This window comes from Saccostrea echinata, unplaced genomic scaffold (genome assembly GCF_033153115.1).
Source record: "Saccostrea echinata isolate AGI-Se365-2 ecotype Australia unplaced genomic scaffold, CSIRO_AGI_Sech_v1 ptg000062l, whole genome shotgun sequence".
In the NCBI taxonomy this organism is placed as follows: Eukaryota; Metazoa; Mollusca; class Bivalvia; order Ostreida; family Ostreidae; genus Saccostrea; species Saccostrea echinata.
Window position 1 is genome coordinate 7,365,151 of NW_026889811.1, and position 61,068 is coordinate 7,426,218.

The window sequence follows — 61,068 nt, forward strand, 5'->3', positions numbered from 1 at the left end:
TCCACTTAGCTGTGTATTGAACTATTACTTGATCTAGATTTTGTTTCAAATATGTATATTACACTTAAATTTGCAAACCTCTAAACATCAATCCAATTACATGAATGTCAATTTCCACGTCATTTGTTTGTTGTCTTTGGAATCCTTTTCCCCATGGATAATCAACATCAAATACAAATGACATCTTGGTAGGTTTAACTCTCCAGACGTAAACACCAAAGTTGTTGTAGCTGTACACCAGTCCAGAATATTTATATAAAGTATCATATTTACCGGAAGTCACCACTGAACCAGCTCCATAAAATGAGAAGCCACCATTTGGACCTTTCAAGGGACGAATCTGGAAAAAAGACTGAACTGGTTTGAGCTTTATATTGAAAATACAGGTCTTTAATTTTTGACTATATTTTTAATTTCACTTTTCTTTGAAAAGATTTTTATGGATCTTAATCTAGCTCTCTCACTCTCTTCAAATTTTCTTTTGAAGAAAAAAAAAACAGCATAACAATTTTAACATACATTTTTATTCAATGCCTTGTGTATTGTTCCTCAAAATAAAAAAAAAACATTATACGTATTTGTATATAATCTGAAGTGCCAATTTTATCTATGCCTGAATCCAAATCAAATAAAAAAATATTGAAGATGAAGCATTTTTAAAAAAGAATAACATATATTAATTCTTCTTTAAGTATACATGGCTATGTTATTGAAAAAAAAAATCTGTCATAATGATGACTACATTTTTTCACAGACTTTAATAGAAGAGCCAAAAATGGAAGGAATTTAAAATATGCAAAATTTTGGGGGGAAAAAAACTCATGGAAAAAAAACTCAACAAAGAACGTTACTTATTAAGAACTATTCTTCTGTCTTGATGATTCAACAAGTGCATTGAGAGACATGATAAATCTACAAATAAAACATACCAACACCAACACAATAAAATCTTCTGTTGCAACTTCACGTGGGAAGACCAGCTTTGGAGTTGTTGTTGTATAGAAGTCAATCCTTGTTGTCATTTTTTCGATCCAAGCACTAGAGTTCACTGCATTATCAAACTTCCAGGCAAGAATTCTTACTCTAGCTGTATATGTTATTATCCGATTAGAGCTGATTCCTCCCCATCCATCTACTGCGCTTATTATTGGATCTAAACAGTGAAAGTAGTAGATTTTTGATATGTTGATATACCTATTGAAATTTCCCGAAAAAGAAGATTATTTATCTTCTTTTTCGGGAAATAAAATAAAAGAATAAAAAATTATTAATTCTTACACATTGACTTAACCCACAGCCGAACATGAGAAACATTGTAGGCAAATGTCAGACTACCACTTTGTATACCACACCTAAGACATGCAGGCATTCCTGGAAAGATGGACATCGGATAAAAAAAAACATTCAAATAAAAAAAGAAATCGTTGAAAATATTAAAATAATTATTGGTAAAACATTCAGTTTATTTTAATACAAGAATAATTCTTCATTGCCATAAAAATACCGTTTCCTTCTGAAATCAACCCAGGCATCATTGAAAAACGATAAATTGGTTCAGCTTGTACCACTACCATATCCGGATGTGATGTCATATTGACTGGCACTTCTAAGTATGTCACTACTACTAAAAATATTACAATTTATTGAAGTTAATGTAGTTATAACGGATAAAGATTTTTAATGTGTTTGAAATAATAAACCCTCCTTAATTTTTTAAGTTCGTCTTTAAACGGATATACTGTGTTTTGGCTCAGCATTTCTGTACACAATTTAGTTTCCTGCACTTTTTTTGCGCTGGGATAAATAATTTCATAAATGAAAATTACATTTAAAAGCATACATACAGAGTCCCCCCCCCCCCCCCAAAAAAAAAAACCCATTGGAATTATGACCTATGGCCCCTTGAATTTTTTAATTTTTGATTCAAAGACTATGTTTTTCTAGTTGATATATTTAATGTTGGTTCATAGATAAATCAAATTCAAAGCACAAATTTGACTTTTATGGAATTCTGTCCAAGTTTCACAGTGACACAGCTTTTGACTTTTCATTATTCAGTGCAAGCATTGCAAAGATTAAAAAAATATTTGATATTATATAGCAACGAGAGGCCAAAGGGCCTGAACGGTCACCTGATCATAATTCTGTTAAGGACCCATGGAATAGCAATTGAATAATCATTGAACAATTTATAAATTATTAAAGATCAATTATTAATTGTATTGTACAAATGATATTATATTACACATTCCATTACATCGATGTACTTATGAGTTTTCACTTCCAAATGTGTTCTGTCTTAATTTATTTGTGTGTTCTTCACGTTTGTGATTTCCATATAATTAAAATTAATGTAAACATGAGATTGAAGAAACGTGCAATATCAGACAATCACAGATATTAAAGAACGCAGGATTGGTAATTTGGAATTGACTTTCTAGTCTGCTTCCACAGGACTAGACGAGACATAATTATAAAAATTACAGGAATACGCAATGAAGATTTCTTTAAAAAAAACTTTCTTAGGCTTATGAAAAAGGCGAATCCTTGTTCTTATCTGCTGACAGATAAACTTTTGCTCGGAATCAAATGTATTATAAACATATACAAAAATGATTTGAAATCACGAACATTTTCTGCAACTGTCAATTTGAGTAATCAAATTCAAATATGAAAATTTTGCACAGAAATAATCATGATTAAAAGTCTCAAGTGATGTAAGCACCTTTAAGATTAATATCCTATTGTTTAATATATACCTGCTCCTTTACTCAAGTTCCTTGATCTCATCGTGTATACAAATCCGGAGTCATATACTGGGGGCAAATCGTTTTGGTGCCACATTTTCACTCAAACATCGGCCTCCATGAATTCTATATTGCTGATTGTTTTATTTTCATGAGAAGTTGGGTGGTACCAATCCTTCGTTTCACCTTTAAAAAATAAATTTCATTTATTTATTCATTTTATTTGATGATGATGATTATTTGACTGTTGTTATTGTTTAATAATTTACATGTATCATTAGAGACTTGTTGCATCTAAACTTATAATGTGTCTTTGAAATATTTTGTATATAAAACATGCATAACTTTACATTTTTCATTACAACTGTAATTTAAAATTCGTTCAACAATAATTAAAATTATTGTATATATTACAGGGAATGTTTTTTATTTTCGAAGTTGATAGAATTTGTAACCAATTCCTTTGTATTAATTTTACAATAAAATATGTTCAAACAAATAAATTTCAATATTTCTCTTTTTTTTAGCCATTTAACACAATGCCCCCTGTGTCAATTATTCTATGCAAAAAGGAATCCATTCAGTGGAAATAGCTTGGGTATGCTGTTTTATCAGCTTCAGAAGAAATGTGTTTGGAAATGTCGATTAATTTGCAACTTACCGCAATACACAGCCCTCCCGGAACTATATCCGTTGATATTGCTTGGCAAGAGAATTAGAACACCACTAGCGTTGTAGAAATAAATTACTCCGCCATATTTCTCTCTCCTGTCATCGTCTCGTGTAGAAGAACCGAACGCATTAAAGATGTAAGAGTCTCCGCCATCTTTGACCCTTACTTCAACTGTTACTTTTACAGGTCTTGTAGTTGTGTCAACGCTGTCAGGGAAATGAACGAAAATGTCACTTTTCGCCTTATCTTGTGCTTTTACATATTGCCATTTACTGGTAAATGTAGGTTCAAAAGGAAGTGTTCCTGTTCCGAAATCTAAAACAAAAATGCATTAAGGACAGATGATACAGACAAAAAAATTGGATGTTTGGATTGGGATACTGTATACAGGGTTATTTTCGACCCGTGTTATTTTCGCCTCCTCACACTAGCAAGCAATTTTGCCCCGTTTTGAATTAGCCCAATAATAGTTCTGTTAAAGAAAATATACTGTAGTTTATTTTAATTCGCCCCGTTTTAAATTTGTTCAATTGAGGGTAGGGCAAAAGGGGCGAAATAAAAGGGGGGCGAAAATTTACCTGTATACAGTATATTTTTGAAAACATTTTGAGTGTAAATAATGCAAATAGTAAATGTCTAAAATATTAAGAATTTGTAAACTTTCTATGATGTTCTAAATTCTTCCTTTCTGCAACTCTACTTATTAACGTAAATTTTTGATAAAAGTTTGTTTGTCCTTAAAGAGAAAAGTATTCGTTGCTTAATTAAAACCTTAATCTTTATAACAACTATATAAATAAAGCAAATAAAAAGGCATCATCGCCAATGAAGACTCCTCCTCGAGTCATAATGAACAACTGTTTATCTTCAGAGGAGGATAGTTCGCCATTGTGACGAAGTTGATTTTTTTTTGTATATACTGTTTTAATTTTGGTTTTAACGGGTTTCCTTACTATTGAGGTTGTTTTGTTACGAGTATATAAAGGGACCGGTTTTGTCGGAGTGGTCAGATCTATTTTGGTGTCCGGTAGCGTGACCAGCCGGAGGTGTGCCACGTTTGCTTTATCCCCTGCATGATTATACAAGTGGCGAATATATTTCGGTGAGATATAGCACCGAATTTAACGGGTAGCCATATAACTTGTTAGGCGGACTATTGCAGCGTGTGTATGCAGTTCTAGCCGGTAAGAGTGTTCGAATAATGTAAATAGTTGGTTTATTGTTATAATTTCCGGTTTTCAGTTGTAATATAGGTTAGGTTTTTGTAAACGTAAATTCATTTCAGTGCGTAAGGTGCTGAGAGAATATTGTGCACATAGAAGACGGGCTGAGGGTCAGTTGACGACTGTTATAAGCGTTTGAGGTCAGTGGGGAGCGTTGGATGGAGGGCCAGTCGTGTAATGTCCAATCGTCGATGCTGAACAGGAACCGATGTTGGTAGGATAACCGCAGTGGGAGGCGATAGACCCGGGGCTACGGTTAAAGCAACTACCACGTGGTGACGAGAGAACGGCACAGGACTTGGCGTTCCTAGATGAGTGCTAATGGCGGATGCACGTGTGGTGTGACTTCCGGTGAACATTTATAAGCAGTTGTGATATAGTAACTATTGAGTAACTTTCAGCTGTTTAAGAAAAAGAAATTGAAGTATATATATAATTATTTATGAAAAATATTTGAGCTTTTTCGGAATATTATTTAAGTCAATTTTGGTGAATTTTTCATTTGATATAATATCTGATACTTACTGAATGAGAATTGTAGAAGTTAATATTGAATTAATGTAAAGTACCGGAATTGGTGAAAACTGAGTTAACAGTTTACTATTACATTTATTTCTTTTCGGTGTGTGAGCCTGTATGTGAGAGTGAGTGAGTGACATAGAATTTATTTGTTTTCTATTTTATTTATTTTGTGTTAATAAATTTATTTGTTTATTCTGATTGATATTGTTTTCCTTCTCAACTCTACAAAATCCAAAAGAACTCAATACAGCCATCATCGACATTCACTCGCCACTATTTTTTGGCAGATTATAAGGAAAATGATTTTCAAGCTCATGACATGAATATTCCTGAGATTTCCACTTCCCACGCATGAAAACAAAGGTCCGGTGTAACGACGAAAAGTGACCCCCGTAGAATATTGACCAGGGGGTCAAATTTCTACGTAGAAAAATGAACCTGGGGCAATATTCCACGACAAGTAGGGCCATTTTTCGACCGTAGAAAACAAACCCTTCCAGGCCGGTAATTCTACGACTCCTCTCACGTTGAAAAATGACCCCCACAGAAATCTGACCCCCTCTACTTTTTCACAATATTATATAATAAAACCTGCTACAAAACCTTTAGAAATGAGATATGATACGCGTTATTTTTTCACCAAGAAAATTTCAACATACATGTGGACGGGTGAGTAAAGAAAAAATATTTTGTTTTCTGGAGTTAAAAAAAAGATTTGAGTCGGGCCATTTCAGCCAGTCGGTCGGGAGAGGGTTAACAAACATTTTTTATAAAGATGGCCTTGGCTTGTCTCCAAATCATGCACTGCAGTTATGGAATTTCTAACATGTCTTCTACCTCCTTCCCCAGTCCTTTTCATAATTAAGGATGAATGCCACATGAAAATTTTATTTAATAGATCTTTAAGACATATATTTTTAAACTATGGTTGCAGCATTGAAAAACTGATATTTAATACGATTTTTTTGGGGTATTTTTTCTGAGAGAATGAAAAAAATGTGTTATTTGCAAATATGCTTATTAAAAAAAATTAAATTTGTTGTTAATCGAAAAACTCTTTCACTAATGTACACAACCTTTCTTAGACCCCAATTAAAATATGCTTCCTTGGTGTGGGGTGGATGTAATGTAGGCGATAGCGAAAAATTAGCTTCTAAAGATACACTATACTTTGAAACTGGATGGGAACCATTACATGAAAGAAGAAAAAAATACTTGATTAACTACAAAGTATAAAATTTATAATAACCAAGTTCCTGAATATCTAACTGATATAATCCCAAATTTGCTTTGTAATTCATCAAGTTACAGTACGAGAAGTTCATATAACTATAACATACCTAAATGCAGATTGCAAACATATAAGTCAACTTTCATCCCCCTTGTTATTGACGAATTGAACTCATTACCCCTTATTGTAAGAAATTCTTCCTTTTTGTTTATCTTTAAAAAGTCCGTTTCTTACAATAAACCTATGCCGCCCTCTTATTTCAGATACGGAATTCGACGCTTAAATATATTACACAGTCACATGGTTTCGACACAAATGTGTGCTTAATAGCGATCTTTTTTCGATGTAATGTAATTTTGAGTCCCTTATGTTCTTGTGGAAGAGTGGAGGATACTCATCATTATTTCTTTTCATGCAAAAAATATACAGAGGCCAGAAAGGAATTTTTTGACACATTTCTGCGAATGGGAAAATTACATGCTGTTGATACTCACACTTTACTGTGGGGAGATGAAACGTTAAACGATGTTGAAAATGAATACCTATTTTCCATTGTACAAACATCTATTAAAAAGTCAGGTTGTTTTGGTTGATACAATTATTACTTTTTACGAATTCTATACAGCTTGTGTATTATATAAGAGATATATTATATTGAATATTGTTCCTCTGATTATTATGTTTTTCTGTGTTTATTTTTTTTAAGCTGAAACCCATATATGTAAATAAGTTTGGTATAATTTATATGTAGGGAAAGGGCGTATTAAATTTTTAGAACTTTTGCCCAATCCCATTTGTAAAGTTAATAGGCAATAAAATACGTTCAAATCAAAGATGCTTTATGGTTTAAAATTTGCTATTAATAAATGCATAATATGAATGTCTAATAAAATGTGTGAAGAGAGGTTGGACAGACATTTTAATTTTTTAAAATTTTACAGTTAACAGTTAGTAATTGATTGATAATTTTAAAACCGGTGTCAAAAAGTTAATTGCTCTTATTTACAATTCCTTTCGTAAGGGGGGAGGGGTTAGAAAATTTTGTCAATTGAAATCAGGCTTCAAAACATCACCAGATTTTCAAATTCTCATGAAAATGGATAAATGACCATTAATGTTTAACTTATGTAAAATTCAACATATCAGACTTCGTCGCAAACGGCTAAAATTTATGATCCTTTCCCGTCCTGGAAAAAGCTGTATGCGGACTCCGAATCGTTGCTTGTGACGAAGCATATCAGATTAATAAAGTACATTTTTTACTTGTTATTTCATTTGAAATTGGTAATAAAATGCATGTAACTATTTTTATTGTTTTTGTCTGTAAACATGCCCCCCCCCCCTCCCCGGGAAACAACACAAAATCCTTTGGTATGAGTTTGTGAAAATAACAATTCATAATACCTGTAAAAACATATTGTTGTTTCACGGGGGTGGGGGGGGGGTGAATATAAATATCCGTTTTCCATTGATTTGTATAGTGATAAACACAAGTTTTACCAAAATTATAGACTTAACTCTCTTCGATTTTCCAAAAAGTTATTTTTTATGAAAATTCACATAAATTTCTACATAAATATTAAAAAATCATTCAAATATGTCAAAGGATTTATTCAAGCATGCGTATTAAAGATATTAGATACCAAAATATACGCAATATCATCTATAAGCAGTAGCAGTAAGCAGTGAGCAGCTGGCAGTAAGCAGTTGGCTGTCGTATATGGAATTCCATATATTTGCAAATAAAATCTTTTTTTTCATTTTCTATGAAAAATTGGGGAAAAAAATCTTATAAAATAATTGATAGCTAATATCAACCTTTTAATGCTGAAACCATAGTTTAAAGTGGATGTCTTAAAGATCTATGAAAAAAATGGTGTGACATTCCTTCTTAAATTCTTCCTTCAGACTTAGAATTAAATGCTTACTTCAAGTGTTTTACAATTTATAAACTTTATCTCTATAATGTTATGTACAGTACATGTAGATTGAGGAGGGTTCCTATGCGCGACAGAGGCAACTTTGGAACAATGTTTTTAAGCCCACAGTTTGCTTGACTTTCTTTTTCTTGATTGAATGGCTCTATTACTTAAGTGAATGATTTGAATTTTCCCAGAAGCTTTGCTAGGACCTGTAATAAGGTGAACATTTGCTCAAATTACGTTGATAGCCCAACGGTTAATCATTTAACACTGTCCATTCAAAACCGTTTAGTAGAAATCTATGGTTAGCAGAGTAGAACCATGCAAGAAGTAAAGATTATACATAGTTTTATTAAGAGTGCGTATTTGAACAAACATCAAACGAACGTTTATATGCAATAAGAAAATATGAAATGCCGGGTAATGCATAGAACAACGAGTGAGTCATGATGCAAGTGCATTTTGGTTAACATTGAAAGAAACGACACGATGTCTGAACAAGATAAAAATTATGAAAATATAGTAAACTGAAAGCATACAAGGGAAAAGGATAATGAATGTCAAACCCTTATTACATAATAGATTAAATAAAGGATATTTATAGACCTCCTCTCTGCATGTGGATAATTTAGGGCATTAGCCGCACATCTATTTTTAATAACGGTACAACAGATAATATCAATCTTAGATTTCAAGCTGACATATGTTCCTTGCATGTTAGTAAGCATATAAATATTGTTTTTTCCAAGCATATCAAATTAAATGCGCAAACATATAACACAACAAATTGTGAACAGGGAAGCAGTATTTTCTGTTGTTTGCCGTTATCGCCCTTATAATTTTAAATTACATTAATTTTTTTGCAAAAATAAACAAATTTGCCAAAACCAATTTAAAGTAAAAAAATCAAGAATAAACATTTTATAATTTCTTTTATAATAACGTAAGAATTTTGTCCTTATTCTGGAATAAGTATTTTTTCCATTAATTTTATTTCAAATAACTTTGAAACATCTATGCATCATATATATATATTACTTTTTTTCACAAGGCCTAATAATAAATGAGTCAGACGGTCAAAAAAAAATAAAGAGAGAGGGAGATAGTGAGGAGATAGTGTGAAGAAAAGGGAGAGGGAAGGAGTGTAGAGAAAGAGAGAGAGAGGAAGTGGAAGAAAGAAAGAGAGAGGAAGTGGGAAGAGAGAGAGTGTGGGGGGAGAGAGGGAGGAGAGAGAGAGAGAGGGGATGTAGAGAGAGAGAGAGGGGACGTAGAGAGAGAGTGTGGGGAAAGAAAGTGGAGAGGGAGAGGGAGAGAGTCAGAGTGTGGGAAAGAGAGATAGAGGGGGAAAGAGAGATAGAGAGTGGGAGAGAGTGAGGAGGGAGGGAGAGAGAGAGAATGGGGCGATTGAGAGAGAGAGAGAGAGAGAGAGAGAGAGAGAGAGAGAGAGGTGGGTAATGAGTGAGGAGGGAGAGGGATAGTAGATAATATTACTTTGTATAGACTTAAATTGTGTTAAACATCCTTTTTTATGTAAAAAGTCTCATTTTGTGAAAGCTTTGTTGACACTAGCAAACAACAAAAGACACTGATAAAGATTTTGAGCTAATCACGTTTTGTGCCCCTGATATCGAAGGTCAGAGTCATATTGATTCAGTCCTGTGTGATATTTTTAACATTTATATATTTCACATATGTAATTTTCCCTATGTTTTTATGAGAAGAAGTTTGAGACTTCATTCGTAGAAATTGGAAGGTGATTATGAGACCAAATTTTCTTAAAGAGACACTGTGACGAACAAACAGGAAAATTGACAAAAGTAGAATTTTTGCAAGACAAATGCAAATTTCATTCAATTCTTGAAAGTATTAGGTTTCAGAAAATTACAGGTTTCAGAAAATAAAAAAATCAACTTTTATGGAAAAAAAATATAAGTAAAAATAATTTTAATTTGCCCCAACACAAAAATATTGCTTCACCTCTTCCTCTTTAAGGTACACATGCGCAGAAAAGTTGAAGAAGTTACCATGGTGTCAATTCCATAGATATAAATGTCGGATGACCGAGGATTTTGATATTATCTTCATTGACGAAAACAACCACGCTATAGATACAGCTTTTCTTTTTCCGGCACTCACGTTTTGCAGTCTTTTTTTGCTTTTACCGTGCAGTTGAGATCTCAACACTTCACCTTATTCATATTTCTCGTAAATCTATAGCTTTATGATACAATTTTCTTAAAAGAAACACATGATATTGACTCACTATGTAACTTTAACAATCGCCCTTTTTAAAGTAAATTTAATAAGGAAGAGTTTTAAAACGTTGATCTTTCTTATATATTATGAAGAAGAAAGAAGACTTTATTTTGATTTTTTGCACATTTAGATAATTAAAACTGTGGAAACTGAAATTTTTTAAGGTATTATTATTATTAAGGTATTCCATCCCTAATAGCAAAATATTCAATGAAATTGAATACATATCAGATGTGTAGGTGTTGAATACTCAGTATATTTAGACAAACTTCCATTTATTACTATAATCATGGAAGGGTGGGATGTCCTAATTTATGATCTTGAATTTTGGTAAGAGTTATCTATTTTTAATTAATTAAAAAATTAATCTTAAAAAATTATCTGGTAAAAAAAAAACAGTTTTCAAATGTCATTCTATTTCTAATGTTTAATGCATCTTTCTACCACAATATTTATTGATATTATTATTTGAATTTTTAAAAAAATTCTTGTCCCCATAGACTTCACAGCAATTTTTGTTAATTAATTACTGCTTAGTAAATTACATTTTTGAAACTTTCTCTTGGTAAATCGTTTTTTACTATAAAATGCTTTAAATAAATATCGAAGTATTGTGTACATGATGAACATTTAAGGATAGAGAATTTGGTCCTATTAGGGATGGAAAACCTTAAATGTGATAAAACAAATCAAAGAAAGCGCGTATTTTTTTCTAATAGTCAAAGAACATCATTATAGCCTTGTTATGTTTTCCTTTAATTGGGACACACCACCTTGTGTAATTTATGTTAAGTATAGTAATACCTTTTAATTTTGTAATTTAAACTTTAAAGCTTTTAGAAATGAACACTTCATATCATAAGACTTTGTGATTTTAATGACCCCTATGTATGTGCCTAAAAAAATGACAGAGGGTCATTATTCTACGGTGTCATTTTTCTACAAGAGAGGACCGAAGATAAATGATGATCAAGCGAAACATGTGATGGAGAATTTCAATGCACGAGTTAATGACGAAAAAGCAAAAGTGTTAGCAAAAATCTATGATCACCTTGCAATTGTGAACAGTTCTTTGTTAAAAAAAAACGACAAAAAAGTGTATGGCCTTCTTTGAAGAAAAGGACACAAGATTTGGATGCCAAACTTCAGAGAGTTCAGAATTTTCAACTGAAGGCCATGTTTTCAACTTTACGTCTTTTTGAAAACTTTTCTGTGCATCTACAGTGCAGGGAACTAATTTTGTTACATAAACCAGCATCAGCATAAGCCTTAGTAGCATCAGGATCGAGCTAGCATCAGGATCAGCATTTAAAAAACAGTATTACCAGGATCAGCATCAGCAAGCAAAGGATAAAACCAGCATTGACCTACCCTACTTAAAATCAGCATTATCCTAATGGCATCAGAAAATCAATGAGTTTTAATTCAGTAAAAAATTAAAAAGAAAGAAAGAATATTGGTTAAAGTATCCACATTATTGATAAAGAGTGAGATATTATGATCAAATAATTGTAAAAGGCACTTTTATTGCTTTAAACGGCAATGCTGAAATTCATTATCTACTTCCGGTAGCATGATGCTACTTCCGGTAGCATTGACCTAATTATAAAACAGCATCAGGATAAGGATTACTAGCATTAAATCAGCAAGCAAAGGAAGCATTCAAATCAGCATTGATGCTGTAACAAAATTAGTTTCCTGCACTGTACATCTAAAAAAGGTTTTACACACATATATATTTATGTACATGTACTCTGCATTGCCTAAACTTAACAAAAGTCACATTTCACTTAATGCAGATAGCATTCACTGACATTTCCCAAAGAAGAAGATATTTAATCAATCAAGACTTGATACCTTGCTAGAATGTAACGATTCAAATGAAGTTACAAAAAACTTGTTGGGAGACAGTCTGGAGACTAAATTGAAGGAAATGGAGATGTCCACAAAATTGAGCACTCAACTCAAAGACAAACAAAAAACTGTTTCGCCTTATGAACAAAAAAAAAAAAAAAAGTCATCCCTACTTGAATCATTAATTTTTTTTTTGATATTCTTATGGAATGGGATCTGTTATCAATTCCGATATTTACCAGTGGTGCTTACAAGTTCGCCTAGAGTTTTCACTAAGTTACTAAAGCCAGTTTTCTCCAAATTACTTCAATAGAGTCATTTATATAGATGATACATGTTTACAGGGAGATCACATGCTCACCACACCCTCCCATTGGAAATTTCTTTCTGAGAAAAGTGGAATGATTGTTGGTTTCACCAAGACTGAATCACGTTATTGCCTACGTCACATATCATGTGATTCCTCAGCATTAAGTTGATTTGGTTGAATTACAATCAAACTTCATCTTAAAAGTAATATTCGTTTATTTATGAATTTTGACATATGCATGTCGCTTAGTGGACGGCAGTGAGGGATCTTTATCGTGTCAACGTGATCCGTGACTCACTACTTGTACCGGAGTCGACTGCTTGGGGCAGGGGTTAGAGCGTCTGCTCTAGAGTCGCGGAGTAAGGAGCTGATCCTTACGTCGCGGGTTCGAATCCACTGCGGGACGTGGACCGGTCAATCGGATGAGACCGTGTAAACCAAGGTCCCGAGTCGCAGTAAGTGTTTGCTCGAAAAAGTTCCCTCACCGCCCGATGGCCCTGAGTGCCGAGTATAGGTACAAATTTGCAGCCCTCCACCGGTAAGTGGTGGCGTCTCCAAATGAGTGAACAATTCTCGAGACGGACGTTAAACAACAAACAAACAAAACAAAACTTATGTGGGTGCTTGGCGAAGGAACAGTCACTACCTATTGTATTTCCGTGGTAGGATTGACGCGGCACAGGGAACGCGAATCGAACCCGAACTTCTCCATCAATAAGCGAGAACACTACCACTAAGTTAGATTACGTCTTCAACCTGCGAAGGTAAAATCTCAATATCGTTAGAATAGTCACATTTAGGGGTAAAGTATTTGAAAGTCAAAGCACATAGTCTCATTAACCTAATATACACATTAGCATGAGCGTACGCTTTGACGTTTCTTAGACTGAAATTAAATATTTTTAAAAAAATAAGCAAATGAATAAACGGAACAGAAGAAAATTCTTATAATCCCATTCTTTGCGTAATACCACATCGAATGTGACGAATATTTGATATTTTATTGAAAACAATATTAATGTAGTCCATATGGAATAATGTAAGTTAAGATTTGTTTGAAAATAGCTTATTTACTAAAATATCGTTTTGTTTTGTGTATTTGAATTCCCCTATATAAACCATTGAATGTAGGTTGGAAACAAAGAACTGTAAATTCTAATACATTTTCAACAGATCTATAATTCACTCCAAACTAAATCAAGAAACATTTCATTTTTCAATTTAAAAAATAAAATCAGTGGGAAAAATATTTTCAATAGTAGTTTTCTTGCAAAATAGACAGTCATTTTTATGAAATTCTGTGATGCAAGAGTTATCTCCCGTAGCATCGGGAAATCGGCTAAACATCTTACTATCAGAACCCCTGTGAAATATTTAGAACTGATACGCTGAAGAATATCATTCAACCAAAAATAATTGGTTTATTTTCAAAAACGGAATTAATTTTCACCTCCAAACATAATATTTAGTTTAAAATTTGCTTTATTATTCAGGTTGAATCCACGTTTCCATTGATGTATCAGTGACGTCAAATACCTATCTAATATTTCGTCACAATAGTTGCAAATATTCCGCGGAAGATGGTAAATTTATGTAAACGTGCAAAGAAAAAGATTTTTAAAACGTTAAGTTAAATAATTTCTCTTTTCTGTCCAATTACTTTTCCGAGTGCATTAAATAATATTGTGATCCAGAATGTATTTTATTCACGGGCGGTGCCTCAGACAGCTATAGATGAGTATTGATAAGTAATTTTATACATGTACAAAACGTCTTTTTTTAATTACAGTCTTTACAGTAATCATAATAGGATTAAATTGTTTTATTTTTTTTTTAAAATGAGTTAATAGCACATGCATATACTGGTATTTTATAATTCCTAAAAATAATTTTTCTAGTGTATTTTATTATGAACATTTCTGATAAAAATGGGATGTGAAAAGATTAAGAATTATTTCTTATTATGCAGTACTGATGAATATTCCAGATTTACGCAACATTAAATTTAGCAAAGTCGAGATGTGCACTTCATGAAGTGTTGTTAATACTTGAATATGTTAACTTATATGCAGTCATTTCAAATATGCAGTCAGCATTATACGATTGCTCACGATCGACTGTCGGACCGAATAAGTTTTAACAGTTGTGAGAACGGAAGTACTCGTCACATCCCACTTCACTAATTAGCAATGGTTGTTTACTATTGGTGTCGGTGGTTCAGATTCTGTTTAGACTTTAATTTTTTTAAAAATGTAAAAACTGAAATAGAAAAAAAGTTATAGAAATCTATAAATTTACTACTTAATGAGGAAAATGTTGTCAGGACTACTGCTGGACGCCCCACTTCAAGCTTACACTAAAACAGCAGATGATTCAATGGAACATTTCTTTTTATTTTCGTTTTTAAAATTTGACAATTGTTCCACATATCCTTATACTTTATATGGAGTTAAAATAAGTCAGTGGGCTGGTAAAGAGCAAGAGCCACTTAGGGCCTTTTTTGGCCCTGTGAATTTCTGAAAATTCACAACTGCAATAATTTAGTCGACAAGGCAATAAATGATACTTGAATACTTGCTAAATGAATATCTACTGAAAATGACGTAATTTTCTTGTTAGTAAATGCATTATGACGTCATGAATTGCGTCATTATTCACATATCCTGAATATTTCTTCGAAAATGGCCGAAAAATGGTGCCATTTTTCAATATTTCGTATATAGCACAACCTCCGATCCAAAATGTGTAAATATATTATTAAAGAACTGTTAATGAAGATTATAAAACATATTTTAATTTTTGGATCGAGGGGTGTGCTCATATTTTAATTCTTTGCTGAAGATTCTCAAAAACACCTTTTTTTGCAAAATTTAATAACATTGCAATTTCACACAACCTGTTTTCCAATGCCTGGACTTTTCAAAGGAAATTCTGTTAGATATACTGAAAGCACTAAGTCTCTACTTTATATTAATGTTGAAAATGGTACAAAGGGTGTAAGTCAATTAATTGGTATATCTACAGGGCCATTTTAGGCATAAAGTGAACCTAGCTCTTTCCAAAATATGTCATTATTATCAAACCAGTTACAAAACGGATGCCACCCAAACGCCCCCCCCCCCCCCCCGCTATTTTTTCGTGCCATCATTTCTGGCCTCTATTATCATGATTATATGTATGTAATTGTACAGGTTTTTTCTTATTTATTTCAAATTAAATTTCTTAGAGCAGGAAAATATTCCTTAATATGATGAATGGATGAAAAAATTGGATTAAAGCCGAGGCTGTACACATAAAAAATACTTGCTGGATTAAAGTACGTGCATGTATAATTTCGCCACTGCAGGACTTTTTTATTTATTTATTTATTTATTTTTTTTTTAGATTTTCTTTTTATTTCAGATAATTTAAAAAATTATTTTTCTTGGAAATGAGATATTTTATTAAGCTTAAAATTTACTTTTAATTGTTACGTGAAATAAATATCTTATTAAATAGGTGTGTATCAAGAAATCAAACAGATGTTTTACAAGTAATTAAAAGGTGATGAAATACAACGAAGAACCGATTTTAGAAAATATTTCTAATTTTTAATATAGAAACCAATCCCGATTGAAATAAAACCGATCCCGATCGAAATTAATGCAATATTATTAAGTAATCAAATTAATGGTAATTGCCACCTAAAAAATATGTTTAAAAATAAATCAAGTAATTTGTAAACCATATTAAAACAAAACAACCAAATTTCATGATGAAATCATAGTAGTTTTCTTCTTTATATAATTCCGGTCGGGATCGGTTTAATTTAAATAAAGGATGACTGCACTTAACGCCTGTTTTTGGGTCCTTTTCGATTGCTTCTGTTGCTTTTATATCTAAATCTTATTTCACTTTTGTATGTTTATGAAAGAATCCTGTCAATTTGGAACCAAATTTAAATCTTAAAATGATTTTAGACTGTGATACAATAAAATGATTCAATGTTTTTTGTCCTTGCTGCTTTTCAAATATAGTGAATTTACACTTACCTGCCCTTGATTGAACATTAGATATGCAAGAGAGGTGGGGCTAACATTGTAAGAATGGGTCTAAAATTAGACTTGATAAATAACAATGACATGTTTGGAAAAAAGAACGTGATCACTCTTTCCAATCTCCCTCTCCATTCTGTGTGGCACAAATACACTTCTGACAAAGGTTTCAAAACGAAATTAACAATATGAGCACGTTAATGTGATTAAAGCAGATTTTATATCAATGCCAGATGACTTAACGTGTTCGAACACAATGTCCTAGTTAGCACATAACATGCTACCTTACAAGTCACGTGACGGAATCTAGTATTCACAAAGTTACCTGAGGTAAGAAATCACGTGGTGAATTATAATATTCAACAAGTCACAATCCTTGGTTACAACACAGAAAACGAATGTAAGAAGAAGCAGTTTTTTCTCTTTTTAACCATGAGCGCATATTTGTCTATTAATCTCCTTTTGGCACATTGTTATTTATGCAAATATACAACTACTGTTAAACGTAGAACAATAGACAAACATGCGCTGACTATGTATAAAGTCGGTAAAAAAATGGGCGTCCTCATTATCGAACGGAGATTCAAGAAATTATGATGACCCCTGCCTTTGAAAACAGATTCAAACTTCGTAAATACACACTTTTATTAAACGTAATTACATAAAGTTGTAGATTGGATTTTGACCATTCTTGCAATGAAAAGAAAAATGCTTGTTTTGAAAGTTTATTTTGTCGCAAATTTCGCATGTCCTTAAGTGCAGTCATCCTTTATAAAAAGTAGATAATTTGACGCTTCATATTTCTCTCAATGTACCTGTTCCCACCAATTTTTTAAATTGATTCAACAATTTGTACTTTGTATTTATAATAACATGAGGAGAAAGTTTTGACATTTTAATGTATTGGATTTTAGAACGTAATGAAAATTGGATAGTGAATTCATTAAGTCACTTGCTTAACTAAAGTTTAGACCACATAATTTTTTCTAAAGAAATATAAATTGGTGTCTTATTCATTGATATTATAAAAGATAAGGGTTTATACTATAAATAATATTTATTGACATTTCCAGTTTTTGAGTATCTGTTTCAAATAAAACAAAACAAAAACGTAAAGAATTTTTAACCAACATGTTGACCTTTTTGCACTTAAAATTAAGCACTTACCAAAAATAGGACTAGAGGAACACTAAAAAAAATTTTGATGTTGCCATGTGTAAACATTTCCTTTAATAAGTCTACATGCAAAAAATAATTAAAATCCTTGACATGCGATGTGCCACCCATTGCCTGGTTTTTTGGTGGACTGCCTCTTAATAGTTTATCCTTTTTATGTCGGTCTGTGTTTTGCTGCATGACACGTTAACAGTAAAACACACTAGAAATAAATGAAATACTTATTGAAATAAACCAAAAATTAAAAAAAGAAGCTTTTTGATGTAGTGTATTTGATTTCAATGATTTATTAATAAAATTATTTTGATTCTATCATTGACCTTCCGTTTTTTTTTCTAATGAAATATTTATTTGTTTACTTGATATCATAAGGTTTGGTTTATTGAAAACGGATTTTCAATGGATATATATCTATATAAAATTTCTTTGTGTACTTACCTAAATATAAAACTATTCCAACCAATAATATAGCTGGCATAAGAAAACCATAAGTCCTTTCCATCTTACAATCCCTATTTCATCAAAGCGGGCTTGCCTTAGTGGACTGCACATAAAGTCTTATCGTCTCTAGTCTCTTAATTGTGTTGTAAATAAATAATGAAGATTAAGGATTTGAATGCTTTGTCTGTTCTTTTACAATAATCAATAAGATTAATAGTGCTAGGGTGATATATCTTAAGTAGAATTTGAATTCTATTAATTTTCCAGTTTTATTTTACATAAATTTTAAATACAGTGAGCTCCGATCTTTCAATTGGTGACAGAACTTCATTTCTATAATGAATTTCCCCAGATGTTTTGACGATCTTTGAAATCTGTGAAGTGATATGAAGTGAACTACAAACTATTTTTTAGAATGAATTTAAAAAGTGTGCGATTCGTGTTTTAGATTTATTTCTCTATGAACAAAATAATATATATATTCAATGCTTATAATTTAATTTTATGACAAACATACTATAGCTACTTTTCATGTACACACTCATAATTTACTAAGATTTCAATTACGTAAGTTATGACACAAATCCTGGACACAATCATTGATCATCACCTTACCAAGGAAAGGAAACCTACATTTATATAATAACTATCGTACTATCAGTTAAATAACTCACCCACGTAAAGTGATGCTGAAGTCCTATTAAATAGACTGAAACCATCATTGCTGAAGAACACGTAGGCTTTAGAACAGGAAGAAGTACCATCGAACAGATGTTTAATCTACGAATAATCCGCGAGGAGTACTTACAACACCAGCAAGATCTTTATCATGTTTCCATTGATTTCAAGAAAGCCTTCGACAGAGTGTGGCATGCTGCCTTATAGACCACCATGAGGAAATACAACATCAATGACAACCCGGTCCGAGTGTTCGAATAGCTATTCAACAAGGCCACAAGTGCAGTTCTTTTGAATAACAGCATTGACATTTCTTTTATGATTTTATAGATTCTAGATAAAAATTATAAGATGATATAGAATCTTTTGTTTTGGTTTCTTTTTTAAATTCTTTAGTTTCTTTTTTTTCAGTAGATATAATGCAATACTTTTTTAAAACCTAAATTAAAGTTAATTTAAGTTATTTTTTTAACTAGTGTGGACACTTATGAGTGTAGAAAACTTACCATTTCGTGTGATTTCAGTTAATCGAAATGAATTGTTGAATTCTAATTTGATTACGTATTTTGTTTAATCAGGTAAACAAAAAAAAGCAACAATGTCGACCGCAAAGCGCCCAAGTTCTGCAATTCGGCTGAAATCAACAGAATACAAAGTTCTGCTTGTGTCCTACAGTGATATCATCCAAGTTTCTAGAGTGAAATTTAAACATCTCTATCGATTTGTTACATTAATGACTTTATATAATCGTATTGTGTTATATTAATAAGGTACTATTTGGCTAGAATTATTGTATTAAGAATATCTGTGATAAAAGGGTAATGCCACTTTTTTTTTACTAAGAAAAAGCCCTGTGCAATGTTATTTTTTTGCAATACCTCTTACTGCTTTCGTTGTCAAATCAATATATGATCATATTCTTAGGTATAAAGTACTTCAGGTATTTTATCAGTAATTTGATATCATACAATACTCGTTCACATGAGCGCAAATTAATTCGGTATCTCTTTTACACACAACTAGTAATCATGGGCATAAATTGGTGTTATATGCTTAAATATACAAGTAATATTATATAATATATAAGGAAAAGTCAAATTGCTGATATGAAATGAAGTGAATGGAAGTGGCCGATGGCATTTCAATGAAAAGCTCGACTGCACTTATTCTGAATAATAAAATTGGCAATGGCATTGCAATATGAACAATTTGACTGCGTATATTCTGCAAAGCCCAATTGTCGGTAGCATTGCAATTGCAGTGAATAATCTGACAAAACTTTTTCTACAAAGCCAAATTGCCGATAGCATTGCAATGAACAATTTGACTGAACTTATTCTGCAAAGATAAATTGCAGATAGCATTGCAACGAACAATTTGACTGAATTTGTTCTGCAAATCCAAATTCAAATAGCATTATAAAGAAAAATTTGACTGAAGCCAAATTCCGAAAGTATTGTAATGAACAATTTGAATGAACTTATTCTTGAAAGCCGAATTGCCGATGGCATTGCAGTTACTATTTTACTGCATTTATGCTGCAAAGCCAACCGATGGCATTGCAATGAACAATTTGACTGCGTATATTCTGCAAAGTTAATTTGGTAATGGCAATGCAATGAGTCCTTTTACTGTGCTTCTGCACAGTGAAACTACTGTTTGCACTTCAATGCATATTTTGTCTGTGCTTATTCTGCAAAACGTACTTTATAGGTAAAATTTTACATGTATGTAAGAAAGCGCAGAACATAAGTTCCAACAACTAAAGTGCATGATGAGGAAAACATTACATAATTTCCAAACGAAATGCCATTATAGTCTTCAGATATGAAAATCAATGCAAGAACATTTTTGGAGGGCTGTGTTTTGGGTTTTTGTTTGTTTGTTTTTTTTTTTGTTTAGTTTTTTTCATTTTATTGTCGACGTTCACAATTTTAATTTGTTTAGATTAGCTTAAATTAAGTATACATTTAACTGTTAATTGTCTAAAATAAAATTCCGCAAACTTTAATTGGCAATGATATTGCAATGAACAATTTGACCACTCGTTCTGCAAAGTAAAATGACCAGTGACAGGGCAGTGAATAATATGAATGCACTTATTCTGAAAAACCAAATTGCCAATGTCATTGCAATGAACAGTTTTACCTCAGTCATACAAATATAATTCTGTAAAGTTATATTGGCAATGGCACCGCAAAGTACAGTTTGACGTTCCTAATTCTGCAAGGAGAAATTGCTGATGACATTGCAATGAACAATTTTTGCTTATTCTGAATAGTCAAATTGCTGATTCATTGCAATAAACAATTTGACTATGGTAACTAGTATTCTGAAAAAAAAATTGTCGATGGCATTTCAATGACATACCAAACTGCGCTTATTTCTCAGTGCTATTTCTGATGAAGAATTTGACTGCGCTTATTCTGCAAAGTGAAAGTGCAAAACAAATTTCAACACTGAAAGCAAAATAACAAAGTTGACTTTGTTCAAAATCTTTTATTTTGAAACTCCCAATTGCATGATGAAAAAATAATTGCATAAATTACAAACTACTAGTAAATGTCTTTACTTTCTTCAGATATGAAAATCAATTCAAGAAGTTTTTTCGAGGGTTTTTTTAAAGTTTTATTTTCAAAGTTTATAAATTTGATGCGTTTGAATAAACATTTAAATTACTTGCTAATGAAAAGTCACGCCTTGTTTCCAGATAGTTCAATGAATAAGAAGCTTATGGTCCACAACGCTCACTTGAGTAAAGTTGTCTTTGCTGTTTCTCATAAATTTTTCTTCATTCACACGAAAACCCTTCACTGCATATGTAAAAAAAATACTGATTTGTTCTAAGCCCAAACTTACACCCAGGGTCAATAATAAATAAAAACTTGAATCCACACAATTTTGGAATGTTTGCATATTATAAAATACGATTTAGCGAGATCCTGCTACTTTAGAAAGTTTTTTTTTTTAATTGTTTGATATATTCCTATGTTAAAGGGACCTGGACACATATTAGAAATTAATATTTTTTTAAACGCAGTTAAATTTTACTGTATAATATCATGATTTATATGCTGCTACATCATTTACACGGAAATATAATGAAAACTTGTTCAGAAATTTCTTTTATCTGGAAATTATTGAAACTATGAATTTCGGGACGAGTTTGATTGACGCATCCTTGCACTTTCACAACGTATATTTTATCCTTTTAAATACTTAAGAAAAGTAAACATTTTGTTGTATATTATTGACAAATATTAAAACTATAATCCAGAAAATTCAGAGCAGAAATGTGAGAAAACAAAACCAACTCAGCAGTATTGTCAGTCCGTGCTCAGTGATGTGTGCAGAGTTTAACAAATTGAATACACCCGGTGAAACGTAAACATTTACAAAAACAGAGCTCGTGCCTTGTTTACAAAAACTGATGTTTGGCGTGATGTAAAGAATGTCATTGTCATTGAATTCCAAGAATATTCATGTAAGTTCAATTCATTTAACTGATTTTATTTTTAAATAAGCATAGAAATTTAAAATGTAAATAATGAAACTGTGTCCAGGCCCCTTTAAGCTTAAGCCTTCTTTTGGCTACACCCTATCCACAGTGCCCATGTCTGACTTGCTAGGTCATTGCTTTGATACTTAATTTGACTACGGAGTACTCCGTATACTTGATCAGTACATAGGGTTCACGGCGGGCGTGACCCAGTCGACAGGGGGATGCTTACTCCTCCTATGCACCTGATCCAACTTCTGGTATTTCCAGGGGTCAGTGTTTTTGCCCTATTACAGAATTTATCAAATCGATCGCTTTTCGTTATTTTCAAATTTTACATTGCATTTGAAATTTGTTATTCAATAAAATAAGTTTTTTCCCAAATTTTTGTAGTGTGTGATTTATATTGAAATTACAAGATCTGTGTTTAATTAAAGCAATATGAGCTGCATTTTTGAGAATTTTATTTTGTTGTTTAAATGTGCTGTTATGAAAAATCTGTATGCAATTGGAACCTTTATGATCAATTAGACTAAAATAAAAAATAAAAATGTTTCAGAAGAAAGATTTCTGTACAATGAAATGTATAATATTATATAATAAATCAATATTGTACAGGATGACAATAATGCAATTTTACTTTAAAGAGCTTATAAATAGTTCTTCTTTGCAAATATGAACAACAGAAGTTTATGAACGTTCTTTTTTACTGTCATTGAAATAGTTAATTACAATATTGCAACAAACTTCCGACATCAAAGTTGCAGCCCATATTGCTTTAATAAATTTGTCTTGTTTTGATGCAGACCAGAAATCGAGATGCTTGAAATGTAAAATTCCATCTTTAAGTTATCAGTCTTTAAACATTCATCAATTTCATGAACTTCACTATAAATTGCACTTAGGATGCCTTTCAAAATTTCAAGAAGAACAGCAAGATAATTAGCTGTTAAGATGCATATATTTGCACAAAAGAATCCAATTTCACCAAGCTCCACTCTAAAGGATTCCAAAAGGTAAAATTATTCTTATGCGTCTAAAATATCCAGGTATCTCTTTTTCTCATATACCAAAGCTAAGCCTATGAGACAATCTTATCTAACATAATTTAGGAATCAGATTCAAAGGACATACTAGTACTAACCGTGGTCATCAGTTTGCCTGGATATTAACCATGTAAAATAAAATTAATTAAGTGCTCTTGTTCTTCTCTTTCAACTGTAGTCCAGCTAGGCACATAATTATATTGGTATAAATATAGTTAAATATGATCACCTGAAAATGATTTTAAAAGTTCCGAGATTCAGAGACGGCTCTGATCGATCTTATGAAAGAACTTCTTTTCTATTATAAATTCAGTCTATGATCATGTCACTTCAAGGACTAAATATGAAGGAGAAAACTGAGACATTTTGACAGAACTAATTAAGTGCTTTAGAAAAAAGTTTCTTAAAAATTAAAAGGCAATTTAAGTACCATCTAACCTTCATTAAACTGGAAGTGATGAAAGAAGCACAATACTACATAAACAATATGTTATGATTCCATCTGACAAAGCTTGAACAATATAATATTTGTTTGTAAGGCTCATTATTGCAATTGAACTTAAAAAGAACTTGGTTTTAACTCCACATCTTGAAAAAAACCCACATACATGTACTCACTGATCATTTTCCTTTAAAGGAATGATCACGTTTGAAATACTTAATATTACATTTCAGTCAAAGAAAGTGAATTTGATTCACCGTACTAAGAAGTAACTTCAAAACTTCATAAAAAATCTTACAAGGAAAGATACATTATAGGGTCATAGAAAATGCTCTACAAGCCCCTTATCTTTACTCCTCAAAAAATATTACCTGCTATGAAGGAGAAAATTTAGACTTTCTGTGCTGAAGCATATTCAATAAGTGGTGTAAATCAAATGTGGATTATTTTAAACTCCAAAACTCTTGGAATCATAAAATATTCACAAGATAAATATCATCAAAACGTATGACTTTTCAACAGTTTTAAATATTTATATTTTTTTTATTGCAGTTCCTCATTTACAATATATATATATATATATATATATATATATATATATATATATATATATATATATATATATATATATATATATATATATATATATATATATATATATATATATATATATATGGAATGACTTTAATAGCTACCCAAGTTATATATAGTTTATAGGGCAGTTTACGCTTTATAAACCGCGAAGCGGTTTATAAAAAAGCGTAAACTGTTCCAACCCAGGTTATACCAGTATAACTTGGGTAACTATTAAAGTCATTCCTTATAATTTAATTTCCCATCATTAAGTGTAAAAAATAAAACAATTTTTCCTTTAAAAATGCCTTTAAATTGTACGTATTTTAAATGTAACGTCAAGCGGATTAATACATTTTTGACGTAAGTCATTGCGACGTAGGCAACCCAGGTTATACGCTATATTTTAATTTTTTTATCCAATCAAATGACGCTTTACAACCAAAATTAATATATATATATATATATATATATATATATATATATATATATATATATATATATATATATATATATATATATATATATATGTAGTCTTGTGATCAAGTCTTCCAAATACGTTGTTATTTTGGTGGGTACTAATTGTGCTTCTTTATTAGCCCACCTTATTTACAAAAGAAAAAATATTTTGCTGTGGCCTTCATTTCGACATTCATCAAAATTACTTGGAAAAACGTAAATGGCAAACTATAATGTAACGCATGAAAGTCATTCTGCGATAAATGGACCAATTCAGGGTATAAAACATGGAAAAAAAAAATAATTGTTTCAAATATCAAAATGAACATCATAATTCTCTAAAGGACATATCAGTGAACGTAAAAAAAAATTGTCCACGAATTTGGTATCGTTAACTTACAACAATTTCAATATACCATTGATTTTAAGGTAATGTTACGGAGGTTAATGCTTGATTAAATCTTATTATTTTTTAAATAAAGCTGAATTTTTTCACTTTTTCGTTTTCTGATGTTGAGAACAGCACGCTTAAGTATGATTCATGAAGTCTCGCATGGATCCGATATTAAGTTAAAATTTCTGGAAAAATATCGTTACGAAAGTTAATCGTTACGGAAGTTAATTTCCAGCAATAAAAGTTAAAATTCTCGGCAATAGTTAAATTGACGTTTGTTTTAGGATGCTAAACAAAAGTTTGAAGCATTTCGCTCCCAAAATAATAACATTTTTTTTTATCTTTAATGCAAAAACTTTCCTGAATTACCGTTACAGAAGTTATTTTTTAAAGAGAGACAACCGTTTTTGTCTAATTCCTTTTGTTTTGTCGAAAATGTAATGGTCTAAAATAGCCGACTCGCAACTAGAATCAATGATATAAGGTTCCGTGGTCACTTTCAGATAAGTTTCAGTTCTTTTTGAGATCTGAATTTTAAGCATGAAATTTAAACCAAATCGTTACGGAAGTTAATTGATTTTCAGCGACATACTATGATTTCGTATGAAAGAAGATCTATGCATTTCTTTTCGAGAAGTGGTTTGATTTCTTTTAATATAGGATAAAAACTTTTTTAAAAACATTTATTGCAATTTATTCGGAATACTTATACGGCTGAAAAATTCATCTTGAAATTTGTAAATGAATGAAGCGTTATTAAGATTTGCAGTCAAATACGTTTTTCAACATTACATTATGATCATAAAAAAACTTTAACTATATATCGTTAAATATTTGCAATACCATGTGTGTATATTAAGTCTTAGAGCTGGAATCGATATTTAAATTTATAGTTAAGATATTACAAGGGTAAATTTGTAAGCGACATAAAAAATCCTAATTGGGCATGTTTTTGTAGAATGACTGATATGACGAACGAAACGTCTTAAGTTTTCCATCGTCAACTTCCCCTGTCTATGTAGCTATATTCTAAATTTGGTCTATGGGTTACGCCATTGCCTGTTCAATACAGGGGGTCCACGACAGTCGACGGGGAATTCTTGCCATTACTCCTCCTAGGCACCTGATTTAGGCAACAACAAAAAATAATCAATAGTTTCTCAGGCATCGCCGCATCAAGTCAAAAACTGCCTCATTGATCAATTTTACTGACATATTGAAAAGGGAAATAACCCAATTTTCTTTTTTTTAAGTTGAAAAAGAAAATTGAGTTATTTCCCTTTTTCATAACAATTATTTGATAGACTTTTTATTAGATAGGCATTATTCTTCTACTCTATACAGTCCTTTATTAATTAACTTTTAAAAGAAATGTTTAGAATAACATAATTTAAAGTTGAGTACATTATAATTAGTATATAAGGAAAACAGAAAAGTAAGAAATGGTTAATATCATCATTTGTTGAACGACTGACATGAAAAAAAAGATAGCTGCTAAAAAAAAGACTACCGCATTGAATTTCGAAATTTTTGGCCTTAGAAACTATTAATTAATTTTTATGGCTTTAAATCCTGGTGTTTCAGATGTAATTGTTTTTGTCCTAATATATTGTTTACGTGACTTATGAGATTGATCGCAGTTCTTTTTGTTCACCTTTTTCATTTATTGTTCCTTACAATATTGATAAAAACGAAGATATCATTACAAAGTAACGAAAATAAGATGTCTAATTGCAGGAATGAAAGTATTCACTTTCTTGATCACCTGATGCAATATTGTCTACCCATAAAACCGAACGTGATTTGATGCAAAGGTCAGGCGTCACAGAAGAATAAAAAAGGCATCTGATGACACATTAAAAAAAAACTAAATTATGTTTCTTTAATTAGAAATATTATATATTGTCAATACTAATTGTTCAAATGAATGTATTTTGCTGCTGTTAAAGAAGATTTAGAGTATCTCATGATTTTTTAAAATGCCTTTCGTAAACATGAAGTATGTATTTGACAGCTGATATCACACTATTACACCAACCATAACTAACAGAAATATCACCCAAACACCACCGGAAGCTGTGACAGATGGTCGTAAATCCTTTACACTAATCTTCTTTTTCATGGCAACAGATGTTTCATTTTTTAAAACCATAAGTACTTTTTTCATCTTTTCAGTTTCTTTGATCAGTGCCTCTTCTTGGGTGCTTGTGTACTTTGCTACATGGACCTTATCACAAGGACACGTGCATCTCCTTTTAGCTGTAATTATATTAAAGATTTTATGGAAATGGCTCTAACAACAATAACTGTACTTTCTGTACATTTCTTTGTTTACCTTTACATGTAAAGTTAGTGAGGTTCCCAGGAGTAAACACTTCCGCTGAAGATTTCCTCTTGTAAGAAATAGTCTTTCGTAACAAACTTACCGAATGATTCCACCTAAAGGTCGATTCATCTCCAAGAAGCGGAATTTCTATGAGCCACCTACCATTAAGTCGCGGTTTTTAAGAGCAATGGAAAATATAAAGACGGATCTGATTTCACTATTTGGTATCAGATGTATTTTTTAAAAAACTTAAATCAAATCTAATTAAAAATTCTGATTACTGAGACTGAATACTTAAAAAAAATGGAAAAATTCATTTGAAAACAAAATCAGTTGCTAAAAAAAGTTAATGAGATATTTTTTGATGATGGCTTTCATTGATTTGATTTTGTTTCAATTAAGAAAAAAAAATGTGCATTAACTTTCAGAATTTTTCAAGATTGTTCGGAATTATAGTCCACTGAAAGTTGTTACATGTCCTCTAAAAAGGCCATTCAGTGTAATTACATACATTATTCTTTTTTTCTTTTAAAGCAAGTGTCACATTGTCAACAATTACTAAAATAAGTAATTTTTAAGTAAACCTTTCACTAGGACAATAATTTAGGAAATATTTCATATATAAAGTACATCATTATAGTTTCTGGAAAAAAGTATATAAGAATGGTATTCATTTCTAGGTCTTCTTTTTATAAGAATAACTTTAAAAAAATCCATTTGGTATCATGAGTATTTTTTAAAATCTTTGTGTTGACAGGAGGCAAATGTGTTTCAGAAGCCTAATTTTAAATAAATCTTATTACTGAGATTAAATTCTTTTTAAAAAATGGAAACATTCATTTGAAAACAAAATCAGTTGCTAAAAAAGTTAATGAAATTCTTTTTTGACGATGGTTTTCATTGATTTAATTTTTGTTTCATTCAAGAAAAAAATGTGCATTAACTTTCAGAATTTTTCAAGATTGGTTCAGAACTGTTGTCCACTGAAAGTTGTTACATGCTATCTAAAAAGGTCATTTAGTGTAATTACATGCATGATTCTTTTTCTTTTTTATGCAAGTGTGATATATTGTCAACAATTACTAACATTAATAATTTTTAAAGAAACCATTCACTAGAATAATAATGTAGAAAATATTTCATACCAAGTACATTATTTCCTTTTCTGAAAAAGAATATTAGCATGACATTCATAATCCCAGTCCGAATAGGATTCCATCACATCAAAATCTTTTCCAACCTTGACAAAGAACAAGGTACGGTTTCAATACAAATCTTGCCCTGTGTTTTTCTTAAAAATGAAAGTGATATAAAAAATTAAAACTTATGCTTTTTGAATCATTGAAATTACATGCAAAAAGATCATACAAACCATTTTTCTCACATGACCTTCTAAATGCTAACTGTGACGTCATAGACCTGTGCATTTTCCCGTATTTTCTTAAAGAGTTGCAGAAGACACCAATTTTCAATGGAACTTTCTTTCAGAAAATATTGTCCACAGGCATCGCCCACAAAGATTTTGAGATATATGATTTTTCAAAGAAATTTACGCAACATATCCGAAAATTAAAGTGGGCGACAGCTGTGGACACTATTTTCTTAAGGAAAATAACCCTAGAAATGGGCAATTTTGAGGCTTTTTCTGTTTAAAATAGAGAAATGCATTAAATTAATGACGTCATATTTCCAGAATGGTACTCCTTCATGCCATATTCCTTTCTGATTTATCACAGTCATATACTCAACTAATATTTAAGCCAGTTTCAAAACTTTTTGAAAACAATGATTTTTTAGGGCACAATAAAGCTAAAAACCGTACCTTCTTCTTTGAAACAGGTCCAAGACCAGAAGAGATTATGCGAAACAGAGTGTCTGTCATACCCTCTAATTGTCTGTTCGTCTGTAAACAATTTCGAAAATGCTACTTCTTCTACAGTTTTTGTCCGATGTTAATATAACTAAGTACCCAAGTAGACTAGGCTGAGATATATAATCCTCTTTTTTTGGATTTCGTTGAACGGTTTTGCCATGGTTACTAAAAACAGAATTTTTGTGAAATTCTTTCATAATGCTACTCTTCCTACAGATATAGTCCGAATTCAGTAAAGCATTTTACACAATTGACTTCCCTGAGATACATAATTATTTTGATTTTGATGAATGATACTGCCATGGTTACTAAACATTTCCGTAAAATTCTTTCAAAAGGCAGATTTAGTCAGATTGCAATTTAAAAAAATGCCACACAAAGAGACTAAACCAATGATTAATTATCCTATTTTTTTGTTGTTGTCATAGTTTCATGTCCAAGCGTTTCTTTTTTTCTTCCCTTGTTATAAGTACTAACCAGTAGAACTACAGTCTCTTGAAAGACTTCTGGTTATACCATTTCACACAACAAACTAGAGAATATCATGATAAAGATAACTCATCCCGTCAATTCCTATGTGTTTCATCGTTTTAATTTTACCTTGAACCACCAAGTGTAATTTGATTAAAATTTAAATCTTTAAAACAAACATTTCTCTTCATAGGACCAGTTGTTAATTGACGAGTTAGCTTATTGGCCAGTGTGTCAGTGCAATCAAAAATTAATCGTGATTAAAATAAGTACGAATAATCAAGGAATCATGAAATGGTGCATGTATGGGTTTGAAACATCGGTAACATAAAGACCATTTACATCGATCTATAAATGCATAAATGCAAGGAACCTAAGAAAATGCAAAAATGAATCGCCCGTAAAGCAGAGACATAAATAACAGAGATTCGTAAGTGTCAAAATCTTTTGCATTTCCTCGTACTCTATTGTTTACTTTTTCAAATCTCGCACCAGTTCAAAAAAACAAATCTTTTCAAATTATCAATGATGACGTAGAGCCTTTTTATTCATATCAACAAACTATTCTTCAGGTTATATTTTCGTTTCTTTATTTATACAAAGGAGAAATCAGAAAAACCAACAGGTGACTCCGAGATCTCGCCACTTCCGATCACTGGCCGTTTTTATTTGCCTCGTTTGCTTTTTTTAAAAGAATCAATGTATAATTTTAAACATTTATAAATCATACACTCATATAATATAATATATATCAGCCATTCCAGGAATCGAACCCATTCTCGGGTAAAAGAATCTTTGCATAGAGTTCACACGCTTTACCACTACACTGCGACAGTGAGGTACCAAGTGGTATTTTATGTGCACATTTTGAATTTCGGATGGATAATAATTTTTATTCGATTTTTGTGATTTTCAAAATATGCCTCTTTGAAACAAAAATCGGAAATGGCAGTTTCGAAGAAAAATCCTGTCTCTTTATGCGTATATCAAATTCATTCTGTTTCAATTTTTCAGAACAATGGGATTCCCTATTTGAAAAACAGAAAATTTGACTTGATATGTGACTTATTTGCACTTCATTTAATGGCAAATTGGAAGTCGATATGCAGTTTCTAAATATTGTTCTACATTGTGCTGTATATACCGTTGTATCTGGAAAAATTTAAGATCGTTTTCTGTTACTTAAATTTTTTTCTTTTAAATTGCTACAACTTTAGGGAAAATAACAGATATATATATATATATATATATATATAAATAATTCAATTTTCCTTCCTTTCATCACTTTGAACCAATGTACTTCTACGCAGAATTTTTTCTATTCATTTTCCGATGAATGTAATGTCAATTTTAGTAACCGAACAATTTTTCTTTATTCATTTTGATACATTTGTTGTTAGTGTTTCTCATTCCAGTAATTGAGTAAACCCGACTGTGTTATAAACTAATACTCTCTATAACGTACGACAATGTTCTTTTCATGATTTAAATTCAGCTTCTGTAAATCTTTTGTTTCTCTCCGTGTGCTTTAAAGGAAATATTTTAATTATATGTTTCTATTTTTAAATTTTACAATAAAAATTCTTGTTGAGAAGGAAAAAAGAAAAATATTCAAATAAATTATTAAGCGAGGTAATTGTTGTCAATGGTAATGCCGGGGATGGCAAGGGATATAACTCTGTAAAGAAGCACGTGTTTTGCGTTTTATTTGTAAAGAAAGAATTTACATTGAATTTAGCACAAATTGAAAACCAAACTAGAAAAAAAAATTATGTAGGTTATGAAAATTAAATGATAAGAAGGACCTTAGACTAAAGTTTTCCTGATTTGAGTGTTATCACATTCTCAAGTATTTCGTCTGCACATCAAACTTATACAGGGTATTAACCATGTTAATTGTCACAAGTTGTACGTATATTTTAAGGTGTATCGACAAAGAAGTTTATTTCTAGATTTTTTTAACCTGAAGATGTCTCTTTCTTATATTCCCTTTCTTATATTCCATTGCACTCCACTTGACGTGTTACCGTTGACCGTTTGCTTACTGACAACAAAGCAAGTTTCTGCATGCTTTATGTGTAATCGCTTTTAAAAATTGTACGTGCAGATTTTCATAACTCGCGTAATCGATAACTTAGTAAATCGTTATAAAGAAAATTAAAACATAACGGGGAATTCTTTATTTTTATAACATTTAAAAGAAAATTATACCCGCCTTGTGTACTACAGGCATTTAGATCCGCTCCCATGAATCGTGTGATTTTCCAATCGATATATTTCTACGCACCTGTCGGCATGTAAATTTCGTGCACAATTTTTTGAGTTAGCTAAATTATGAGTATGTACATGAAAAGAAACATGTTTTTCGCTGAAATTGAATTATAAGCATTGACTATATAAATTATTTTGTTCATTGAGAAATGAATCTAAAAAACGAATCGAACACTTTTTTATGAAAGCCTTCGGCTTTCATAAAGTGTGCGATTCGTTTTTTAGATTCATTTCTCAATGAACAAAATAATTCATATAGTCAATCCTAATAATATGAAAACTATATATTACTAATGTTAATATATATATATATATATATATATATATATATATATATATATATATATATATATATATATATATATATATATATATATATATCGACTCGATGTATCTCGGTAAACTTTCGTAATTTGAAGTTTTATAGACTAAAATGTGAATGGCAAACTATCATGTAAACTATGTCAAACGGAAAGAGCTCAGCTTTTACATCGCCAACTAACCCTTTCTATGTAGTTACATTCCACTGTCATCTGCATATGGTGTTCATGTCTCCCAACCGATTCGGTACGAAAGAGAATGATCGGAGTACGATCAATTTTTTACCAAAGGCAGGCTGTTGATAAATAAGTTGACGTTACAGAGCTGAACAACGACCTAGTTTATAGTCAGCATATGGTAAATTTTATGTTCGTTATAATGAGCTTTTCTGCAAATACCTGTATAAATAATCCTTGGGTCATACCGGTATTCTGCCTGACATGTTTCATTCTAATTGTTAGGTCATAATACTCAGACTAATTTTATCTATGTGTTATTACGTTTACCTTTTCAATAAAGAGAGTTCATGATGGTCGACAGGGAATGCTTACCAGTAACTCCTTCTTGGCACCTGATTTCACCCATGGTGTTTTCAGAGGTTCGTCTTTTTGTCCTCTTCTGTTATTTATATGATTTACGAGACTAATCACACTTTGATATCTTCACCCTTTGATATCTTCACCTTTTTTCCATTTATTGTACAATGTTGATTGTAGCAACAAAAACGAAGAGATTACAACATTACAGAAAAAAATGTCTGGTTGCAGGAATGAGATGTTGACCTTGTTTATCAGGTAAAACAATATAAAACAAAACATGTGATTTGATGCTAAGGTCATCTGACACAGGAAAAAAAGGCATAGGTTCACATATGACAAACTAAATCGTGTTTCGTTAATCAGAAATGTTATCATATTATGATAATAAATTGTCAATGCTAATTGTGTTTTTTTTCAATGTATTTTGCTGCTGTTGTATACGTATATTCATGATTTTTTAAAATGCCTTTCATAAACATGAAGTATATATCTGACAGCTGATATCACATCCGGAACCACTATTACACTAACCACAACTAACAGAAATATCACCCAAACAGCACCGGAAGCTGTGGCAGATGGTCGTAAATCCTTTACACTAATTTTCTTTTTCATGGCAACAGATGTTTCATTCTTTAAAACCATAAGTTCTTTTTTCATCTTCTCGATGTCTTTGATTAATGCCTCTTCTTGGGTGGTTGTGTACTTTGCTACATGGACCTTATCACAAGGACACGTGCATCTCCTTTTAGCTGTAATTAAAATAAAGATTTTATGTAAATGGCTCTAACAACAAAAACAGTGTTTACTTTTACATGTATCTGTACAGTTAGTGAGGTTCCCAGGAGTGAACACTTCCGCTGAAGATTTCCCCTTGTAAGAAATAGTCTTCGTAACAGACATATCGAATAATTCCACGGAAAGGCCGATTCATGTTCACCGAGACAGAGAATTTCAATGAGTCATCTTCCAAGAGCAATGAAAAATATTTCTAAATTCTCAGTAAGATTACTGGAATGTTACCTTGACAGCCACCTTCATTTATTCTAGTATATTTTAAATTGTATTTCATTTCTAACAGTTTACATATAGATCTTCTCAGGTAACAGCAGATATTGTAAACCAACTAATATTCGCGTTATCTTTCATTCGCGATTCGTCGGTTTAAAATCTATCCACAACCATTAATTTTCGCGACTGGGGAAACATTCTTTGCAAATACAAAGCAAAATAAATGGTTCGCGGCAATTTATACGCGAGTAAAAGTGGGTCGCGAAACTCGCGAATATTTCTCGCACGCGAATTAAAGTTGCTTTACAAAATATCCATTCTATTTGTAGGTTTTCTTTCTATAAGAAAAGCTATAACTCTTTCTGTTTGATATCATAAGTATTTTTTTAAGTCTTTGTGCTAACAGAAGACAAATTAAATCTATTTGTTTCAGAAACCTAATTTAAAAATTCTGATAACAGATTGAATCCTTTAAAAAAATGGAAAAAATCATATGAAAACAAAATCAGTTGCAAAATACAAGTTAATGAAATATTTTTTGATAATGTTCTTTATTGATTTTGTTTTAATCAAGAACAAAAAATGTGAATTACTGCTTTCAGAATTTTTCAAGGTTGGTACGGAATTATGGTCCACTGAAAGTTTTTACAAGTTCTCTAAAAAGACTATTTAGTGCATTTACATAATTATACAATTCTTTTTTTCCATTTTTATGCAAATGTCATATTTTCAACAATAACTATCATAAAGAATTTTTAAGTAAACCTTTCACTAGGACAATAATAGTGGAAATATTTCGTATTTAAAAACAAGTACATTATCATATTTTCTGGAAAAAAAAGAATATTAGCATGACATTCATAATCCCAGGATTCCATCACATCAAAATCTTTTCCAACTTTGACAAATTTGAAACTGGTCAGAGACCAGAAGAGATTATGCGAAAGTATGGTGTACGTCTCACTTTCTGTTTGTCTGTTATGAAATATATGGAGATAACGAACAGTATTCAAGCTCAAAAGTCCATTAAACAATACAAAATAGGAGCAGAGCAAACACGGACCTCCAAACATCAGAGGTGGGATCAGGTGCCATGGAGGAGTGAGCATCCCCTGCCGACCGGTCACACCCGCCGTGTGCTCCTTGTCATGATCGGGAAATAACGGAAAAATCCGCCGACAATTCAGTGTGTAAATAATGGCCTAACAATTAGTATGAAAAACATCAGTCAGCATTTGACTCAATGATAAATTGTATTTGCTGACAAGGTCATTGTTTCGACCATAGAACTTCCGACATGATGACTTTAAACGAGACAGCTGATATTCTTGTTTCATCAACTTATTTGTCAATAATTTACCTCGTTTTAGAAATTGTACATACTTAGAGCATGCTCTTGCATATCGAATCAACTGAGAGATATATACCCCGTATGCAGGTGATGAAGGTATATTGCTGCATAAGTAAGGGAAGTTGAAGATTGAAAAGTTAAAGTCATCACGTAAACAATTTTTCAAAATGCTACTTTTCCTACAGTTTAAATTTGGTTCAATATTAATATAACTTGGCAACAAGTAGACCGCGCTTAGATATATTACCATATACCGTTTACTGTTGTTGTTTTTTAAATTCAAGTGAATCATTGTGTTGCCATGGTCACTAAAATACAATTTTTGTGAAAATCTTTCTAAACACTTTACTCTTCTTACAGGTTTCAATTAAAAAGAAAGTTTTCACACAATTAGATAACCATGAGATACATAATTATGCTGAATTTAATGAATGGTGTGGCCATGGCTACTAAAAATTTCTGCAAAATTCTTTTAAAAGTCAGTTTTAGTCAGATTGCAATAAAACTTGCCACACAAAGATAGTAAACCAAAGGATCATTATCTTATTTATTGTTGATGTCATAGTTTCATGTTCAAGTGTTTCTTTTCTCTTCTCCTGTTCTAAGTACAAACAAGTAGAGCTACAGTCTCGTCAGAGACTTCTGGTTATACCATTACACACAGCAAACTAGAGAATATGATGACTTCGTCCGTCAATTTCTAATTGCTTCATTAATTTAATTTCACCAAGTGTAATTTGATTAAAATTAAGATCTTTTAAAAGAAACATTTCTCTTAAAGGAATAATAGCCACTTAAAGAGTTAGTGTATTGATCAATGTGTCAGTGACTGAATAAAAAAAGGATACTTCGCGGCAAGGATAAGGCTGTCCGAAGAATGTCACAGTGTACCAAACGCAGTAACTTCTCTGAACTACATAGATATGACGTCATAATGGCATATGACGTCAAGTCACTGCATACTTGAGCAGACATGACGGGGAAAGTGTCATAACTTTTACATTCCTTTCACATCACATGTAGATTATTTTTACGTTGATGTTTAATTCATTTGTCTTGATTGTTGTTTTAAGGCTGTTATGATGGTGAATATTTGCAGTATAATATCGTTATTCCTTTTTCTTGTCTAACATGTACGTATTCAAACAATTTACAAAAAGAATGTGAAACGCTCCCCCTTACGCATTTGTAGACAGAGTGAGAATTTATAAATCGTGTATATATTAGACTGGCACAAGTGAATAATAAGGATTAATTGAAGATATTCTGTGTGAATCTACTAGAGAGATATGTCCTCTAACTGAATTTTGCTGGGGGATTGTATGTAATTTATATCATTTTCTATAAATTGCGATGAAGAGTGGAAAATGACCCATTGTATATGGGTAAGTTGAATTTCTCGTGAAATATTTTCTTAGGAAATAAAATTCAGACTTGCCCCCAGCACTTTATATATACCCAAGAATACGTTTAATTGATTTATGCAACAAGCCGTTCACAATAATTTTGTTTTTCACTTGTGCCGATGCGATTTTTGTGCAATATTTAAGAAAATTTATAAGTGTCCGTCACGTGATCAACACAGTCATGTGACATCACAGAAATGCTTTTTTATAATACCTTATTCAACTCTCTTTACAACTTAACTGTGTATGCATACATAGATTACAAATTGAAAACAAAATATAGCTCAAAATAAAATAGTATATATCTAATGCATATAAAGCCTTCGGACAGCCTTAACATAGCTGCGTTAATCAAGAAATCCTGAATTGGCGCATTTAGGGGTTTAAAACATCAATAAGAAATATAGAAGACCATTAACATCTATAAATGCAAGGAATATAAAAAATGCAAATAAATAAATAAATAAATAAATAAATAAATAAATAAATAAATAAAAAAATAATAAAAAATAAATAAATAAATAAAAAAATAAAAATAAAAAAAAAAATACATGTAAAGCAGAGACTTAAAAAGCAAGATTCACAACTGTTCGAAATCTCGCAATTTCAAATTTTACTTTTTCAAATCTTGCACCGTTTAGATACAACACAAATCCTATAAAATTATCAAGGATAACGAACATGGATGTTTTTATTCATATCAACAAACTAGGCAGAACTCATATTTTTGCTAGTTTCTTAATTTAATATAATTACAGAAGAGAAATAAAAAATACCAACACGTTACTCAAAGGTTTTTTTCCAACTTCCAATCACTGACAGCTATAATTTGACTAGTTTGCTTTAAATAAGTTATGTATAATTAAAACTTAAAAATAATACACCCATTTTAAATAAATTTATACTCACTCGAATTTTAGTTATTTCTGTCTCTGCTATAAAGTTTCTTAATTTCTATATGGAGAATTCATTACCTAAGCATACTGCGGGTTTCCCACTCCAGGTTCCGTTTTTCAAACAGATTCGAGTAAGATTACCCTTAGATACAAAGCCCGGATTACAATTGTAAACGGCAACATCATTGACGTGTCTACCGGAAGTTAACACGACTGTGCCATCTGCTGGATTCTTAAGTTGGGGACAGTGAACATCTGATAAAAGAAATAAAGATTTTAATGCTGAATGCTTCTTTATTATATATTGCTACTTTATTATTATGTGCTGCCGAGTTCTTTTATATATGCGATTGGGCCATTCCAAGTTTTTTCTTTGTTTTAGCGTCCGCGGACGGATTGGTTTTGAGGTTATGAAATTAAAAACAAACACAAATTAAAACCGACAAATACAAATCTTTGAAACTCAATTTACTATTTTGGGACTAGCAACTCTCTTTTTTTTTTTTATCAAAATGTGTACCAAAAAATGTTTGTTTCAATTAACTAGCAGTTAACTTAGTTACCAGGGGGAGGGGGGATTCTCAAATGACAATAAGAAATCCTAGAATTGTACCTAAATTGTTGAGTTTTTCACTTTTTGTTTGTGTGTGGGTTTTTTTTCGGATAGAAAGATTGGTTTTCGAATTTAGGGTGGACGCTAAACAAAAGAAAAACTTGGAATTGTCTTACTTTGTTCAAATGCTGATGCTTATTCGTCTGTATGATGGTACTTTGGCATTATATGTTATCACTTCTTCATTAATTATTGATTCTCTAAAATCAGATGATTCTTTGTCATTTGCTATTAAAATCTGTAATATTTTGATGAAAAGTTTACGCCAACTCCTGGAAAACAGCACATGGGTGGTAAACATTGTTGCATGTATTGGAGAAAATGGGGCTGCGACATTCTTAAATAAACATTTGAAAGGGGGAAAAGCCAGTTATTTTATCCAAAAATTTGAAGTTGTTGGTATTCCAATCAACACAGAATCAAGTTAGTTGAGTATGATGAGTCTCATTAAAGCTGAATTTATGGTAATGTTAGGCCACCTAAGGTTAAATTCCAAAATCGACATAAAAAATTAGGTTGAAAATGGCTTTCAGATTGCTTATATGTGCCTTGCTAAACTCTGATAGGTTTTAGATCGCTGCAGAACATTCTGGGATGAATATTTTACTATAAAACCTAGCTGCAGAACTGTAGCTCTCATTATGAGAAAATTCGGACAGATAAAGCAGAGAAGAAATCGAAAGTTTTTGAAACGCTTGGATCTGTAGCTCTCTGCTTTATCTGTCCAAATTTTCTCAAGCAGAGAGCTACAGTTCTGCAGCTAGGTTTTGGAGTAAAATATTCATCCTAGAAAGACTCTGATTAAGTTTGAGATTTTTTTGTTTTCACACATTTCACCAAATCTCGAAAATTTCTCCAGAAAATGACAAAATAATAATTATCACATAGGGTATCATCGTAGAAAATGAAGAAATCAAATACAAACTGTATGTTATCCACAGCCAAGATAGTTTTAGCATTGCACATTATTATGTGCCACATTCCACTTAGCTGTGTATTGAACTATTACTTGATCTAGATTTTGTTTCAAATATGTATATTACACTTAATCTGCAAACCTCTAAACATCAATCCAATTACATGAATGTCAATTTCCACGTCATTTGTTTGTTGTCTTTGGAATCCTTTTCCCCATGGATAATCAACATCAAATACAAATGACATCTTGGTAGGTTTAACTCTCCAGACGTAAACACCGAAGTTGTTGTAGCTGTATACCAGTCCAGAATATCTATATAAAGTATTATATTCACCGGAAGTTACCACTGAACCAGCTCCATAAAATGAGAAGCCAACATTTGGACCTTTCAAGGGACGAATCTGGAAAAAAAGACTGAACTGGTTTGAGCTTTATATTGAAAATACAGGTCTTTAATTTTTGACTATATTTTTAATTTCATTTTTCTTTGTCTAGCTCTCTCTCTCTCTCTCTTCAAATTTTCTTTTGAAGAAAAAAAAAACAAGCATAACAATTTTAACATACATTTTTATTCAATGCCTTGTGTGTTGTTCCTCAAAATAAAAAAAAAGCATTATACGTATTTGTATATAATTTGAAGTGCCAATTTTATCTATGCCTGAATCCAAATCAAATCAAAAAATATTGGAGATGAAGCATTTTTAAAAAAAGAATAACATATATTAATTCTTCTTTAAGTATACATGGCTATGTTATTTAAAAAAAATCTGTCATAAAGATGACTACATTTTTTCACAGACTTTAATAGAAAAGCCAAAATATGGAAGGGATTTAAAATATGCAAAATTTTTTTTTTTTTGGGGGGGGGGAAACCTCATGGAAAAAAAACTCAACAAAGAACGTTACTTTATTAAGAACTATTCTTCTGTCTTGATGATTCAACAAGTGCATTGAGAGACATGAAAAATCTACAAATAAAACATACCAACACCAACACAATTAAATCTTCTGTTGCAACTTCACGTGGGAAGACCAGCTTTGGGGTTGTTGTTGTATAGAAGTCAATCCTTGTTGTCATTTTTTTCATCCAAGCACTCGAGTTCACTGCATTATCAAACTTCCAGGTAAGAATTCTTACTCTAGCCGCATATCTTAACATACGATTATAGTTGTTTCCTCCCCATCCATCTGCTGCGCTTATTATTGGATCTAAACAGTGTAAGTATTAGATTTTTGATATGTTGATATACCTATTGAAATTTCCCGAAAAAGAAGATTATTTATCTTCTTTTTCGGGAAATGAATAAAAGAATAAAAAAAATATTAATTCTTACAGAAGTACTTAACCCACAGCCGAACATGAGAAGCGTTGTAAGCAAATGTCAGACTACCACTATGTAAACCACACCTAAGGCATGCAGGCATTCCTGGAAAGATGGGCATCAGATAAAAAAAAAAACAAACATTCAAATAAATAAAAAAAATCGTTGTATTGCTTAAAATTTTGAAATAATTATTGGTAAAATATTCAGTTTATTTTATACAAGAATAATTCTTCATTGCCATAAATATACCGTTTCCTTCTGAAATCAACCCAGGCATCATAGAAAAATGAGAAATTGGTTCAGCTTGTACCACTACCATATCCGGGTGTGATGTCATATTGACTGGCACTTCTAAGTATGTTACTACTAAAAATATTACAATTTATTGAAGTTAAAGTAGTTACGACAGATAAAGATTTTTAATGTGTTTGAAAAAATAAAGCCTCCTTAATTTTTTAAGTTCGTCTTTAAAGGGATATACTGTGTTATGGCTCAGCATTTCTGTATACAATTTAGTTTCCTGCACTTTTTGTGCACTAGGATAGGGAATTTAATTTTATAAATGTAAATTACATTTAAAATTAAAGCACACATACAGAGTTTTGCCAAAAAAATTATAATTACGACCTATGGCCCCTTGAAATTTTTAATTGTTTATTCAAAGACTTTGTTTTTCTAGTTGATATATTCAATGTTAATTCATAGATAAACAAATTTTCAAAGCACAAATTTGACTTTTATGGAATTCTGTCCAAGTTTCACAGTGACAAAGCTTTTGACTTTACATTATTCAGTGCAAGCATTGCAAAGATTAAAAAAATATTTGATATTATATAGCAACGAGAGGCCAAAGGACCTTAACGGTCACCTGATCATAATATAATTCTGTTAAGGACCCATGGAATAGCAATTGAATAATCATTGAACAAGTTATAAATTATTAAAGATCAATTATTAATTGTATTGTACAAATGATATTATATTACAAATTCCATTACATCGATGTACTTATGAGTGTTCACTTCCAAATGTGTTCTGTCTTAATTTATTTGTGTGTTCTTCACGTTTGTGATTTCCATATAATTAAAATTAATGTAAACATGAGATTGAAGAAACGTGCTATATCAGACAATCACAGACATTTAAGAACGCAGGATTGGTAATTTGGAATTGACTTTCTAGTCTGCTTCCACAGGACTAGACGAGACATAATTATAAAAATTCCAGGAATAAGCAATATAGATTTCTTTTAAAAAAACTGTCTTAGGCTTATGAAAAAGGCGAATCCTTGTTCTTATCTGCTGACAGAAAACTTTTTCTTGGAATCAAATGTATTAAAAACATATACACTGTACAAAAATGATTTGAAATCCCGAACATTTTCTGCAACTGTCAATTTGAGTAATCAAATTCAAATATGAAAATTTTGCATAGAAATAATCATGATTAAAAGTCTCAAGTGATGTAAGCACCTTGAAGATTAATATTCTCTTGTTTAAATTGTACCTGCTCCTTTACTCAAGTTCCTTGATCTCATCGTGTATACAAATCCGGAGTCATATACTGGGGGCAAATCGTTTTGGTGCCACATTTTCACTCGAACATCGGCCTCCATAAATTCTATATTGCTGATTGTTTTATTTTGATGAGAAGTTGGGAGGTACCAATCCTTCGTTTCACCTTTATAAATTAAATTTAATTTATTTATTCATTTTATTTGATGATGATGATGATTTGACTGTTGTTATTGTTTAATAATTTACATGTATCATTAGAGACTTGTTGACTCTGAACTTATATTGTGTCTTTGAAATATTATGTATATAAAACATGTATAACTTTACATTTTTCATTACAACTGTAATTTAAAATTCGTTCAACAATCATTATAATTATTGTACATATTATAGGGAAAGGTTTTTTTTTCTCGAAGTTGTTGGAACTTGTAACCAATCCCTTTGTATTAATTTTACAATAAAAATGTTCAAACAAATAAATTTCAATATTTCTTTTTTTTTTAACCATTTAACACAATGCCCCCTGTGTCAACTATTCTTTGCAAAAAGGAATCCATTCAGTGGAAATAACATGAGTATGCTGTTTGATCAGCTTCAGATGAAATGTGTCTGGAAATGTCGATTAATTTGCAACTTACCGCAATACACAGCCCTCCCGGAACTATATTGGTTGATTTTGTTTGGCAAGAGAATAAGAACACCACTAGCATTGTAGAAATAAATTACTCCGCCATATTTCTCTCTCCTGTCATCGTCTCGTGTAGAAGAACCGAACGCATTAAAGATGTAAGAGTCTCCGCCATCTTTAACCCTTACTTCCACTGTTACTTTTACAGGTCTTGTAGTTGTGTCAACGCTGTCAGGAAAATGAACGAAAAGTTTACTTTTCGCCTTATCTTGTGCTTTTACATATTGCCATTTACTGGTAAATGTAGGTTCAAAAGGAAGTGTTCCTATTCCAAAATCTAAAAAAAATGCATTAAGGACAGATGATACAAACAAAAAATGGATGCTTGGATTGGTATACCGTATACAGGGTTATTTTCGCCTTCTCACACTAGCAAACAATTTTGCCCCGTTTTGAATTTGCCCAATCATGATTCTGTTTAAGAAAATATACTGTATTTTATTTTAATTCGCCCCGTTTTAAATTTGTTCAATTGAGGGTAGGGCAAAAGGGGCGAAAGAAAACGGAGGCGAAATTTTCCCTGCATACAGTATATTTTTGAAAACATTTTGAGTGTAAATAATGCAAATAGTAAATGTCTAACATATTAAGAATTTGTAAACTTTCTATGATGTTCAAAATTCTTCCTTTCTGCAACCCTCCTTATTAACGTAAACAATGTTTTGTCACTTAAAATCACGTTATTGTTAAACATTGAATAAAAAATTAAAATCTATGTGGTTACTCTTATTCATTATACTTAAACACATATGACTAAAATTGTTATTTTCAAAATTTTTGATAAAAGTTTGTTTGTCCTTAAAGAGAAAAGTATTCTTTGCTTAAAACCTTAATCTTTATAACAACTATATAAATAAAGCAAATAAAAAGGCATCATCGCCAATGAAGACTCCTCCTCGAGTCATATTGAACAACTGTTTATCTTCAGAGCAGAATAGTTCGCCATCATCGACATTCCCTCGCCACTATTTTTTGGTAGATTATAAGGAGAATGATTTTCAAGCTCGTGACATGAATATTCCTGAGACTTCCACTTCCCACGCATGAAAATAAAGGTCCGGTGTAACGACGCAAAATTGACCCCCGCAGAATATTGACCGGGGGGGTCAAATTTCTACGTAGAAAAATGATCCTGGGTCAATATTCCACGACAAGTAGGGTCATTTTTTGACCGCAGAAAACCCTTCCAGGCCGGTAATTCTACGACTCCTCTCACGTTGAAAAATGGACCCCACAGAAATCTGACCCCTCTACTTTTTCACAATATTATATATTAATAAAACCTGTTTTAAAAAAAAAACCTTTAGAAATAAGATATGATACGCGTTCATTTTTTCCCCAAGAAAATTTCAACATACATGTGGATGGGTGAGAAAAAAAAAAATTCGTTTTCTGGAGGTATAAAAAAGATTTGAGTCGGGCCATTTCAGCCAGTCGGTCGAAAGAGGGTTAACAAATATTTTTTTTAAAGATGGCCTTAGCTTGTCTCCAAATCACGCGCTGCAGTTATGGAATTTCTAACATGTTTTCTACCTCCTTCCCCAGTCCTTTTCATAATTTAAGGAGGAATGCCACACCAAAATTTTATTTAATAGATCTTTAAGACATCCCTTTTAAACTATGGTTGCAGCATTGAAAGACTGATATCAGCTCTTAATTATTTAATACGATTTTATTGGGTATTTTTTCTGAGAAAATGAAAAAAAAAAGTTTTATTTGCAAAGATGCTTATTTAAAAAAAATCAAATTTGTTGTAAATCGGAAAACTCTTTCACTCATGTCCACAACCTATCTTAGACCCCAATTAGAATATGCTTCCTTGGTGTGGGGTGGATGTAATGTAGGCGATAGCGAAAAATTAGCTCTTAACTCTATTAGCTTCTAAAGATGCACTATACTTTGAAACTGGGTGGGAACCATTACATGAAAGAAGAAAAAATACTAGATTAACTACAATGTATAAATTTATAACCAAGTTCCTGAATATCTAACTAATATAATCCCAAATTTGCGTTGTTATTCATCAAGTTACAGTACGAGAAATTCATATAACTATAACATACCTATATGCAGATTGCAAATACATATGTCAACTTTCACCCCCCTTGTTATTGACGAATTGAACTCATTACCTCTTATTGTAAGAAATTCTTCCTCATTGTTTATCTTTAAAAAGTCTTTTTCTTACAATAAACCTATGCCACCCTCTTATTTCAGTTACGGAATTGACGCTTAAATATATTACATACAAGACTTCGACACAACTGTGTGCTTAATAGCGATCTTTTTCGATGTAATGTAATTTTGAGTCCCCTATGCTCTTGTGGAAGAGTGGAGGATACTCATCATTATTTCTTTTCATGCAAAAAATATACAGAGGCCAGAAAAGAATTTTTGACACATTTCTGCGAATGGGAAAATTACATACTGATACTCACACTTTACTGTGGGAGATGAAACGTTAAACGATGTTGAAAATGAATACCCATTTTCCATTGTACAAACATTTAATAAAAAGTCAGTTTGTTTTGGTTGATACAATCATTACTTTTTACGAATATCATAAAGCTTGTGTATTATTTATTTTTAGCTGAAACCCATATATGTAAATATATGTTTGGTATAATTTATATGTAGGGAAAGCGCGTATTAAGTTTTTAGAACTTTTGCCCAATCCCATTTGTAAAGTTAATAGACAATAAAATACGTTCAAATCAAAGATGCTTTATGGTTTAAAATTTGCTATTAATAAATGCATGATATGAATGTCTAATAAAATGTGTAAAGAGAGGTTGGACGAACATTTTAATTTTCTAAATTAAATATTATTTATGAATATAAATCACATAATTTGTAAATATTTTTGAACCTATGGATAAAATCTTCAAAAACTAGTCACAACTAGGGAGAATACGTCAGTCATTCATATTTTAAAAAGAAATTGAAATGAAATTGCTAAATTTAAGGGAAAATAATTATTTTAATATTTGGATCAATCCTGATCAAAATGAAACTGATCCCTGATCAAATTTAACACAAAATAAATAAAATAATAATTATTGTCCTCTTTATGTATTTACCTCTAAGAAATCTATTTGATTGTCAAGATCAATTACCTTTTAATCCGCATTACACCTAAACAAACTAGTATTCTTGTGAAAATGTTATCTATTTTCAATTATTACAAAAGTCTGGTTGGGATCAGTTTAAATTTCGATCGGGATTGGCCAAAATTTAAAAAAAATAATTTTTCTAAAATTTGGCATTTTCATTTTAATTCCTTTTTAAAATATGATTGTCTGGCATATTCATTGTAGCTGTGACCTGTTTTTTGAATATATTATCCATTGGTTTCGAAAATATTCACAAAATTAATACTGTGTTTTATTTTCATAAATAATTTTTTAGTAAAAAAAATTAAAATCTCCAGCTTGCTTTTGTTTACATATTTTATTAGATATTCATTTTCTGCATTTTTTAATAGCAATTTTTAAACTCTAAAACTATAAATTTTAGCCGTTGTTTGCGACGATGTCTGATATGTTGAATTTTACATAAGTTAAACATTAATGGTCATTTATCCATTTCCATGAGAATTTGAAAATCTGGTGATGTTTTGAAGCCTGATTTCAATTGATTAAATTTTCTACCCCCCCCCCCTCTTACGAAAGGAGTTGTAAATAAGAGCAATTACCTTTTTGACACTGGTTTTAAAATTATAAATCCATTACTTATGAACTTTTCTTTGCATTCAGACAAGTTTTAATGGCCAAATTCCCATTTATATCCAATCAACTGGATGTAAAATGTAAACGGGAATTAGTGTTAGCGTGTGTAGTCCTTACAATATTTTTTTTTAAAATGCTGATTTAGGAATTTTGACGGGGAGGGAGAAGTAAATTGAAAAAAATAGTATTTAATTTCCACATTTCCTCGCTTGCAAATAATTCAATAGCTGTTTTGACGTGGGGGTGGGGGTGGGGGGGGGTGGGGGGGGGTGGTCATATACGACAAAAGAACAGACCTCTAGTAGGGTCTTAATAATTTGGAGGTAACATGTGTTGGTATATGTATTTATACTAGAAATATTACTGAAAATTATAAAAACATAACTTTTGCCTAAGGTAAAATATCTAGTAAAATTTTAGTGCTTCTTTTTACCCTATGAAAGGTACCTGTATTTGTGGGTTTTTTTTATCGTTATATTTACATTTCCAATGTCTTTGTCCGAGATAAAATTACAAATTGTAAAAATTCTTTATTTCTACATAAATCTACTGCGCGGTTAAAAAAAATCACGTGCGGGGCGGGACAAATAGAAACAGAAGCGGGACTATCAGCACGGAAATTTTCAGAATCAGGAGCATGTAAATATAAGGAATGACTGTCTAATTTTTTGGATTCATGATGTGATCAATCGATTGGCTTGCGTGATAATTCTATGCATAAACGCCTTCGGCGTTTATGCAAATTATCACGCAAGCCACTCGATTGATTACATCATGAATCCAAAAAATTAGACAGTTATTCCTTAATTAATGGATAATCTTACATTTGTAAAAACATTGGTGGTGGTGGTTTTTTGTGGATGTCCCCAATAAATAGCCAACATATAATATACAGTAGTGCTCCCTTAATAATAGCCCTGTGACCTTATTTATTAAAGTATCCGACCTATATAAGGACCTTTTTATCCATCCTGTATTAAATACTCTGATATTAATTCAAAGCATTTTAGAGTAATAAAGGATTTACCAAGAGAAATTTTCAAAAATATAATTACCTAAGCAGTAATTAATTAATTAATGAAGATCGCATTGATGTCTATGGGGACAAGCAAATTTTTGAAAATAAAAATTTAAATACAAAGAATATCAAAAAATGCTGTGGTGGAAAGATGTATTTAATTATAAGGAATAGAAAAGCGATTGAAAACTAAAGTTTTACCAGATAGATTTTTTTAGAATTGATTTTTATTTTTTTTTATTTTTATTGATTAAAAGCAAAGGGGGATAACTCTTCAAGGACAGGACAAGGTCAAATATTAGGACACATTCCTCTCTTACATATTGATACTAAAACATGAAGATTATGTCTAAATGTACTGAGTATTCAGCCAATATATATCTGTTATACATTCAGATTCACTGAATCTGAGGCTATTATGGGTCGAATACCTTAACTGTAAATTTTCAATGGATTTCTGTTGGGTTGTCAACCCCCCCCCCCCCCCCAAAAAAAAAAATGATTTTTGCCTGAGGTCAACTGTTTTCACATGGAATAAAATTAATGCATTGTATTATGATTTTTCATTAGTATTTCTGGTATAAATGGGTATACCAACAAATGTTACTCAGGATCCTACACCCCCCCCCTTTCTGACGTTATATAAGTCTCCAACCACCTCCCCCCCCCCCCCCCCCCTCCTGTCAAAAAAGCTATTGAATTATTTGCCTGCAAGGAAATGTAGAAATACTCCTTCCTCCTATTAATTCCTTCGTCGCCTTCACCGTTTCAAAATTCCTGAATGTGCCAATTTTTGTTATTATTGTAATATTCTTGCTATCTTGGAAAATTATTCATGCATGCATATCTGAGCTAAAAAAATTAAAATACGAGATTGAGGGTAGATTAACATGACATATGTTATTTATTTTCAAATTAAAATTTTTACCGGTTTTGAACTTGAATAACCTCAAGTTTCCATAGTTAAATTGATTTTAAATTTAACTGTGTCTGTTAATTAAATGCGGAGTCGGTAAAAAAATCGGTTATTGTTTTAAATTTCTTATATCTTTGAAACTGATTGTTTTAAATTGTGTAATTTACAGGAAAGTCCTATCTTTATATAAAGTAATAAAATAAATAGAAAGATCTTTTTTAATTTTGGTTAGTCTGAACTTATAAAAAAGTACGCCATATATGACTTTAAAGATATTAAAGATAACAAAACAGGCAATATCTATGAACAGTGGCAGTTGGCATTAAGCAGTGAGCAGTAAGCAGTGAGCAGTTGGCAGTAAGCAGTTGGCTGTCGTATATGGAATTCCATACATTTGCAAATGAAATCTTTTTTTTTTTCATTTTCTATGAAAAATTGGGGGGAAAAAATCTTATAAAATAATTGATAGCTAATATCAGCCTTTTAATGTTGAAACCATAGTTTAAAGGGGATGTCTTAAAAATCTATGAAAAAAATTTGGTGTGGAATTCCTTCTTAAATTCTTCCTTCAGACTTAGAATTAAATGCTTACTTCAAGTGTTTTACAATTTATACCGTAAACTTTATCTCTATATTGTTATGTATAGTACATGTAGATTGAGGAGGGTTCCTATGCGCGACAGAGGCTTCTTTTGAACAATTTTCTAAGCCCACAATTTGCTTGACTTTCTTTTCTTGATTGAATGGCTCTATTACTTAAGTGAATGAGTTGAATTTTCCCAGAAGCTTTGCTAGGACCTGTAATAAGGTGAACATTTACTCAAATTACGTTGATAGCCCAACGGTTAATCATTTAAGGACATACGCAACATACCTTATCTACTGATAATTTTTCAAGATATTCTTAAGTTTACTTAGGATTATAGTGTTCATAGACACAAAATCAGCAAGCATTACCAGGGGTTTTGAAAAGATATCAATTGATGAAAATTCTTGTATAATTCAAAGAAAAATATACAAAAATTACTAAACATATATTCTAGATGTTTTGTTTATCCAAACTTATTTTAAAAGAAGTGTACAACAGCATATATAGACTTTAAAATGTAGCACACAGTTCCTTTAATTATCAGAACTCTTCAACTCCAGGAAAAAAGACAATATAGTTCAAACTACGTTGCGTATGTCCTTAACACTGTCCATTCAAAACCGTTTAGTGAACATTTTCGGAATCTCAGACACCCGACATCAGACCTCGGACAGCGGACTTTTCACGTAAGGGAACGTGTCAAAAAGTGAATAATAGAAATATATTTTGTAGTCTTGATGAATTGTAGTCGATAATCACATTTCGTTCTTAAGTGTATGATTTACACTACTTCTTACTGTATACACCACGTGGTATTGGGGGGGGGGGGGTCTCCTCAATTTAAAAAAAAAGATTTACCCCTTTCCCGAGAGATTATTTAATTTCAGTGGCACTCTTTTCCCAACAACAAGTAGAAAACAGGGATCTTCAAGAACAAAGAAAATGTAAAGGACTTGCATCTTTATATAGATATTTAATTGGCGCATAATCTTTAAATATGAAACAATCTGTCAAAGTTAGTAAAAAAATATATTATATGACAAATTTTGTTTAAGGAATTGTTTGTTGACATACATTTAATTTAAAGAAAAAAGTGCCTTAATTCTTGGGAAATAAATGATAGCAACATATTATCAGTGTCTTGAACGTGAATAATATATAACATTTTGTACTCCACATATCGGGCGCGGATCCAGATATTTTAAGGGGGATAAACCAACAAAACCAAGAGCACTAGGCTTTGAACTATAACTACCGATTTTAGAACTTTAATTCACATTTTTTTTCTTGGCAAGGAATTATTGGTAATTGATAGTGCCCCCCAACTGACAATGTATAGCTCCCCCCAACTGAAATTGCTTCCTACGGGAAAGTGTGATGCAAGTTAGTCAGGAGGCCACCTTGAGGTTTCCACTGGGTATACAAGGAAAGTTTAAAGCCTTGCTGGGGGTCCAGGAAGCTTCTTGATTCTGGGATTTTGAAAAACAGACTTTTTAATACAACGTATAAACTTTATTGCATCGATGTATTTTAAAATTGATAATAAAGAATTGTATTTACAGCATAGCCATGATAAAATACAATTTGAATTATCGAGGTAATTTACATGAACACTATTAATTCCATATACATATAAATATACACGAATTCATATTCAACCAAGAAATGTCTTAATTAATATGCTAAATATTTTTCAAAATTGTGCATGTACATGTGTTATCTTTATCAATTATTTTTTCATTAAAATAATGGAGAGGGCATCCTTAATAATCGCTTCCTTTCATTAAATTTTGATTTCTTAAAATCACTCAATAAAGTCAGCTTAACAATGTATTTTCGGATTTTTCAAATCAAATGTCGCAAATTTTATAATTCCTTGTTGTGACTTTTTTTTCAAACTTTTTTTTCACATCCGATTTATTGAAAAAAAGAACAAAAGAAAGAAATATTTAGTTTCTATATCATCTTAACCGAGTTGATGTGTATAAAGTGTTGAAATAAAAAAGAAAATCAGTTAAATTTTTCATTTCGTGTGCAGTCGAAAGAAATCGAAAATACTGAACGACTTCATGATGCTGAAGAGGATAAATCAAATATTAAGTTTATTTATTGTCTGTTACAATGTACGTCTTCAAATTCCAATAACATACATGCAGTCAAAACTCTTTCTTTTTCACCTTTTAACATTTTCATTTTTTTTTATTTCTTCCAAAATCAAAGGGAAGGGTGCATTCCGTAACCCCTCTGAATCCGCCATAAATGCATAATATTATGATATAAAGATACACATATTTAATTATGATCAATTAATGTAGTAATTCAATTGTTTGTAAAATGTGCCAAAATCGAAATATTTTTATATATTTTATATATCTCTATCAATCTCTACAATTCTTACCTATTTAAATATTTTAAATTTATTCGTTTTAATAGATGTCAGAGATAATGAAAGAAAATTCTCAGGTAAATGTTAAAAAGTATTTCTATACGCTCCCCGTAAGTTGTCTTTTGTTTGCAAGTCCGCTGTCTGTAGTGCGATGTCAGGTGTCTGAGATTCCGAAAATGTTCAGTAGAAATATATGGTTAGCAGAGCAGAACCATGCAAGAAGATTATATATAGTTTTATTAAGAGTGCGTATTTGAACAAACACCAAACGAACGTTTATATGCAATAAGAAAATATGAAATGCCGGGTAATGCGTAGAACAACGAGTGAGTCATGATGCAGGTGCATTTTGATTAACATTGAAAGCAACGACACGATGTCTGAATGAAATATATGGAGATAACGAACAGTATTCAAGCTCAAAAGTCCATTAATCAATACAAAATAGGAGCAGAGCAAACACGGATCTCCAAACATCAGAGGTGGGATCAGGTGCCATGGAGGAGTGAGCATTCCCTGCCGACCGGTCACACCCGCCGTGTGCTCCTTGTCATGATCGGGAAATAACGGAAAAATCCGTCGACAATTCAGTGTGTAAATAATGGCCTAACAATTAGTGTGAAAAACGTCAGTCAGCATTTGATTCAATGATAAATTGTATTTGCTGACAAGGTCATTGTATCGACCACAGAACTTACGAAATGATGACTTTAAACGAGACAGCTGATATTCTTGTTTCATCAACTTATTTGTCAATAATTTACCTCGTTTTAGAAATTGTACATACGTAGAGCATGCTCTTGCGTATCGAATCAACTGAGAGATATATACCCCGTATGCAGGTGATGAAGATAAAAATTATGAAAATATAGTAAATTGAAAGCATACAAGGGAAAAGGATAGTGAATGTCAAACCCTTATTACATACTAGATCAAATAAAGGATATTTATAGACCTCCTCTCTGCATGTGGATAATTTAGGGCATCAGCCGCACATCTATTTTTAATAACGGTACAACAGATAATATACAACTTAGATTTCAAGATGACTTATGTTCCTTGCATGTTAGTAAGCATATAAATATTGTTTTCCAAGCATATAAAATTAAATGCGCAACATATAACGTAATGAAAAAATTGTGAAGAGGGAAGTAGTATTTTCTGTTGTTTGCAGTTATCGCCCTTATAATTTTAAATTACATTCATATTTTTGCAAAAATAAACAAATTTGCCAAATCCAATCTAAAGTAAAAAGATAAAGAATAAACATTTTATAATTTCTTTTATAATAACCTAAGAATTTTGTGCTTATTCTGGAATAAGTATTTTTTCCATTAATTTTATTGTAAATAACTTTGAAACATCTATGTATCATGCATATATATTAGTTTTTTTTCACAAGGCCAAATAATAAATGAGTCAGACAGTCAAAAAAAATAAAGAGAGAGGGAGATAGTGGGAAGAGAAGGAAGTAAGAGGGAGGGTAGAGAGAGGAAGTGGGGAGAGGGGGAGTGGGGATAGAGAGGGGAAGTGGGGAGAGAGATGGGAGTAGAGAGAGAGGGGGAGAGTGGGGGAGGGAGAGAGAGAGTGTAGAGAGAGTTGGGAGAGAGACTTGGGGAGACTGGGGAGAGAGAGAGGAAGCGTGGAGAGAGGGAAGTGGGGAGGGAGAGAGAATGGGGAGAGAGTGGGAGAGAGAGGTGTGGGGAAGGACTGGGGAGAAGGAGGCAGAGGACTTGATATTACCGTGTATAGACTTAAATAGTGTTAGACACCCTTTTTTATGTAAAAAGCCTCATTTTGTGAAGGCTTTGTTGACACTAGCAAACAACAAAAGGCACTGGTAAAGATATTTTTAACATTTATATATTTCACATAGGTAATCTTCCCAATATTGTTATCAAAAGAAGTTTGAGACTTCATTTATAGAAATTGAAAGATAATTATGAGATCAAATTTTCTTAACAATCGCCCTTTTTAAAATAGATTTAATTGGGAAGAGTTTTAAAACCTTAATCTTTCTTATAACTTATGAAGAAGAAAGAAGACTTTATTTTGATTTTTTGCACATTTAGATAATTAAAACTTTGGAAACTAAAATTTTAAAGGTATTATTATTAAGGTATTCCATCCCTAATAGCAAAAGCTTCAATGAAATTGAAAACATATCAGAGTGTTGAATACTCAGTATATTTAGACATAATTCCCATTTTTTACTATAAGCATGGAAGGATGGGGTGTATCCTAATTTATGATCTTGAATTTTGATAAGAGTTATCTGCTTTTAATTAATAAAAAAAACTAATCTTAAAAACTTATCTGGTAAAAAACCGTTTTCAGTTGTCATTCTAATTCTAATGTTTAATGCATCTTTCTACCACAATATTTATTGATATTATTATTTGAATTTTTAAAAAAAATCCTGTCCCCAAAGACTTCAAAGCAATTTTTGTTAATTAATTACTGCTTAGTAAATTACATTTTTGAAACTTTCTCTTGGCAAATCCTTTTGTACTATAAAATGCTTTAAATTAATATCATAGTATTATGTACATGATGAACATTTAAGGATAGAGAATTTGGTCGTATTAGGAATGGAAAACCTTAAATATGATAAAACAAATCAAAGAAAGCGCATTTTCTTGTTCTAATAGTCAAAGAACATCATTATAGCCTTGTGTTGTTTTCCTTTAATTGGGACAAATCACCTTGTATTATTTATGTTAAGTATAGTAATACCTTTTAATTTTGTTATTTAAACTTTAAAGCTTTTAGAAATGAACACTTCATATCATAAGACTTTGTGATTTTAGTGACCCCTATGTATTTGCCTAACAAAAAAATTCTTTACAAAACCCTATTTTATCAAAAAATGACAGAGGGTCATTATTCTACAGTGTCATTTTTCTACAATCCACACCGGGAAAAATGACCCAATTGCAAAGGCCATGCTTTCTTCGAAAACGTGGGTCATTTTTCTACGTAGAATATTGACCAGGGGGTCAAATTTCTACATAGAAAAATGATCCCCGGTCAATATTCTTTTCATCACTTTTCATCGTTACACCGGCTATGTTACGACAAAATCCGTTGCTTATGGAGCAACAAAATAAAATCATCGAGTCTTTCCTTGATAGGAAAAGATCGGCTGGGTCTGAAAACGAAATGTATGTGCCCAAGAAACGTAAAGATGTCTCCCAGATTCCAGTTAATGATTCCACTCTTACAAAACTGACGACAGACAAATCGTTATTGGACTCGCTCATAAAGAAACTATCACTAGAATATTAAGGAGAAAGCGATGACAACAGCGATATTGACACTGTTTGAAAGACTTTCACGAAGGTTGTGAGAAGAGCGGGCCGAAGATAAATGATGATTTAGGAAGACATGTGATGGAGAATTTCAATGCACGAGTTAATGACGAAATAATAAAAGCGAAAAAGCAAAAAGTGTTAGCAAAAATCTATGATCACCTTGCAATTGTGAACAGTGCTATGTTAAAAAAAAACACACAAAGTGTATGGCCTTCTTTGAAAAAAAAGGACACAAAGCTTGGATGCTAAACTTCAGAGAGTTCAGAATTTTCAACTGAAGGTCATGTTTTCATGAAAACGTTTCTTTGCATCTACATCTAAAAAAAGTTTGACACACATATATTTATGTACATGTACTCTGCATTGCCTAAACTTAGCAAAAGTCACATTTGAATTAAAGCAGGTAGCATTCACTGATATTTCCCACAGAAGAAGATATTTAATCAATCAAGACTTGATACTTTGCTATAAACAGTTATGTAACGATTCAAATGAAGTTACAAAAAACTTGTTTGGAGACAGTCTGGAGACCAAATTGGAGGAAATGGAGAAAATTGAGCACTTAACTCAAAGACAAACCAAGGACTGTTTCGTCTTATGAACAAAAAAATCACATAGTCATCCCTACTTGAATCATTAATTTTTTTTTGAGATTCTTATGGAATGGGATCTGTTATCAATTCCGGTATTTACCAATGTTGCTTATAAGTTCGCCTAGAGTTTTCACCAAGTTACAAAAGCCATTTTTTTTTTCCAAATTACATCAATTTGACTTCAATAGAGTCATTTATATAGATGATACATGTTTACAGGGAGATCACATGCCCACCACACCCTCCCATTGGAAATTTCGAATCCACTGCGGGACGTGGACCGGTCAATCGGATGAGACCGTATAAACCAAGGTCCCGTGTCGCAGTAGGTGTTTGCTCGAAAAAGATCCCTCACTGCTCAATGGCCCTGAGTGCCGAGTATAGGTACAAATTTGCAGCCCTCCACCGGTAAGTGGTGGCGTCTCCAAATGAGTGGAAAAATTCTCGAGACGGACGTTAAACAACAAACAAACAAACAAAACAAAACTTGTGTGGGTGCTTGGCGAAGGAACAGTCACTACCTATTGTATTTCCGTGGTAGGATTGACGCGACACAGGGAACGCGAATCGAATCCGAACTTCTCCATAAATAAGCTAGAACCCTACCACTAAGTAAGATTACGTCTTCAACCTGCGAAGGTAAAATCTCATTCTTTGCGTTATACCAGAAAGATTTTTAAAAAAAAGAATTACTAGAATTATTTCACTTGTATCATTTATCTTCTGTTTGTGTTCGATTCAACCATTTTTATACTCATTTGTAATGCCATTTAATCTCTATACTTATATCACTTGCTTCACGGACCTCTTTGCAAAAACAGTAAGTCTATATGATGATGTGTTTACAGACTCTTAATAGTTTATCCTTTTTATGTCGGTCTGTGTTTTGCTGCATGACATAGTTACCAGTAAAACACGCTAGAAATAAATGAAATACTTATTGAAATAAACCAAAAATTAAAAAAAGAAGCTTTTTGATGTAGTGTATTTGATTTCAATGATTTATTAATAAAATTATTATGATTCCTTCATCGACCTTCCGTTTTTTTTTCAAATGAAATATTTATTTGTATATTTGATATCATAAGGTTTGGTTTATTGAAAACTGATTTTCAGTGGATATATATCTATATAAAATGTCTTTGTCTACTTACCTAAATATAAAACTATTCCAACCAAGAATATAGCTGGCATAAGAAAACCATTAGTCCTTTCCATCTTACAATCTCTATTTCATCAAAGCGGGCTTGCCTTAGTGGACTGCGCATAAAGTCTTATCGTCTCTAGTCTGTTAATTGTGTTGTAAATAAATAATGAAGATTAAGGATTTTGAAAATGCTTTGTCTGTTCTTTTACAATAATCAATAAGATTAATAGTGCTAAGGTGATATATCTTAAGTAGAATTTGAATTCTATTAAATTGCCAGTTTTATTTTATATAAATTTTAAATACAGCGAGCTCCGATCTTTCAGTTGGTGACAGAACTTCATTTCTATTATGAATTCCGCCAGATGTTGGACAATCAATAAAGTGATATGAAGTGAACTACAAACTATTTTTCAGAATGAATTTAAAAAAGTGTGCGATTCGTTTTTTTAGATTTATTCTTCTACTAACAAAATAATATATATAGTCAATGCTTATAAGTTAAATTTATTGACAAACACGCTACTTTTCATAATTTACTTAGATTTTAATTACGTAAGTTATGACACAAATCCTGGATACAAGCATTGATCATCACCTTACCAAAGAAAGGAAACCCACAGTCATGTAACAACCATCGTACCATCAGTTTAATAAGCCACCTACGTAAGGTGATGCTGAAGATCCTATTTAAAAGAGTGAAAACCTGTAGCAGAAACCATCATTGCTGAAGAACAGGCAGGCTTTAGAGCAGGAAGAAGTACCACCGAACAGATGTTTAATCTACGAATAATCCGCAAGGAGTACTGGCAACACCAGCAAGACCTTTATCATTGATTTCAAGAAAGCCTTCAACAGAGTGTGGCATGCTGCCTTATAGACCACCATGAGGAAATACAACATCGATGACAAACCGGTCCGAGTGTTCGAATAGCTATACAACAAGGCCACAAGTGCAGTTCTTTTGAATAACAGCATTGGCATATCTTTTATGATTTATAGATTCTAAATAAAAATTATAAGATGATATATAATCTTTTGTTGTTTTTAAATTCTTTAATTTCTTTTTTTTTCAGTAGATATAGGCCTAATGCAATACTGTTTTTATACCTATATTTAAATTAATTTTAACTCGTGTGGACACTTATGAGTGTAGAAAAATGACTATTTCGTGTGATTTTCAGTTAATCCAAATGAATTGTTGAATTCTAATTTGATTACGTATTTGTATAATCAGGTAAACTAGAAAAAAAAAAAAAAAAAAAAAAAAAAAAAACTATGTCGAACAGAAAGCGCCCAAGTTCTGCAGTTCTTCTGAAAACAACAGAATACAAAGTTCTGCTTGTGTCCTACAGTGATATCATCCAAGTTTCTAGAATGAAATTCAAACATCTCTATCGATCTGTTACATTAATGACTTTATATAATCGTATTGTGTTATATTAATAAGGTATTGTTTGCCTTAAGTTATTGTATTAAGAATATATGTGATAAAAGGGGAATGCCATTTTTTTAACTAAGAGAAGGCCCTGTGCAATGTTATTTTTTGCTATACCTCTTACTGTTTTCGTTGTCAAATCAAATATGATCATATTCTTACGTAAAAAAAAAACTTCAGGTATTTTATCAGTAATTTTATATCATACAGTTACTCGTTCAGAAGAGCACAAATTAACTCGGTTTCTCTTTTACACACAACTAGTAATCATGGGCGTAAATTGGTATTATATGCTTAAATCTCTCTCTCTCTTTTTTTTTTTAAATACATTTTTAATATATAATTTTCATCTCTTTCAAAACATATAAATACTGTATGTACTATTTTGAATGTTTTAGTAGGATCAAACATTGTATGAAAGGATGAAGAATATCAAGATACTCAAACTTCTGAAGGAAGGAAAAGTCAAATTGCTGATATGAAATGAAGTGAATGGAAATGTCCGATGGCATTTCAATGAACAGCTTGACTGCGCTTATTCTTTAAAGTAAAATTAGCAATGGCATTGCTATATGAACAATTTGACTGCGTATATTCTGCAAAGCCCAATTGCCGGTAGCATTGCAATTATAGTGAATAATTTGACAAAACTTTTTCTGCAAATCCAAATTGCCGATAGCATTGCAATGAACAATTTGACTGAACTTATTCTGCAACGATAAATTGCAGATAACATTGCAACGAACAATGCGACTGAACTTGTTCTGCAAATCCAAATTCAAATAGCATTATAATGAAAAAGCCAAATTGACGATAGTATTGCAATAAACAATTTGAATGAACTTATTCTTCAAAGCCAAATTGCCGATGACATTGCAGTTTACAATTTTACTGCATTTATGCTGCAAAGCCAACCGATGGCATTACAATGAACAGTTTGACTGCGTATAATCTGCAACGTTAAATTGGTAATGGCATTGCAATGAGCCTTTTTACTGCGCTTCTGCATAGTGAAACTGTTGTTTGCACTGCAATGCATAATTTATCTGTGATTATTCTGCAAAACATACTTAATAGGTAAAATTTTACATGTATTTAAGAAAGCGCAGAACATAAGTTACAACAACTAAAGTTCATGACAGGCTTGGGGTAATACTTAATGTAATGGTAATGCATTGCAATGCATTACTTGAACTCAAAGTAATGCTAGTAATGTGTAATACCAAAAAATTTGCATTACATGTAATGGTAATGTAATGCATTACATTCTCAAATCCAGAGTAATGCTGGCATTACATAGCATTACCAAAGTATTATTTTGTATACACTTATTTTAAAAAAAATTAATATGGACATGGGAATTATTGTTTAGATTAAATAATTTTTTTAAATGAATGAAAAAAGTTAACCTGTTTAAATAAAATCCCTGTATCTATTTGCACTATCTACTTCTATACTTATATTCTGTTGAAAGTACAATTACCACACACATTAAATTTTCATACTTATTTTAGATATTTAATTTCAGAGAATATTTAAAAGGGTTTTTAAGAAATTATTTAAATAAAAATGTACACTGTAAACTGATAATTACCATCTTTTGAATAGAGTGTCATCAAAACACACAATGTCTCTAAGGTTATGTAACAATTAAAACAATGTATTGTTTTGAGAAGTGCTCAAAAACCAGTCCCTTTCTCCCAACTGTGTTTATAAAACATTTAAGGGGATGAAGGACACATGGTCACATGACTCTGTTTAACTACGTCATAATCTCCGTTTATATAAGTGCAAAACGTGTAAAGCATCAGTTCTTGTATAATTTTTTAACAATTTTTTTCTTTAATTACCGTCTAATATTTAAAAAAAATGAAAAGTTTAACATTCTTGCAAACATTAACAAATTATGAAAAAGATTGATCCACTCCTCTGTTTCCCTAAACTACGTGTCCAATTCGTCGGTGACGTCATACACGATCTGTTAGTACAGCAAGATCACACTCAGGGAATACAGGGGCGGTATTATTATGTAAAAACAGGTCATAATCAGTATATGATGAAATATTTTGAGAAACGGGGAACACAAAAATTATTTTTGCATGGATGATGACAGAAATCATATGTAGGTATATCTTATTTCGCTTATTTAGCTTACATGTGACATCATAGATGGTTTTTCCCGTGCTTGAGAAATGTAAACATGACACGTTTTTGTTCTGCTTATGTCCTCTTAAGGTCAGGCGTCACAGAAGGATAAAAAAAGGCATCTGTTCACACATTAAAAAAACTAAATTATGTTTCTTTAATTAGAAATATTATATATTGTCAATACTAATTGTTCAAATGAATGTATTTTGCTCCTGTTAAAGAAGATTTAGAGTATCTCATGATTTTTTAAAATGCCTTTCATAAACATGTAGTATGTATTTGACAGCTGATATCGCATCCGGTACCAGTATTACACCAACCATATAACTAACAGAAATATCACCCAAACAGCACCGGGAGCTGTGGCGGATGGTCGTAAATCCTTTACACTAATTTTCTTTTTCGTGGCAACAGATGTTTCATTTTTTAAAACCATTTAAGTTCTTTTTTCATCTTTTCAGTTTCTTTGATCAATGCCTCTTCTTGGGTGCTTGTGTACTTTGCTACATGGACCTTATCACAAGGACACAGGCATCTCCTTTTAGCTGTAATTAAAATAAAGATTTTATGTAAATAGCTCTAACAACAATAACTGTGCTTTCTGTACATTTCTTAGTTTACCTTTACATGTAAAGTTAGTGAGGTTCCCAGGAGTAAACACTTCCGCTGAAGATTTCCTCTTGTAAGAAATATTCTTTTGTAACAAACTTACCGAATGATTCCACCTAAAGGTCGATTCATCTCCAAGATGCGGAGTTTCTATGAGCCAGCTACCATTAAGTCG

The 61,068-nt window shown here is 31.5% G+C and overlaps 1 protein-coding gene across 1 annotated transcript; it reads right to left on the reverse strand.

Annotated features, from left to right (window-relative positions):
* Positions 1 to 2,850: 2,850 nt before the first annotated feature.
* On the reverse strand, positions 2,851 to 33,327 carry LOC133175347 (uncharacterized). The gene is made up of 3 exons (XM_061310440.1): positions 33,294 to 33,327; positions 3,409 to 3,735; positions 2,851 to 2,933 (listed from the first exon to the last, which is right to left on the reverse strand). Exons 1-3 carry the CDS (start codon positions 33,325 to 33,327, stop codon positions 2,851 to 2,853), a joined length of 444 nt encoding a protein of 147 aa, XP_061166424.1.
* Positions 33,328 to 61,068: the final 27,741 nt, after the last annotated feature.

Coding starts and splice junctions, on each gene's coding strand:
- LOC133175347 (XM_061310440.1), bottom strand. CDS start 33,327: ATGGGTGAAATCAGGTGCCAAGAAGGAGTTACTG. Junction 3,736..33,293: donor GTGCCAAGAAGGAGTTACTG/GTAAGCATTCCC, acceptor TTTTTGTTTTAG/ATTTCGGAACAGGAACACTT. Junction 2,934..3,408: donor CGGGAGGGCTGTGTATTGCG/GTAAGTTGCAAA, acceptor TATTTTTTAAAG/GTGAAACGAAGGATTGGTAC.